Below are 60,948 nucleotides of genomic sequence, written 5' to 3'. Positions count from 1 at the left end.
GGATTTAGAGTCACTCATAGAAGGTAACTGGTTACTTTAATAACAGTCATATCATTATTGCCATAATGGACCTGTCTTTTCAGTCTAGCTATTATTGTAGCTTGGGATCACACCTTGGAAGACTGTTGAATACTTTTCTTCCCCCAATAGCATAAATAGCACCTTCCAGTACTATGAAAGCTAGTGAGTAGAGATGAAGCTTCTAGGTTATACCAGCTTGATTTCTCTGTCATATGATTTAAGTATGAAGTATCTATAATAATAGGATCTTACTACAAAGTTATGAAAGGTAGCCAAGAGTAATTGAAGCAGCCTGATAATGTTTAGGGCACATGTGGGAAGCCAGTGACCAACCACTGTGAAAAAATAATCTTTACATGGTGTTGCGCTTTTGTTAACCTCTGGGAGAAGGATTGTCCCCTTGTTACAGAGTAACTGCATATATATATATATATATATATATATATACATATATATATATATATATATACTTTTATATTACTTCTATAGTAGTGGTACTCATATAGCATTTTCAAAAATCTTTGGCATTATTTCTCTCCATACTTGCTTTCTGTACCATGCTATCCCATCTCTCATCTCATTTAATTCTTCCTCTTCCACTGTTTTCCTTTCTGCCTCCAGAATATTTATATTCTAGTCTCTTTCTCCTGAAATCACTACCTACAATCATGACTCCTTACTAGTTTCTAGGCAACTTCAATTTAAGTGTACATACTAAATATTCAAATACAGGATCCATATATAAAAGTGAACACTCAATATTTTGTCTTACTGGATCTTGGTTACCTAACTTATAATGTTCATTTCCAGCCCTATCATTTACCTGTGAAATTAATACTTTTATTTTTCTTTACAGGTAAAGAATTATTTTTGTTTACCTGTAAAGAACATATATATATATATATATATATATATATATATATATATGTTTTACACTTTCATTATCCATTCATCTTTTGATGAGCATCTAAGCTGTCTCCATTTCTTGATATTGAACAGAGTAGCATCAAACATGGATGAACAAGTGTCTCTGTAGTGGGTTACAGATTCTTTGGGAATATGTCAGGACAGCTATAACTGGATCACATGGTAGATTTATTTCTAGCTTTTAGAGGAACATTTATACTGATTTCCATAGTGACTATACCAGTTTTTACTTACACTAACAGTGAAAATGTATTCTCCTTTCCCCTTATTGATTTCAGCATTTATTTATTTATTTTTTTGCTTATGATCTTAGCCTTTCTGACAGGAGCAAGATGAAATCTCAAAGTAGTGTTAATTTGAATTCCCCTCCTGTTTCAGAATTTGAACATGTGAAGAACATTTGAGAGAAAATTGTGTTTCTTCTTTTGAATATTCTCTGTTTAGTTCCATGCCAAGATTTTAAGTTGAGTTATTTATTTCCTATATTGTTTTTTTTTAGATATTGTTTGTATGTTCTAGATACTAGCCATGGTCATTTATGTAACTAGTAAAGATTTTTCCCAAGGGTCTATCATGAAATAGAGACAGAGGTATGTGCAATGCATGATGCACACATGAATGTATATGTCTATATGAACATGAGATAGCGGGTGTGACTACATTTATTTAAAAAGTTCTTTAAATTTACTATTCCTTCTTGATGGCTGATTGCTTCTAACTAATTGGTTCTAGACCTCTTATTTCTAAATTACCTTCATCTTCAAGCTTCACAACTAGCTGAAAACATTAATAATTAAAAATACAGGGACTGAATAGTCAATATTTTCCATATATTTAGAAAGTAAATGAGGCTGTTTTATTGTATATTTGATGTGAAACTAAAATTTGAGTGTTATAGAAGATTTTGCATTCCCCACAGCTTTTTTGAATGCACCCTTGACCTCTTTGTTCCTCAGGCTATAGACCAGAGGGTTCAGCATGGGGATGACCATGGTGTAGAATACAGATGCCATCTTGTCAGTGCCCATGGTGTGGCTGGAGCTGGGCTGTAAGTACATGAAGATGACTGTGCCATAGAAGATGGAGACTGCAGTGAGGTGGGAAGCACAGGTGGAAAAGGCCTTCTGGCGTCCTTCAGATGAGCGCATCCTCAAAATAGTGACGAATATAAATAGGTAGGAGATCAAGATGACTACAATAGAGAAGAGAGCATTAAAACCCACCACAAAGAAAATCACCATCTCAGTGACAGAGGTGTCTGAGCATGAGAGGGCCAGGAGAGGAGGGGCGTCACAGAAGAAGTGGTCTATCACATTGAACTTGCAAAAGGACAGCCTGAAAATGTTCCCAGTGTGGATGGAGGAATTCAGGAAGCCACAGACATAGGAGCTTATAGTCAGGCAAGCACATGTGTTTGTGGTTATGGTGGTGGTATAATGCAGGGGCTGACACACTGCTGCATAGCGGTCATAAGCCATGACAGCCAGGAGGAAACTTTCTGTGGTTATAAAGCCCACAAAGAAGAAGAATTGGGTGCCACAAGCGTCATGGGATATGACTTTATCTGTTGAAAGGAGACCTGCTATCACTTTGGGTGTGACAGCTGAAGAATAACCAAAGTCCACCAGAGAGAGGTGGCTGAGGAAAAGGTACATGGGAGTGTGGAGATGTGAGTCCAGCAGAATCAACCCTATCATGCCCAGGTTGCCAAGCACAGTGCTGAGATAGATGAGAAGGAAGACAATGAAGAGTGGGACCTGGAGCTCTGGGTCATCTGTTAACCCTGCAAGAATGAACTTAGTCACCTCTGTACTGTTCTCCATTGTGGACTGTGTGGCTTCCCTGCAGCAAAGAGAGAGGAGATCAGGATGAGACCTGGGGGGAGACTGATGATGCACTCTGATTGTCTTCTCCATGCCTTCTCTCGATGTGCATATGTTCCTTTCCAGCATCCTGATCTAAGCAACCTATGTATCCATATTCAAGTTCAATTTAAACCAATCAAATTAAGCAAAATATTATCATACTGTCTTCCAAAAGAGAGGATGTATCTGAATCTAGTAACTCCATAGACAACTGAATTGAGGTCATAAGCAGGGTGGGGTGAGGCAGGTGGTGGTTATATAAGAATGTCACATTAATTGCTATCTGAAAAATCTCAACGGCATATTAAACTTTCAAAAATAAGTGAAATTATTCTTTTCATTGAACTAGAATCATTTAAGATGTTAATTTAGTCAGGATAATATAATGTAATGCTAAGGAGCACACAACTTTTCAGTTTCTGTGTTTTGTTTAGATTTCAGCTTTATTCTGGTGTGACTAATCAAACTGTGGGCTTTGAAAATGTTAGCCTAATATCATTAGCTGTAGATAGAGTCTAAATATCCCAAATTTACTTCTTAGTATTGTGCAGGCTGGGGAGCAGGGGTGTGTCATGAGTTCCCACTTCCTGGTTCATATACGGCTTCAGGTCTACTGTGCACCTTCCAAATGAAGAAAACTACAAGCTTGGTGATAAAATTCATTTCATTTGGATTTTTACTATACCCTTACTCCTTTTATCCTTTATATAGCCTTTACTCATTATTTTCATGTAAGAGTTATCTTTTTTTATGTAGATAGCCATCCCAGTTGAGCAAAATGTAAGAATTCTTTTATGTTTTAGTCACCATGGATATGAATTTACATATCTCCATCTTAGTGGACTCATAAAATGTAGATAATATGTGCATCTAATAAGTACCTTTATTTCTGTAGATTAACCTTTATTTCTGTAGAACCTTCCTATTGTACCACTGTCTTTCTATTCTCAGAATGCAAGAAACCTTGGATAAGAGAAAACAAAATAAATGAAAGTATAAAATTTGCAGGTAAGTGGGTGAAGCTGGGAACAATTATCCCAGGTGAAGTAATGCACACTTAGAAAGATAAATACCACACTTTCTATTAAAGAAATTTTGAATATTTAGAAACGTACAATTTTAAAACCCATTATCAATGGTATTATGAATTACAGAAGAAAAGTTAGTCATGCTTTAGTCATGCCTGTTATTGAATCTCCAATTTATTTGTAAATCAAAAATGTTTAAATATAACGTTTGAATTTGATTTTATTGTAAATGTCTTTTACCTAAATATTTTAGAGTTTTGAAAAGGGGGTTAGAGAATTCATGTTTAACAGCACTACCTGCTCTTTTGGAGAATGTAGATTCAGTTGCCAACATTCACATGTTGGCTAACAATGACACATAACCTCAGTAGTTAGGTGTTTGATACAACTACTCATCTTATTTAATATATTTTATTGTATCTTCTGTGAGCAACACATGTATTTGAATATTACTTGAATTTTATAAAGAGAGTCTGTTATAAATAAAATGATTCAAAGATATATATATATATATATATTATATATATATATATATATATATCATGGAAATGCAACTCAGAGCAAATGATCTGTCCTTCTGAGCCTCTTGTATAAAAACAAGTAGATATTCAAATGCTTAGAGTGCCCTGCTCTAGAATCTTTGGATATCTTTTTAAAAAAATCAAAACAAAGAAGCCATATAAACTACCAGGTGCTGTCCATTCTCTTAATAAGTACAATGTCTGTCTTAGGAACAATAATTTTGCTGACATTTTGGTCCCCAGAAGCACACATAACACATTTCCTAATGTGGGGAGTTTTCTTACTGAATCAAACATCCAGGCCAATAGATATTAAGCTTTTGTGTTACTTTCCATTTTTCTAGAAGAGCACAGTGATTTATTATTTTCTTACAATTGTAAAACAGTGATTTAGCCTTGCTCAGTCTATGCAATGGTTAATAAGTCCTGTTTCTAATACCAGGTAAGTCTCTGTGGATAGAAATACAGTATGAGTTTATATCTTTTAATATAATAGTTATATCATATGATTTTGTAACTATGAACATTTTATAACATGTTATTAAGTTTAATATTTTCTCATTTGTTGATACCAATTCCTCCTTTTAAAAATATTACTATGATTTTACTGGTTGCAATAACATTTTAAAATGATACCCCCATTGGTGTTTTCATCAACTCTGGAATTAGTTAAGATAACCCATATTATCACTTTCCCTACAAGAGCCAAACAAGATTATATTAGTTAAAATACTTATTTTAAAATCAACCAAGTTTACTTTAAGTAAATTAGGCACCGATGATCTATTAATTGCCTTATGTCCTAAGATAAATACATTTTAATAATATCACCACTTTATTTGGGCATACAGTGTCCGATTATCTCTGATACAAAGTTTAACCATATGCAAACAATGCAGTCTAAACTCTCAGTGAACCAAAGGAAAGATAGCTGATCTCACAGGTTGTAATCTCCTGCTTATTTCTGTCCTCAAGTTCATGAAGGCTATGTGTCTGACCCAGGAGTTTACATTCTTACCTGAGAAAAGCAGCATGCAAATCTAGTACCTTCATATGTAATTAGGGTTCAATTCATAATTCAGTCCTTGAAAGTAAGAAAATGTCTTTATTTGGAGACTCTTATCTTAGTATCTAGCAGGAATGCTAAAGATCTCCACATGAAAGAAAATAACACCCTGGCTTTGGAACCCTTCAACAAAAGCTCTATTCCTGGGTCTTCTTTCTTAGATAAATTATATGACCTATTTAAATTTAATAATATACTCATCCCACAAAAGGAATAGCATGCAGGTAACCCCAAGGACACCTGCCCTGAAGGATGCCTGGTGTGACAAAATAGTACTGTTCATCATTTCTCATACTTGGTAAGGTGTGGTTGCTGTTTTATCCAAACAAATAATACCACTGTCATTTTTCCCTAAGGAACACACTCTTGCTAACATGACATTGGGGAGAAATTAATTGTTGGTTTTATTAATAGATCAATAACAAAATAAAAAAGGCTCTTGCTTTGGTCCACTTCCTTTAGTGATAGGCCAATGGAGATTTCACATGTAAAAAGGTGGTAACCAGAAGAGAGTTCGATAGTCAAGGAGATCTCATGGGAAAAATATCCCAAGAGGACTACAACATGCCCTTATCTCACACAACTGGGGAGCAAGTGATTAAATATTCTATGAGAATTCAACTCTGCTTATCAGTGGAGATTATAGGTTTATTTTCATTAATTTTTTAAAATAATTCTTTTGGTAAGAAAAGAACTATAGGAAACCTGTTTGACAGTAAGGGTAAGGGATAGAAATTTATATTTTTGTGTCTACAGAACATGTATGCTTCCCTTATTTGACATATAATTTTTAAGAAGGCATGTCAATATGTTAAATTGTTTTTTACCTCTGCTGAGTTTGAACTATAATGTCAAGACTTGCTAATAAGTCCATGCAAAATAAGAAATGTTCTTTGTGTTTGTGGTGCTTACGTACAGTGGTTTTAATAAGTACTAAACAAACAAGAGACACACAATTGTGTTCACAGAGACATACCTGTAGTTGAATGCTTTTTTCTGTCCTGCTAGTCTCCCTGGACCAGTTTCTCTTCCACTCGAGGGTTCCCACAACCACTTATAAAATAATCACTTATAAGCTAATATTACATATAACTATTTAGTGAGTGACTCAGGCTTATTACTGGCTAGTTCTCTCTTATAAATTAACCCATTTTAATAATCTGCATATCATATATGACTATGGCTTACCGGTAATGTTCTGGCATCTTACCCCTTTGCTGCTACATGGAGTCTCCCTGAATCCGCCATCTTTCTCTCTCTTTCTCTGTTTGTATTTCCCTCTTAGCTATATTCTCCTTGGCCATTGACCAAATCAGCTTTATTTATCACCCAATAAAAGCAACACATATTCACAGCCTACTGAATAAGAAAAGAAATAGTACACAGAGGCGAAAGAAGAATTTTTACCTTATATTAGCTTGTCAGAATACTTTCTGAGGTAAGCAAACATTTCATTAAGTTCTAATCATGAGAGAGGACCAGCATATGCATGCTTGTGTTAAACAAAATGAAGATTACATGGTAAAAGTCCAGAGTTTCAAAGTAATCCAAACTTTTAAGCAAACCATGTAGTTACAGTATCAACAAAAGGTCATTGGATATAATTTCCATGGCATTATCCTCCTCAAAACCACAAACATTTATGAATTTTGTTTAGTTGTGGTTTTCTATGGTGGTCTCTTTCTGTTGCAAAGAGAAGTTTCTTTGATGAGAGGTGAAGACTACACTTACCTGTTGGTATAAGAGACATGTTCAGAATGTTGTTAGAAATCATGCTAGCTAAAGATACAAGGCATGCATTCTCAAGGCCAAGGAAACAGATAAGATCTGACAAACCAAGTGCCTTATGTTTCACAGGAGACTTGACTTGTGAAATGTCTGGGAATAATTTAAGAGATGGGAAGGGTTGGTGGAGTAAGGGCTATGGTTTCTAAGAGGGGAGAAGGGGTATTAGTATGTAAAACTACATTTGTGTGATTGGTTAAGCTAGAAGTTTGTAACTGAAGATCCCCCATGGAAAGTCTCACCCTCCCTGGGGAGCAGAAAGGGTTTGGGATAAGGGGTCAGTGTGGAGCAGGAGAGGAGGGGAGGGAGAGATAACTGAGATTGCCATGTAAAAGAAGCTTGTTTCCAATTTAAATTTTAAAGGTTAAAAAAAGAAATCATGATAGCTGGATCTTATGGTAGACTGATTCCCATTTTCCTGAGGAGTTGCCATACTGATTTCCTAAGTGGCTGTACAAGTTGGCACTCCCACCATCAGTGGAGGAGTGTTCCCCTTTCTCCACATCCTCTCCAGCATAAACTGTCCTAGGTGTTCTTGATTTTACCCATTCTGACAGGAGTAAGATGGTGTCTCAGAGTTGTTTTGATTTGCATTTCCCTGATGGTTAAAGATGTTGAGAACTTTCTTATGTGTCTTTCAGCCATTTTATATTCCTCTATTGAGAATTCTCTATTTAATTCTGTACCGCACTTTTTAATTGATTTATTTGGTGTTTAGAGACTAGCTTCTCGAGTTCTTTGTAAATTTTGGAGATCAGCCTCTGTCAGATGTGGGGTTCGTGAATATATTTTCCCATTCTGTCGGCTGCCGTTTTGTCTTGCTGACTGTGTCCTTTGCCTTACAGAAGCTTCTCAGCTTCAGGAGGTCCCATTTATTTATTGTCAATCTCAGAGTCTGTGCCACTGGTGTTATGTTCAGGAAGTGGTCTCCTGTACCAATTCACTTGAGGATACTTCCCACTTTCTCTTCTAATAGTTTCAGTGTAGCTGGATTTATGTTGAGGTCTTTGGTCCATTTGGACTCAAGTTTTGTGCATTTTGATAGATAGGGATCTATCTATAGTCTTCTACATGCCAGCATCCAGTTATTCCAGCAACATTTGTTGAAAATGCTTTCTTTATTACATTGTATAACTTCCACCACAAGATCTAGCACTTACACTCTTAGGCATATGCCCAAAAGAAGCACATTCACACAAGAAGGACATATGTTCACCTATGTTCATAGCAGCATTAATTGTAATATCCAGAACCTGGAAGCAACCTAGATGCCTCTCAACTGAAGAATGGATAGAGAAAATGTAGTACATTTACACAATGGAGTACTACTCAGCAGAAAATAAAAAACAATGGAATCTTGAAATTTGCAGAAAAATGGATGGAACTATAAGAAACCATTCTCAGCGAGGTAACCCAGTCACAAAAAGACAAACATGGCATGTTCTCACTCATATATTGATTTTAGACATAGAGAAATGGATTACCAGCCTACAATCCACATTGCCAGAGCAGATAGGGAACAAGGAGGGCCCTAAGAGAGACATACATAATCCCCCTGGAGAAGTAGAAAGAGACAAGATCTCCTGAGCATATTTGGAGCATGGGGGAGGGAATAGGGAGCCAGGAGAATGAGAATGGGAGAAGAATAGGGGTGAGGAGGACATGAAGGAGCAGGAAGTTTGAGTCGGGAGAAGAATAGAGGAGAACAAGATAAGAGATACCATAATAGAGAGAGCCATTATGGGTTTAAAGAGAAATCAGACACTAGGGAAATGTCCAGAGATCTACAAGGATGATACCAACTAGCAATCTAAGCAACAGTGGAGAGGCTCCCTTAAATGCCCTCCCCTGATAATGAGATTGATGACTAACTTATATGCCATCCTATAGCCTTCATCCAGCAGCTGATGGAAGTAGAAGCAGATACCCACAGCTAAACACTGAACTGAACTGGAATCCAGTTGCAGAGAGGGAGAAGCAATGAGCAAGGGGTGCAGACTAGGTTGGTGAAACCCACAGAAACAGCTGACCAGAACAAGAGGGAACACTTTGTCCACAGACTGATGCATGGGAAACCAGCACAGGACTGATCCAGACCCCATGAATGTGGGTGTCAGTGAGGAGGCCTCAGAAATCTATTGGGCCTCTTGTAGGAGATCAGTACTTATCCCTAGCATAGGAATGGACTTTGGGAGCCCATTCCACATAGAAGGATACTCTCTCAGACTAGACATAGAGGGGAGGGCCCAGGCCCTATCCCAAAGGATATGATAGACTCTGAATATCCCCCATGGAAGGCCTTACCCTCCCTAGGGAACAGAAATGGTATGGGATATGTAGGGGCTTATGGGAGAACGGGAGGGAGAGGGTACTGGTATTGACATGTAAAACAATCTTGTTTTTAATTTAAATTTAAAAAATGAAAAAAAAGAAATCATGCTAGCTTTGTAAAGTGGTTGTTTTAGATTGTCCCCCAATATACATGATTTCACTAGTACTGAGTAATTAGCTGATTTTCCAATACCCAACATGGTTTCCATTTTGTTAAGTAGGCTTTACATTTAGTTGGAGAACTTCTGTTTACCAAGTTATGTACTACTATATGCTACTACTATACCCTAGAGTTATCATCTATGCTCATCATTATAGAGATATCTATAAAATACTCCGAGGCCTAAGGCTCAGGGAACATTGTGGAAGAGAGTCAGAAAGGTTGCAAAGGCCAGAAGAGCAGTGATTTTGATGTAGGATTGTTTCTTACTAATGTCAGAAGTTGTACCTATAAAATCTCATCAATGCGATTGCCTAAAAATTAGCTGAAACAAGGACAACAACAGACATGCTAAAATGGGCCAGGTCCAAGCTTCAACCCTGAACAAAAAAATTACAGGCAACAAAAGGTAACTGGGGAAAGGAGAAGTAATTTTCCCTAGAGAAGGGCACAGAAATTCCTCATTTCTTGCTCTTAGTATTCTTTAGTATCCATTGGTAGTGAAGTCACCCTAAATACCCTAACATTTCCCCTTTAGCCACTAAGTTAATAAAACAGTTTATTCCTTTCAGCTGTAAATAGTTCAAATAATCAATTTTAAAGGTCACTGCCTCTTGGAGCATTTTATGTCTAATCTAGATTGGAGGTAAAAATAAGTTGCCAGTCAACAGGATTGAGAGTTGAGAAAATGTAAACTGATCTTAGCTTGTTTATAAATTGTTAGAGCTGAAAGAAGTGGACACATGTCCCCATTCATAATTCAGAAGCAATTTCTAATTGATACTCACTTGTAAATGGAAATTTAGTTTTCTCTAGGGAGTCTCACTGTGGAAACATACTACTCTAGAAGTCAGGAAGCCTTACCAATAGTATATGGCCAACAAAAATTGTACTCAATGATATCTTCGTAGGTTCCTTGTCTTATAATGTGTCAGGGCTTTTGTTTCTAAACTTCTTAATTTTTAAAAAACTTTATCTTGCTTTGTATTTTTTAATTTTAATTTAATATTATTTATATATTTTTCTTTTCTCTTTTTTACTCTACAGGTCCTTTGATTAAAAATTATGGCTTCCAGTTTAATGTTTTTATGGGAATTCTGTGTGTGGGTATCTGTTTCTTGAGCCTTGTCTTGGGTTCTTTCTTTCTGTCTGTTTTTTATCCAGTTCCTATGTGTTAGTTTTTGTTTTATCTTATTATATTAGAATATATCTTATTACTTACCCTTAGAAGCCTGTTTTCTAATGAGAGAGAGAAAGGGAATGAATGGGTCTGTATTAGAATGGATGTGGGGAGGAGCTGGGAAGAGTAGAGGGAGGTGAAACTGTAATTAGTATGTATTATATAAGGAAAAGAAATCTATCTTCAATAAATAAATAAAATAAGTGCACTAAATGTCTCTTGGGTAAGAAATTTAGCATACAACATAATAAAAACATATTTGGGACTTATAACCAATAGATAGAAATAGCCAGCTAGTCGTTGGTCTCTAATATATCGTATGTCATCATAATTTGCAGTTTCATTTATTTATGTGTGGTTGTATATTTTCTCTGGTGCATCAGGGTCATTTGTGTGTCATCCTTGGGTGCTTTCTTCAGTCATTCTCTGCTTTACTTCCCATCTTCCTTTCTATTTTATTGCTTTACACATCTAATTTTATGCCAATACCATGTTGATTTTCATACTCTAGTTCTGTAACCTATTTGAAAATCAGGCACCTTTATGTTTCCATTTCTAGTATTGGTTTGTTTATTAGTTTTTACATTTTCAATAAATGTACACAGCATTTTTTGGTCATATCCACCTCTGCCTCCCCCTTCCAAATTATCTTAGGTCTATCTAACACAGGCTATTATCATTGCTCATTGTTGTACAACTTAAATGGATAGTAAGATAATATTGCTGAAGATGCCACATACTTTAGTTTCAGGATACAGCAAATTCAATCTCAAACCGGTCAGAAAACTCCCTATCCCCAATCCCCACATATGGTCATTTTTTGGTTCCATATGAAATTTTTTATGTATTTTTTGGTTCTGTGGAGACCATCATTAGATGTGTACATTGCTTTTAGTAGTTTAACCAGTAGATGTAGACTATATCTGAATACCTTTATTTATTTATGCATTATTCATAATAGCCACAATGTGCAATCAGAATGGATACAGATATTCAGGTAGACTTGTACAAAGGACTTTTTATTTGGCTACTTATGTCATTTTCAGAGCTGGAACTCATGTGAAAGTGAAGTAAGTCAGACTCAGAAAGACAAGTATCCCATTTTCTTTCTTGCTAGGAGAGTAAATAAAAGACATTTTAAAAAGTCAACCTGAAAGTAGTAAGTAAACTGACAACTAGGGAAGAGTTCAGGAGTGGGGAGAGGGGAGAAAGGAGAAATTAAGAGATGGTAGATGGGAATCAATTGTGTTGACACATGGTATGTGTATGAGAGGGAATATCAGTATAAAACTCACAAATATATGTATACACACATATTACATGAATTAATAATATTACAATAATGAAGACGTAAATTAAAATATTAAATACATGTGGAGAAATAATTTTCCCTAAGGATTTTAATCACTGTGTACTAATTTTGTAACTTAATGAGCCTAATTATATTTTATTTAGACATATAATGTAATTTGCTTACATATTCCTTCCTTTGTTAACTTCTTTTTATACCCCATTTCATCTTATAGTATATTATAACCATTATTTGTTTTCATTTCTCTTTAATTCCACATATTGAAGAAAACATAAACTATTTGCTCTTGTAATGTTTGGTTTACTTTATTCAATTAATATGATGACATCTAGCTCCATATATTTTTCTGCAGAAAACATGATTTCATTCTTCAAGACTGAGAAAAGACATTTCCTTTACGTTCATCTGCTGGTTTTATAACCTGACAGCCGTGAATAGTGCTGTGGTAGTCGTGGGTGTGCAAGTGTGTCTTTATAGTAAGTTGACTTTGTTTTTTTTTTTTGAGTATCTGCCCAAAAGTGGTATATGTAGATTATATAATAGTTTTACTTTTAATTATTTGAAGAATCTTTAATACTAATTTTTACAGCAGATAAATTAATCTAGCTTATTTTCATGATGCTATAAGGGCTATTTTTTAATGACATTGACAGCATGTAGATAAAAGAAGAAATCATGAAAAAATAAAATGTTTTCAACTAAAAAAAGGAAAAGTGCACTAGGTAGAAAATAAAGAAATCATCACAAGTAATAGTATTACATCATTGTTATTCCTAAGAAACTGAGCTAGGTCTCCACAGACAGTTTAATTGCTGCTTCTCTAGGTGAATGGGGTGAGAGTGTGGCTGTTCTCCTGGGCATGTAGTCTCTGAAGGACTTTATGCCTATATAACTTCCTTGGATCCCCTGTATTGTTCTCTAGAATCCCAATATGGTTCTATTTGACACTGTTTTCATTAGAGCAGCCAAAGACATTTTGGTGATAGTGTATTGGATTTAATGTATAGATTGTTATTTCTCAGTAGTTTTTTGAAAGATTTATCACTGCTACTCTTTAATTGTGTGCATGTATGCACATGTGCTCATCTGAACATAAATGCCTGGAAAGGTTAGAGGCATTAGATTAACTGGAGCTGGAGTTATAGATGGTTGGGAAGCTCCTGAGGTAGGTGTTTGAATCCAAACTCAGGTCCTCTGCAAGAGCACTACATGCTCTTAACCAATGAGCCATCCGTTCATAAAACCCTGTGGTAAGTGGTTTTTTAACACACATTTGCACAATATTATAAACCTATAGCATTAAAAATTTATATCCCCCAGCTAAGAGTGAGGTCTGTGTTAAGAATGATGTCCTTCTCTTACAGATGCTCCAAACTTCACTTAGTGTTCAGATGTCTATATGTCTTAATAGTAGTCCTGTGTGATAGGTTGAACATTCTCTAATCTATGTAATCATCTGCTGCTATTGAACTTCAGTCTTTATGAGATGCCACTAAGAATAACTTCTTCAGCCAGAGCCTTTCCTTCTTTGAATGGGTTGTGCAGTTGGAACCCGAACGACACTGTGTCACCTTCTTTGAAGAGCATGGTAAGTTTCTCCCCTTGGTTAATTTAGACTGTGGAAATAGAGGGTATTCTGTGCAATGGTCCAACAGTAATCATTTACAAAGGATTCAGGGTTTATCCCCTAATTTTCTAATATGTTGTGTGTTCATGTGACTTAATTAAAATCCAGATAAAATCTCAATTATTTAAATAGTAGGAGATATTATTAAAGTCATTTCCAATTCTGTGGTTAGTAGTTCTGTAAAAATATATATCACATGTTTCTTTCATAAGAATATAGGAGATGAAAAATAAAGGAAAAAAGGTAAAAGGGATATTATTAGGAATAGGAAGAACAAGATAATAATAGATGGGTGAATGTGAACAAAATTCATAAATGGAGAAATGTCGCAATGAAACCTTAAAATTGTTTAATTAGTTATTACAAAAGAGATAAAATGAATTAGTAAGCACAGAGTAAATGCTTCTTGAGACAATGAACAATCAATGAATAAACAGAGTCAGTAAATGTATAATGCTCCATTTAATGAGCATTTTGTGGTTGCAGTGATTTGAATGAGAAATGTCACACGTAGGCTCAGGCATTTGAACACTTGGTTCTCAATTGGTGGTACTATGCAGGGCAGGTCTAGGAGCTGCAGCCTTGCTGGAGGAAGTATGTCACCAAGGGTGGATTTTGAGAGAATATAGTCTCTTCCTATTTCCAGTTTTTTTTCTCTGTGTTGCATGTTTGCCATTGAGGGTTCCATCTCTCAGCTTCCTGCTCCAGCCAATGCCTGGGACCATGCATTCAAATAAATCCTGCCTCTGATAAGTTGATTTTGGTCATGGTATGTTATCACAGTAATGAAAAAGTAACTAATACAGTGGTCCCATATGTATAAAGCTAAATTTCATGATTAACTTTATAGAGACTCTTAATAACAGTGATCCTCAACTTTCCTAATACTGCAATCCTTTGATACAGTTCCTCATCTTGTGGTGAACCCCAAACATAAAATAATTTCATTGCGACTTAATCACTGTTATTTTGCTACAGCTATGGATCATAATCTAAATATGTAATATTCAGGATATCTGATATGTGACCTCCATAGGGGTCATGATCCACAGGTTGAGAACCACTGCTTTATAAGCTCTTGGTTAAAAGGTTTTAACATTTTGGAATAAAGAATCCATACCAAGACATACTATTTTTGTATGGTGATCAAGACACACACACACACACACACACACACACACACACACACACACACACACCACTTCACACTCATGGCAAAAGCAATCAAACAAACCAAAAAGTAACTCATGAAGCCTTGCTTCTTCTTCATGTGAACTTGACTTCTACCGTCTCTTTTTAAAAAAAATCTCCAATAAGTATATATACAAAATATAGAAAAATCAATTGTACATGATATCTATGACATGTTGTTGCAAGTTATTATTAGCAATAGTGATAGTGTACTTATTTAATAAAATTATAGTTTGATCTACTATTCAGTTCTACCATATATTTTTATATCATGATATTCAATGAGCAACACATTTTGCTGTAATGACCTGTGGTAAATTTAATTTCCAATCTCTCACCTATAGCATACTTCTAGGGAGTTTTAATGCTGAAGATTTAAAGACTATGAAACTTTATATTGGTAATATGTTTATAGTACAGTTTACCAATATTTACATTATGTTTCATGAAATTAATCTTCATTAAACTCCAGCAAATATGTTCCCAGTTCTCAATATCTCTTATTTGTTAATAATTTAAAGATTATTAACATTATATTGAATGCAATATGAGAACCAGTGAATGAAATCATATTATTGTGGAACATAATTTCATCAATAAAATGCATATGAATTATTTTGTTCATTTAGGAGTCTTTATGTCTGTAGTATTGGTGATATTTGTGGTGATATATTGTTTATTATCTAATAAAGCCACTGGAGATCAAAATACAAAGCTCACTACAGCCATAGAGCCAGGCAGTGTTGAGACACATCTTCAGTCCCAGAACTCAGGAGACAGAGGCAGATGGATCTCTGTTAGTTCAACGCCACACTGAGCTACACGAATTTGATCCAGTCTAAAAGAGAAACAGCCCTCCCTTCCACCTTCCCTTCTTCCCACCCCAACATGCTCCCAATTTTCTCAGGAGGTCTTGTCTACTTACCCTTCTCAGGGGGAAGGGAGAAGGGGGGGGGGACATGAGGGAACAGGATGGTGGAGATGCAGGAAGGACAGAGAATGAGAGCAAGGAAAGAGATATCTTGATTGAGGGAGTCATATTGGGACTAGCAAGCAATCTGGCACTAGAGAAATTCATAGGAATCCACCAGGATGACCCCAGTTAAGACCTTAAGCATCAGTGGAGAAGGTGCCTGAGTTGGTCTTACCCTGTAATCAGGTTGACGAATACCTGTATCATCATCATAGAATCTTCATCCAGTAATTGATGGAAGCAGTTGCAGAGATGCACAGCTAAGAACTGGCCCGAGTCCCCTGAGTCCTATTGAAGAGAGGGAGGAGTGATAGCATGAGCAAAGGTGTCAAGACCAGTTTAGGGATACCCACAGAAACAGCTGATCTGAGCTAGTGAGATCTCTCCGACTCTGGACTGACAGTAGGGGAAACTGTATAGGACCAAACTAGGCCCTCTGAATGTGGGTGACAGTTGTGTGGCTTGGGCAGTCTGTGGGGCCACTGAGGGTGGGACCAGGATTTATTCCTAGTGCTAGAACTGGCTTTTTGGAGCCCATTATCTTTGGAGGGATACCCTGTTCAGTCTAGATATGAGGGGAAGGCCTTGGTTCTGCTTTAAAGAGATGTGCCAGACTTCCTTGAATCCCCATGGGAAGGCTTACCCTCTCTGAGGAGTGGGTGGGGATGAGATTAGGGGGAAGGGGGGGAAAACATGAGGATGGGAGGGAGTGGGAACTGGGATTGGTTTGTAAAATGAGAAAAGATGGTTTTAAAATAAAAAATAATAAAAAAGAATTAAGAATCTATCATAATAAACCTAAAAAAAAGAGAAGAGAGAAGCAGCTCATACAAAGGTCAGCAATTGGGATCACACACCTTTAATTCAAGCACTAGGGATATGGAGACAGGAGTGATATGGCTGAACAGAGAAAGAACTACAAGGCAGGAGGAGACAGGAACTCAGAGAATTGCAGTCTGAGGCTTGGTGGAGAGCAGTGAGGTCTTCGTTTGCACTCTGAGGATTTGTGAAGACAGGATCACCATTTTTTTGGTCTGAGGTAGAGGTAAGAGATAGTGGCTTTGTTTCTCTAATCTTCATCTTGAACCATAATATCTGTCTCTGGGTTTATATTATTTTTGCTACAGATATTGTTTGATTCCTCAATGGGGATTGTTTTTTAAGGGCTGGGGAATGGGAAGAGGGAGGGAGGGACTGTGTAGCAGGAGTGGAAGAAAGGGAAACTTTGGTAGAGATGCAATGTATAAGAGAATAATAAAAGTTTAGAAAAGTTGTTTTTGTTGAGCAATACCCCTTTCTTCACAAGCAGATTCATACAACAAAAACTTTTGGATTCTATGATTTGTCCTGATTACTGCAGCACACATGTGTACAGAAACAAAAGTCAACAGGCTTCTTCAAGTTTTTGTCAGACATTATGGGTTTTCCAAAACCTACAAAGTAGCAATTGTTTCTTTTTGAGAAGAATTTGTAAATCATGTTCAAATTATTATGTGAAAATCCAAGTCTCTAAACACAAGTTACTGGTTCTAAAAATCCAGTCAGTTTTTACAATGTCAGAATGACTTACATTTATTAAATTATAAAATTGTTCTAATTATTGCCCTTTCTATGTTTACTCATATGCTATATGCATTGTATAACAGAGAAACAAAATTTAAATCAGAATAACCTACACTACTAAGAGGACCGAGGACAGTAGAGCATCTGGCACAGAGGAGAATGGAACTCACGTTATCTTTACAGAAAATGGCAGTCTCCATATCCACCCCTCTGCACTTGAAAAGGGAAATTCTAATGTTTTCAAGATCTAGTCCTTAGGCCTTCTGTCTCCAGGAGTCTGTATTTGTATATCACCTCAGGTTTCTGTGTTGTTAACTTTCTCAGTGACTGAACTGGGATCATTTATTTCCAGCTGTGCCCTAAATGTCAGTGTAGGTTGGTATAGCTCACCGTTAGGGAATGGTGGTGACTAGGGAACAAATTTTGGGGGTGTTTTGGAGATATGATTAACAGCACATACTCATGGATTATATGTGAACTGAGGGGAAAAGAGCCCAAATGGAACAATCTTTGGACTTCATTATTTTAAGAGTTTATTAAGTTTGGATAGATATTCAAAGGATATTTTGAAAATTGGGTAAGTGCCAGTTGGCATAGGCAGACTATGATAAGGGAGCACAATCATAAAAATTGTGAAGGAATTTTCATGATGTGATTATGGTGTTAAATAAAATATCACAACCTTCAAAAGATCGTCATGCAAAAAGGGGTGTCTTATCATTTGTGTCTCAGAGTAAAATTTCATATTGTTTGTATTTGTCAAAGTCATATACATGTTTAAACAAGTCTGAATTTAAGTTAAAAAAACTACCCACATAATGATATTTTAGAAATATGGTTAAAATTTGTTTTGAGTTTTTTGATATTTTGTTTTTTCTCCAAGATACTGTATATATTATTACTACTCTATTAACAGTATTATTTGTTTAGTGATAACATCTTATGTTTTGTTGTTTCCTAACAATGAGCCAGAATTCTCAGTGATTTAAAGGTATCAACTTATTCTCCAAACATCCTGAAGAAGGACTCTTTTCATTGGCATTTTAAACTGAGACACAGAAAAGTGGCTACTCACTCAGTGCTTCCTGAAGTGTGAGTGGATTAATCAGGAAGAAAGTGAACACAGGTCAGTGACAGAGACTATATCCTGTTCAATCACAGCATGCTACCTCTGAGGATGCTTGTATGGTCTCAAAGCACCTTTAAAATCATCCACAAGAATTATGCACCATAGGAAAAGCAGGAAGCAAAATGGTCATTTTTCAAACTAATTAAATAAATTCTTGAGTAGTTCATGTTTGTTGAAAGGGGTAATTAAGAGTAAGCATCTCTCTTATTCTTTGTTGCAAGTATTGGTTGCTTAGTGTAGTGTTTATTTGGATGGTAAGTGTTGAGTTTTATATACTTTTTGGACTGGTCTGTCAAGGATGACTGTTTTCTTTGAAGAGTCAAAGGATGAATGCATTTCTTTAGATTTCAAATGGATTCCAGCTGTATGGATGAATATCTCATATCTCACCATGTTACACCCAAAAAGGAACTCATGGATCACTGTTCTTGGCAAATATACAACAAGATAGGAAGATTATACATATTCATATCCCTTACTTTCTAGTCACATAGCACATAGTGCTTAGTTCACTTGTATCTGACTCTGAAATGACAGTTATGAAAGTCAGAGTAGTTAATTTCTGAAATAAAATGTAAAACCAAATAAGAATATTTGATTGAAAATTTGAAGACAGCTGAGTGGTCATTAAGCATATCTGAGTGCTGCTGGAACTAACAGATGCCATACAGAGGGCTCTAGCAATTACATTGAAAGGAAATGGTAAGGTTATGGCAGTTTCACAGTTATTGGGGATCTTGCTTTAGTAGTGAGATTATGCAGATAATTCCATTTGAATGACAGTTATCTGTCATCAATTCCTACTCATTAACAATGTGTTTACTTTTCTATTTGTTTGGACAGGTGATATACAATTTCAACATGTCATACATGGAGAATAGCACTAAGGTGATTAAATTTACACTTTTGGGACTGACTAACAACCCGGATCTGGAAGTCCCCCTGTTCATAACATTCACCCTCATCTATCTCATCACACTAATTGGGAACTTGGGCATGATTGTGTTGATCTGGCTGGACTCCCGTCTCCACACTCCTATGTATCTTTTCCTCAGTAACCTCTCTCTGGCAGACTGTGTTTACTCCTCAGCTGTGACTCCAAAGGTGATGGCTGGGCTTCTCACAGGGGATAAAGTTATCTCCTATGGGGGATGTGCTGCTCAAATGTTCTTCTTTGTGTCTTTTGTCTGTGTTGACTCTTTCCTACTTGCTGCCATGGCTTTTGACAGGCATGCTGCAGTTTGCAAGCCCTTACATTATGCCACTACCATGACTGCTAGTGTGTGTACTTACATGGTGATCGGATGCTATGCCTGGGGATTTTTTGTGTCTGCTATACATACTGGATTCACATTTTCCCTTTCCTTCTGTCACTCTCATGTGGTCCATCACTTTTTCTGTGATATCCCTTCAATTCTGGATCTTTCTTGCTCTGATATCTATATGAATGAGATCTTGCTCTTTATCTTAGCCTCATTTAATTCCTTTTTTGCTCTGATAGTTATCTTGACCTCCTATGCATTCATATTCATTGCTATCCTGAGGATGCGTTCAGCAGAAGGAAGAAAGAAAGCCTTCTCTACTTGTGCATCCCACCTCACTGCTGTGACCATATTCTATGGAACTGTAATCTTCATGTATCTACAGCCCAGTTCTAGTCATTCCCTGGACAATGACCAAATGGCATCTGTGTTCTACACCATAGTAGTTCCCATGTTGAACCCAGTTGTCTATAGCTTGAGGAATAAAGAAGTTCATAATGCTTTCAAGAAAGCTGTTGAGAGAATAGAGACTTTGTTCAGCTCGTAATTTTAAAAATTTTAAATTATATGTTTTGTTGAAAGTAGTTGTGTCATATTTCTGAAAAAAAGTATTGATAAAAATATAAACTTTTCATGTAAGTATTATTTTTGGTTTTCCCATTTTGCTAAAGAATTACCTCCTTTTGTTGATGACCATTTGTATTTAAGAGCAAGAGCTGTGCTTACCCTTAGTGGTAGTCATTTGGAACTTGTTAACAACACAAAGTTACAATGCTGAATTACTCCAAACTGACAGTATATATGTATGTGTTTTCCTCCTTCCTACCCTCCCTGTCCAGAAGGAATAACAATTTAGCAAATACCTTTACAAATGCTCTTCTACTGACACTTAGCCAAGCTCAACACAAAGTATCTCTTCCTAAATTTCTTTATTATCGGTTTTAGACATGGTCTCCTATAGCCCAGATTAGCTTCCCATTTACCACATAGCTAGTGTTAACCTTGAAATCCTGACCCTCCGTCTTCAGTGCTGACTGTGGGTGTGAGTAATCAAGCCTGGCTGTATGTGGTGCTGGGGATTGAACCCAGAGCTTCCCGCATATTAGAAATGCCTTTCACCTAACCCAGACTCAGAAAGACAAATGTAATTTGCCATCACTCCTAAGTGGATATTAGACATAATGCCAGGCCAACCTCCAGGCCTCAAACACAGAGAATCTAGGTAACAAAGAAGACCCCAAGAGGGACATCCATGTATCTACCTAGGAAGGGGGAAAAGACAAGTTCTACTGAGTAAATTGGGAGCATGAGGGGAGGGTGGAGGATGGAAGAGGAAAGGGGAGATGAAAAAGGGAGTGGAGAAAATGTGTAGCGCAATAAAAATAATAAATAAGTAAAAAAAGAAATGCCCTTCTCCAGCATTACATCCCCATCACTGTCTTTTTAAACACAGAAAAGTCTGCCAATGCAAATGAAAGAAACAGAAACCTCTCAATGTAATTCTGATTATAAATTAGATACCCTGACTAGGTAACAGAACAGTAAAAATAGTAAAGTTAGTCAGTTTCTATGCAAAGGCAGCTTTTCAGTGCACTGATTAGTTGATTTGTTACTTTTCCCCCTTTCCTTTCTGTTGTGATGTATTTTGCTTTTGGAGACAAGAGTCTCACAATCTAGCATTGGTTGAACTGGAGCTCTTGATGTAGAGCAGGCTGGCTTTGTACTCACAGAGATCCATTTGCCTCTCCCTCCTGTGTGCTATGATTAAAGGCTTGTCAGCACTTAATATTAATTCAGGAGACATAAAATATGTATGTTTGATCATTTATCCATTTTTTTCTTTCTCTCAATTTGTTATTTAAATTAGAAACAAGATTATTTTACATGTCAATCCCAGTTCAATCTGCCTCCCCTCCTCCCCTTCCCCCTCTAACTAACACCCTATCTATCCCATACCCTTTCTGCTCTCCAGGGAGGGTGGGGGCTTCCATAGGGGGGTCTTCAGAATCTGTCATGTACTTTGGGATAGGGCCTAGGTCCACCCGCTTGTGTCTAGGCTTAGGGAGTATCCCTCTATGTGGAATGGGCTCCCAATGTCTATTCCTATGCTAGGGATAAGCGCTGATCTACTATAAAAGGCCCCATAGATTTCAGAGGTCTCCTCACTGAAATCCATGTTCATGAGGTCTGGATCAGTCCCATGCTGATTTCCCAGCTATCAGTCTGGGAAACAAGAGTTCTCCCTTGTTTAGGTCAGCTGTTTCTGTGGGTTTCACCAGCCTGGTCTTGACCACTTTGCTCATCACTCCTCCTTCTCTGCAACTGGATTCCTGTTCAGTTCAGTGATTAGTTGTGGGTGTCAGCTTCCACTTCCACCAGCTGCTGCATGAAGGCTATAGGATGGCATATAAATCAGTCATCAATCTCATTATCAGGGGAGGGCATTTAAGGTAGCCTCTCCTCTGTAGCTTAGATTGTTACTTTGTGTCATCTTTATAGATCTACAGACATTCCCCATAGTGCCTGATTTCTCTTTAAACCTATAATGGCTCCCTGTATAATGGTATTTCTTATCTCCTCTGTTCTTCCCCCAACTCAAACTTCCTTCTGCATCATGTCCTCCTCACCCCTCCTCTTCCCTTCTTCTCATTTTCCTAGCTCCCTCCCCTACATCATGCACCCAATTTGCTGAGGAGATCTTGCCTCTTTCTCCTTCTCCAAGAGACCATGTATGTCTCTCTTAGGGTCCTCCTTGTTTAGTAGCTTCTCTGGAAGTGCAGATTTTAGGCTGGTAATCATCTACTCAATGTCTAAAATCCACATATGAGTGAGTACATACCATATTTTTCTTTTTTTGTGACTGGGTTACCTCACTCAGAATGGTTTCTTCTAGTTCCATCCATTTGCCTATGAATTTCAAGATTCCATTTTTTTTTTTTTTGTGTGTGTGTGTGCTGAGTAGTAATCCATTGTGTAAATGTACCACATTTCGTCTATCCATTCTTCATTTGAGGGGCATCTAGGATGTCCTTGTGGTATGAATGTGTTTCTTTTGGGTATATGCCTACTAGTGGAATTGTTGGATCTTGTGGTACTGATTCCCATTTTCTTGGGGAGTCGCCATACTGATTTCCAAAGTGGCCGTACAAGCTAACACTCCCACCAGCAATGGAGGAATGTTCCCCTTTCTCCACATCCTCTCCAGCATAAACTGTCATTGGTGTTTTTGACTTTAGCCATTCTGACAGGAGTAAGATGGTATCTCAGAGTTGTTTTGATTTGCATTTCCCTGATGGCTAAGGGATGTTGAACACTTTCTTATGTGTTTTCCAGCCATTTTAGATTCCTCTATTGAGAATTGTCTATTTAGTTCTGTATCCCACTTTTTAATTGGATTGTTTGGTGTTCTGGAGACTAGCTTCTTGAGTTCTTTGTATATTTTGGAGATCAGTCCTCTGTCAGATGTGGGGTTGGTGAATATCTTTTCCCAGTCTGTGGGCTGCCGTTTAGTCTCAGTGACTGTGTCCTTTGCCTTACAGAAGTTTATCAGTTGATCTCAGTGTCTGTGCTACTGATGTAAGGTTCAGGAAGCGGTCTCCTGTGCCAGTTCATTCAAGGGTATCTCCCACTTTCTTTTCTAGAGGATTCAGCATGGCTGGATTTATGTTGAGATCTTTGATCCATTTGCACTTAAGTTTTGTGCATGGTGACAGATATGGATCTATCTGCAATCTTCTGCATGTCTGAATCCAGCTGTGCCAGCACCATTTATTGAAGATGCTTTCTTTATTCCATCATATAAATTTAACTTCTTTGTCAAAAATCAGGTGTTCATAGGTGTGTGGGTTAATAGCAGGGTTTTCAACTCAATTCCATTGGTCTACCTGTCTATTTTTGTGCCAACACCAAGCTGTTTTCAGAATTATAGCTCTGTAATAGAGCTTGAAGTCAGGGACAGTGATGCCTCCAGAATCCCTTTGTTGTACAGGGCTTTTTTGTTGGCTATCCTAGTTCTTTTGTTTTTCCATATGAAGTTGAGAATTGTTCTTTCAAGGTCTTTGAAGAATTGTTCTGGGATTTTGATGGGGATTGCATTGAATCTGTAGATTGCTTTTGGCAAGATTACCATTTTTACTATGTTAATCCTACCTATCCAAGAACATTGGAGATCCTTCCAATTTCTGGTATTTTCTTTAATATCTTTCTTTAGAGACTCAAAATTTTTTTGGTACAGGTCTTTCACTTTTTTGTTTAGCATTACCCCAAGGTATTTTATGTTGTTTGTGGCAATTTTAAAGGGTGATGTTTCTCTGATATCTTTCTCAGCCCATTTATCTTCTGTATATATTAGGGCTACAGTTTTTTTTTTTAGTTAATCTAGTATCCTGCCACTTTGCTGAAGGTGTTTATCAGCTGTAGGAGATCCTTGGTAGTATTTAGGGTCACTTATGTAGACTATCATATCATCTGCAAATAGTGAAAGTTTGACTTCTTCATTTCCGATTTGTATCCCCTCGATCTCCTTTTGTTGTCTTATTCTTCTAGCTAGAACATCAAGAACAATATTGCAGAGGTATGGAGAGAGTAGACAGCCTTGTCTTGTCCCTGAATTTAGAGGAATTGCATTGAGTTTCTCTCCATTTAATTTGATGTTGGCTGTCGGCTTGCTCTTTATGCTTTTATTATGTGAAGGTATTTTCCTGTTATCCCTGATCTCTCCAAGATCTTTATCATAAAGGAGTGCTGGATTTTGTCAAAGGCTTTTTCAGCATGTAGTGAGATGATCATTTTTTTCTCAGTCTGTTTATATGGTGGATTACACTGATAGATTTTCATATGTTTTACCATCCTTGTATCCCTGGGATGAAGCCTACTTGATAATGTTTGATGATTTCTCTGATGTGTTTTTGGATTCCATTTGCCAGTATTTTATTGAGTATTTTTTCATCAATCTTTATGAGGGAGATTGGTCTGTAGTTCTCTTTCTTAGTTGTGTCCTTGTGTGGCATGGGTACCAAGGTTATTGAAGACTTGTAAAAAGATTTTGGCAATGACCCTTCTGCTTCTATTGTGTGGAATACTTTGAGGAGAATTACCTTTTCCCTGAATTTCTGTTAGAAATATGCACTGAAGCCCTCTGGCCCTGGGCTTGTTTTGTTGGGAGACTTTTGATGACTGCTTCTATTTCATTAGGGGTTATAGGTCCAGTTAAGTTGCTTATCTGTTCTGGATTTAATTTTGGTAAGTGAATTCTATCCAGATAATTGTACATTTCCTTTAGATTTTCAAATTTTGAGGAATTCAGGTTTCTGAAGTATGACCTGATGATTCTGTGGATTTCCTCTGTGTCTGTTGTTATGCCCCCCTTTTCATTCCTGATTTTATTAATTTGCATGTTCCCTCTCTGCCGTTAGGTAAGTCTGGATAAAGGTTTGTCTATCTTGTTGATTTTTCTCAAAGGATGAACTCTTCATTTTATTGAATCTTTGTATTGTTCTCCCACTTTCCACTTTTTTGATTTCACCCCACTATTTGGTTAGTTCCTGGGATCTACTCCTCCAGGGTGTATTGGCTTCTTTGTGTTCTAGAGCTTTCAGTTGTGCTGTTAATTCTCTAGTGTGACTATTCTCCTGTTTCTTTATGTGGGCACTTATTGCTATGAACTTTCCTTTTATCACTGCTTTCAAAGTGTCCTGTAGGTTTGGGGTAGGTTATGTCCACATTCTCATTGAATTCCAGGAAATCCTTAATTTCTTTTTTTATTTCTTCATTGATCTAGGAATTGTGCAATTGGCATTATTTAATTTGCATGAGTTTGTAGGGTTTCTGCAATTAGTTTTGTTGTTGAATTCTAACTTTAAAGCATGGTGGTCTGATAAGATATAGGGGGTTATTTTAACTTTTTTGTACCGGTTCAGGTTTGCTATGTTTCCAAGTATGAGGTGGATTTTAGACAAGGTTCCATGTGGTGCTGAGAAGAAGGTATATTCTTTTTTATTTGGATGGAATGTTCTATAGATGTCTGTTAAGCCCAATTGGGCCATAACTTCTATTAGTTCCTTTGTTTCTTTGTTAAGTTTCTGTCTGGTGACCTCCTTCATCTCTTTTGATTGGTTTTAGTTTAAAGTCCAATTTGTTGTATATTTGGATTGCTATCCTTGCTTGTTTCTTGGGACCATTTGATTGGAAAACCTTTTCCCAACCCTTAATTCTTAGGCACCGTCGATCTTTAAAGTTGACGTGTGTTTCTTGTGAGCAGCAGAAGGATGGATTCTGTCTTCTTATCCATTCTGCTAACCTGTGTCTTTTTATAAGGAAGTTAAGACCATTAATATTGAGGGATATTAATGACCATTGATTGTTCATTCTTGTTTGTTTTGGATTTGGTGGTGGTAGTGAAACTATGTGTGGGTTTCCACCCCCTTTTTCTTTTGGCTATTTGTAAAGTGGGATTATCTATTGCCTACATTTTTCTGGTTGTAGTTAATTTCCTTAGCTTGCAGTTTTCCTTCCAGAACTTTCTGTAGGGCTGGATTGATGGATATGTATTGTTTGAATCTGGTTTTGTCATGGAATATCTTGTTTTCTCCATCTATATTAAATGAAAGCTTTTCTGGGTACAATAGTCTGGGCTGGCATCTGTGGTCACTTAGTGTAGGTAGAATATCTACCCAGGACCTCTTTCTTTCGGAGTTTTCAGATCTTTTCCCTGCAAACTCTTGGAAAATGAATAACACCCAATTGCACCATTCATGCTTTGAGGTAGAAATAAAAAAAACAATTAAAGACTTCCTAGAATCTAATGAGAATGCAGCTACAACATACCCAAACTTATGGGACACCCTGAAAGCAGTGCTAAGAGGGAAGTTCATAGCACTAAGTGCCCACATGAAGAAACTGGAGAAAAGTCACATTAGAGAATTGACAGAACAACTGAAAGCATTAGAGCAAAAAGAAGCAAACTCACCAAGGAGGAGTAGACACCAGGAAATAATCAACTTGAGAGCTAAAATCAATAAAGTAGAAACTAGGAAAACATTACATAGAATCAATGAAACAAAGAGTTGGTTCTTTGAGAAGATCAACAAGATAGACAAACCTCTAGCCAAACTAACCAAAAGGCAGAGAGAGAGAGAGAGAGAGAGAGAGAGAGAGAGAGAGAGAGAGAGAGCATGCTAATTAACAAAATCAGAAATGAAAAGGGGGATATAACAACGGACAATGAGGAAATCCAGAGAATCTTCAGGTCATACTTTGAAAACATGTACTCCACAAAATTCGAAAATCTAATGGAAATGGACAGTTTTCTGAATAAATATCACTTACCAAAATTAAACCAAGATCAGATAAACAGTTTAAATCGACCCATAACCCCTAATCAAATAGAAGCAGTCATCAAAAGCCTCCCAACCAAAAACAGCCCAGGGCCAGATGGCTTCACTGCAGAATTCTACCAGAAATTCAAACAAGAGCTAATTCCAGTACTCCTCAAACTGTTCCACACAATAGAAGCAGATGGGATATTGCCAAACTCTTTCTACAATGCTGCAATCACTTTGATACCCAAACCACACAAAGATAGGACTAAGAAAGAGAACTACAGACCGATATCCCTCATGAACATCGATGCTAAAATACTCAATAAAATATTGGCTAATCGAATCCAAGAACATATCAGAAAAATCATCCACCACAATCAAGTAGGCTTCATCCCAGGGATGCAAGGATGGTTCAACATACGAAAAACCATCAATGTAATCCACCATATAAACAAACTGAAAAAGAAAAACCACATGATCATCTCACTAGATGCTGAAAAAGCCTTTGACAAAATCCAACATCCCTTCATGATAAAGATCTTGGAGAGAACAGGAATAACAGGAACATATCTGAACATGATAAACGCAATATACACCAAACCATTAGCCAACATCAAACTAAACGGAGAGAAACTCGAAGTGTTTCCTCTAAAATCAGGAACAAGACAAGGCTGCCCACTCTCTCCATACCTCTTCATTATTGTTCTTGAAGTTCTGGCTATAGCAATAAGACAAGAAAAGGGGATCAAAGGGATACAAATTGGAAAGGACAAAGTCAAACTTTCACTATTTGCAGATGACATGATAGTTTATATAAGTGACCCGAAAAACTCTACCAGGAAACTCTTACAGCTGATAAACATCTTCAGCAAGGTAGCAGGATACAAAATTAACTCAAAAAAACTGTAGCCCTACTGGGTACAGATGATAAACTCAATGAGAAAGAAATCATGGAAACATCACCTTTCACAATATCCACAAGCAACATAAAATATCTGGGGGTAACACTAACCAAAAAAGTGAAAGACCTGTACAATAAGAACTTTGAGACTTTAAAGAAAGAAATTAAAGAAGATACCAGAAAATGGAAAGATCTCCCGTGCTCTTGGATAGGGAGAATTAACATAGTAAAAATGGCAATCCTACCAAAAGCAATCTACAGATTCAATACAATCCCCATCAAAATCCCAACACAGTTTTTTACAGACATTGAAAGAACAATACTCAACTTTATATGGAAAAAAATAAAAAAACCCAGGATAGCCAAAACAGCTCTTTACAATAAAAGATCTTCTGGAGGCATCACCATCCCTGACTTCAAGCTCTACTATAGAGCCATAATTCTGAAAACAGCTTGGTATTGGCACAAGAATAGACAGATAGACCAATGGAATCGAATTGAAGACCCAGATATTAACCCACGCACCTAAGAACACCTTATTTTTGACAAAGGTGCTAAATCTAAATCTATAGAAAAAAGATAGCATCTTCAACAATTGGTGCTGGCACAATTGGATTCAGACATGCAGAAGATTGCAGATTGATCCATACCTGTCACCATGCACAAAACTTAAGTGCAAATGGATCAAAGATCTCTCCATAAATCCAGCTACACTGAATCTTCTAGAAGAGAAAGTGGGAATAACCCTTGAACAAATTGGCACAGGAGACCGATTCCTGAACATCAGGCCAGAAGCACAGACACTGAGGCCTGCAATCAATAAATGGGACCTTCTGAAACTGAGAAGCTTCTGTAAGGCAAAGGACATAGTCAGTAAGACAAAAACGATTACCCACAGAATGGGAAAAGATCTTCATCTACCCCACATCTGACAGAGGACTGATTTCCAAAATATACAAGGAGCCCAAGAAGCTAGCCACCTAAACACCAAACAATGAAATAAAAAAGTGGGGTGCAGAACTAAACAGAGATTTTTCAACACAGGAATCTGAAATGGCTGAAAGACACTTAAGAAAGTGCTCAAAATCCTTGGCCATCAGAGAAATGCAACTCAAAACAACTCTGAGATACCACCTCACACCTGTCAGAATGGTTAAAATAAAAAATACCAATGACAACCTATGCTGGAGAGGTTGCGGAGAAGAAGGAACACTCCTCCATTGCTGGTGGGAGTGTGAACTTGTAAGGCCACTCTGGAAATCAGTATGACGGTTTCTCAGAAAAATGGGAATCAATCTACCTCAAGATCCAGCCATTCCTCTCTTGGGTATATACCCAAATAGTGCATGTTCATACAACAAGGACATATGTTCAACCATGTTCATAGCAGCATTGTTTGTAATAGACAGAACCTGGAAGCAACTAGATGCCCCTCAACTGAAGAATGGAAAGAGAAAATGTGGTACATTTATACAATGGAGTACTACTCAGCAGAAAAAAGCAATGGAATCTTGAAATTCACAGGCAAATGGATGGAACTAGAAGAAACCATCCTGAGTGAGGTAACCCAATCACAAAAAGACAAACATGGTATGTACTCATTCATATATGATTTTTAGACATAGAGCAAAGGTTTACCAGCCTATAATCCTCTTCACCAAAGAAACTAGAAATCATGAAGGGTTCTAAGGGATAAATAGACCCCAGGAATGGGGAGTGGCATGAACTCCTGAGCTAATTGAGAGCATGAGGGTAGGGGAGAGGGTGCTGCCACAATAAGAGCACAAGAAGAAGAGTAGAGGAGAGTAAATGGAGGAGCAGAGATATTGAGTTGGGGGAAGAATAGAGGAGAGAGAGCAGGATGAGAGATACCATATCAGAGGGAGCCACTATAGGTTCGAGAAGAGATCTGGAACCAGGGAGATCTCCAGAGACCTACAAGGATGACACAATCTGACAGTCTGGGCAGTGGAGGAGAGGATGGCCTAGAAGCCCTTCCCCTAGAATGAGATTGATGACTACTCTCTATGCTATCCTAGAGTCCTCATCCAGTGGCTGATGGAAGCAGAGACAGACATCCACAGAAAAACACTGAGCTGAAATCTGAAACCTAGTTGAAGAGAGGGTGGAATGAAGATCTAAGGGGTCTGTACCAGGTTGGAGAAACCCACAGAAACAGTTGGCCTGAACAAGGGAAAGCATATCGACCCCAGATGCTATCTGGGAGGCTAGTACAAGACTGATTCAGGCCCCTGAACATGGATGCCAATAAGGAGGCCCCTGTAATCCAGGGAGCCTCTAGAAGTGGACTAGCACTTTTCCCTGGTGTAAGAAGGGACTTTGAGAGCCCATCCCACTTGAAGGGATACACTCTGGCTCAGGACACATGGGGAAGGGCCTAGGCCCAGCACAGGAAGATTTGGTGGACTTTGCAGAGCACCTGTTGAGGGCCCTACCCTACCTCGGGAGTGGTAGGTGGATGGGGTGGGGAGTAGGTTGGAGGTGGGGGAGGAGGGATGGGGGTGAGGGAAGGGAGAGGGAGAAGGGACTTACATGTGAAACAAGCCTGTTCCCTAACTTGAATTAATAAAAATATATATAAATATATATAAAACACATATATAAAAAAGAATATACCAGAAAATGGAAAGATCTCCCATGCTCTTGTCTAGGTAGGGTCAACATAGTAAAAATGGCAATCTTGCCAAAAGAAATCTACAGTTTCAATGCAATTCCCATTAAATCCCAACACAATTCTTCACAGACCTTTAAAGAACAGTCTTCAACTTCATATGAAAAAAAAACAAAAGACACTGGATAGCCAAAACAACCCTGTACAATAAAGAAACTTCCAGAAGCATCACCATCTCTGACTTCAAGCTCTATTATAGAGCCATAGTCCTGAAAACAGCTTGGTATTGGCACAAAAAATAGACAGGTTGACCAATAGAATCAAATTGAAAACCCTGATATTAACCCACACACATATGAACACCTGATATTTGACAAAGAAGCTAAAGTTTATACGATGGAAAAAGAAAGTATTTTCAACAAATGGTTTTGGCATAACTGGATTGGGACATGTAGAAGATTGCAGATAGATCCATATCTATTGCCATGCACAAAACTTAAATCCCAATGGATCAAGGACCTCAAAATAAATTCAGCCACACTGAACCTCCTAGAAGAGAAGGTAGGTGGTACCCTCAAACAAATTAGTACAGGAGACTGCTTTCTGAACATAATGCCAGTAGCACAATCATTGAGATCAACAATTAATAAATGGGATCTCCTGAAACTGAGAAGCTTCTGTAAGGCAGAGGACACAGTCAGCAAGACAAAACTCCAGGCAATAGGATGGGAAAAGATATTCACTACCCCCACATCTGACAGGGCTGATCACCAAAATATACAATGAACTCAAGAAGCTAGCCACCAAAACACCAAACAATGCAATTAAAAAGTGTAATGCACAACTAAATAGAGAATTCTCAACAGAGGAATCTAAAATGGCTGAAAGACACTTGATAAAGTGCTCAAGATCCTTAGCCATCAGGGAAAGGCAGCTCAAAACAATTCTGAGATACCATCTTACTCCTGTAAGAATGGCTAAAATCAAAAACACCAATGACAGTTTATGCTGGAGAGGATGTGGAGAAAGAGGAACACTCCTCAATTGATGGTGGGAGTGCAAACTTGTACAACCACATTGGAAATCAATATGGCAGTCACAAAAGATAATCATGGTATGTACTCACTCATATATGATTTTTAGACATAGAGCAAAGGATTACCAGTCTACAATCCACACTGCCAGAGGAACTAGGAAACAAGAAGGAGCCCAAGAGAAGATTGCATACTACCTCGAAGAAAGGGAGGGGGACAAGAGCCCATGAACAAAGTGGGAGCATTGGGCATGGTTGGAGAGGAAGGAGGTCAGGAGGGAAGATGGGGAGAGGGAAGGAGAACAAGAGGCCTGAGAGAGGGGAGAAATAGAGGAGGGCAAGAAAGGACATGTCTTCATAGAGGGAGACAATACAGCAATGGAGAGAGGTCTGGCACAGGGGAAATGTTAGGGGACCCACAGGGATGATCCCAACTAAGAATCCACACAGTGGTGAAGAAAATGCTATTGATTCCCTTCCCCTATAATGAGATTGTTTTCTACCTTGGTTACCATTCCTAGAGCCTTCATCCAGTAGCTGTTCAAAGAAGAAACAGGCACCCACAGCTAAGCACTGAACCATACTCCTGGAATCCAATTGTGGTGATGGAGGAGGGATGAGCAAAGTAGCCAAGACAGTGCTGAAGAAACCTGCAGAAACATTTGACCTGACTTAGTGATAGCATGGAGACCCTAGACCTTAGAAACAGCATTAGACCAAACCAAGCCCTCTGAATGTGGATGCCTGCTAGGAGGCCAAGACAGTCTATGGGACCTCTAACAGTGGAGCCAGTCTTTAACCCTAGAGCACAAATGGACTTTGGGAGTCCATTCCCTATGGAGGGATACTATTTCATCCCAGATACAGCAAGGAGGGCCTAGACCCTCTCCCAAATGATATGACAGACTTTGAAGGTCGCTGGTGGAGGGCCTCACTATCTTTGGGGAGGAGATTGGGGATTGGTTGGGGGTTTGGTGGGGAACATGGGAGGATGGGAGGGTGAGGGAATGGGGGACAGACATGTAAATATGGGTAGTAATTAAAGAATTTAAATGAAAAATGAAAAAAAAGAATTCCCCTATTAGTGTGTAACAATAAGTCTTTCCGCCAGCTGCTTGAGTTGCACAGTAACATTAGGACCCCCAATAACCCACAGAATCTCATATTAGGTACAATGCTGCTGGACAATGACTTTGATTTCTTATCTTCTAGATCAATCAGCTTTAATCATCAACCATAAATATTAATCTATATATTTATAAGACTTAAATGACTGAGGACACTGGCAGCATATGTCCATTCTTCTCAGGATTACATGTCGACGACTGTCTCTATTACATTTCCCAGAATCTTCCTTGACTCCTAGTACCACCTATCTTGCTTCTCTATTGGCCAACATTGCTTTATTTATCATCAAATAAGATAAACATATACATAGAAGGACCTCCCACTTCTGACACCAGGTAATGTGGAATGCAATTAATGCAGATCGCAATGGAGTCAGAGCTAGTTTGAAAAACACATGGCTTAATAGGGTGTAATCATGCAAGAGAGCCAGTCCTGTAGAACCAGTGGGAGAGGGAATAGAGACTCACATGCATGCGACCCTAATGTTTAAAGCCTTGCTACATCACTCTGATCACGCCAAGGTGTGAGTGGACAGCATTACCTGTGTCAGCCCTCAAGTGGGCATGGCCAGCATTTTCCCCTACATTAGTGGACACACTAATTATATCCCCACCAATAGTTTGAAATGATTCTATTTTCAGTTTAATTTTTCTGAAATAGTTAAGATATAGTTCAAAGAAGTATTAAGTAAAATATTTTGATTGAATAAACGTAGACTCATGTGCATGAGTTTTTCTTAGAGATACATGAATGAACATCTTTTCATCCAAGAAAAGTCACAGTAGCCCCATTTTCATCAGAGAGACTTCATCCAGTAACTGATGGAAACAAATGCAGAGACCCACAGCCAAACATTAGATGGAACTCAGTGAACCCTAAAGAAGAGGAGAAAGAAAGACTGTAGGAGCCAGAGGGATCCAGGATACCACAAGAAAACCAACAGGATAAACTAACCCAGGCTCATAGGGACTCATAGAGACTGAACTAAGTAGGGAGCTACATGAAACTGATCTGGGCACTCTGTATATATGTTACAGGTTTGTAGCTTGATACTTTTGTGAGATTCCTAACAGTGGGAACAGTGATAGACTTTGACTACTATGTTGGCTTTTGGGACTCTGTTCCTCATATTGGGTTGTCTTGTCCAGTCTTAATACAAGGGGAGGTGCCTAGTCTTTCTGCAAATTGATATACCATGTTTGGTTGATATCTCATGTTGCCTGCCCTTTTCTGAATAGGAGTAGAGAAGGAGTGGATGATTGGGTATAGGGGTGGTTGGAGGAGGGACTGGGAGGAGTGGAAGGAGGAGAAACTGTAGTCAGTATGCAAAAAAGAATAAAAATCATTAAAAAGAGAGAGAGAGGGTGCCAACAAGAGACAAAAAATACTTCTTTCAAAATCTATGCCCTTATAGGAGCTCCATGAGAGATTACTTATAGTAGACATTCGTGAGATACTAAAGGGAAGTGCATGACTGGAATTTAATCAAGTATGGTTGAAGACAAAAAAGCTGAATACAACTTGCAGGGAGCTACAAGTCTCTCTTCCCCATGCCTTTGCCAGATGCTTATATAAACTAGGGTTGGGGACTCATGCTTTGGTAACTTTCTAAGCTTTGTAAGTTTTGTTAGCTTCCCAAATCTAATGAACTTCCCCACTTTCTCTAAGAGGGACTATTTCATTTGTATGATGCAGCTACAAAATAAAGAACTCTCTCTCACACACACAAACTCTCTCTCTCTCTCTCTCTCTCTCTCTCTCTCTCTCTCACACACACACACACACACACACACACACACACACACACACACACACATGATTCCAGGCAATGTAATGGATGACTGTTCTTCCTCAACAAGCTGATATAGGTAAGTCTCTATAGACTGTTTAATTACTGCTTCTGTAGGTGAATAGAGTGAAAACTTGTGGATGTCCTCCTGGGCACCTATTTCTCTGTGGACTTTATGCATGTATAAGTCCTTTGAATTCAAGACATTCATGTCTAGCATCCAGGATGAATCTATAAGATCAATTTAGAAGGAACATTTTGTGTGCCAAAGGCATTTTGGTGTTTATTGAAATATAGAAATCTGCTATTTTGTGAACTTTTATTTCACACTTACATATTATTATCCAGTTCAAACAAATGTCCAATTAAAGTTTATATCTGAGCTCACAATCGTGTGCTCTTTCCTCTTAAAGTTGCTGACAACTTCACAGACTGAAATCAGAGACTTTCTTGTGTTTTTACTCTCAGCATCCCTATGTGACAGGTTGGAGACTATTTTGTAACCTCCTCATAATAATCACATTTTCTTGTATCTGTCTGTCTCTGGAGAACCTCATTGTTCAACTAGTCATTAGGAAACAACTTCTTCACCAGGAGCTTTCCTTATTTGAGAGGGACTTCCAACTGGATTCCAAGTGACACAGAGCCACTTTCTTTAAAGAACAAGGTGGGTTTTATGTTTTGTTCAGACTGCAGAAATAAAAGATCTTCTTTGTAAAGGTACAGGGTAACTATTTTCCTATGTAAACATCAGAGTTCAGTATTATGGCATCTAGTGTCCTGTTTTCATACCTTTTTAAAAACCAGGAGTCTAGAAATCACAACTGCCTTCTGTATCTAATGGAGGAAATGGGGATATTTCCAAATAGAAGATGACATCATTATCACACTTTGAAATCTGTTTTAAGATAGTGTTTATAAAATAGAGCAAGCTCAGTAAGTGAGTTTGGACACACTAAGCAAACAAATGAAGGACTGAATGAAGTCTATCTATGAATAACCACTTACCTTTTTGTTAGGTTATTTAGCATGTGTTCCTAAAGCAATATTTGTAGAGAACTTTACATGAACTTTTTATAGGCTCATGATCAAGTGTTCTGGGAATATGGAATTTATAGCTATAAGTACAATTTATATTGAGAAACAGAAAATACATCAATCAATCTATCTATCTATCTATCTATCCCAACATGGATATATTCATAGAATATGAAATAAAGCTTCCACTTTGCGATTCATCTTTATGCTCCTTTTTGTCTTAAATAAATTAATATTTGCGAACATTAAGCAGAACAGTAGCATAAAATCTCTGTTAGAAACCATTACTAGCCGGTCGGTGGTAGTGTAGTGCATGCCTTAAAATAGCACTCAGGAGGTATAGGCAGGTGGATCTCTATGAGTCTGAGGCCAGCATGGTCTACAAAGGGAGTTCCAGGACAGTCAGGACTATTACAAAGGAAAATCCTATCTTGAAAAACAAAACAAAAAGACAAAAAGAAAGTCATTACCAATAATAGTAGTGGTATTTAACACAAGTTTTAAAAATTGCTTGTTTAATTCATTATTAATCCATTACCATCTCTAATAGATTACAACTTTCTATTTATAAAATACTGTGAACAACCTGTCATAGCTTAATTCTCAAAGGTTCACATTAGGCAAATTCATGGAGAGTACAGTGCATTTTAATAACACATGTATCACATTAAATTTATTTCAATTATATTTAAATGCTATTTCACTGACTATTGTCAGTTATGTTTCAAAAAAGTATAAGCATAATATAATTTCAAAAAATTAGAGTGTATTTTGAGAGAATTCTTTTTTTTTTTTTTTTGGATTTTCGATACAGTGTTTCTCTGTGTAGCTTTGGAGGCTGTCCTGGAACTCTCTCTGTTGACCAGGCTGGTCTCGAACTCACAGAGATCTGCCTGCCTCTGCCTCCCGAGTGCTGGGATTAAAGGCGTGCACCACCGAAGCCCAGCTTTGAGAGAATTCTTAAAGAAAGACATGGACACTATCTATATGGAACATAATGTAAGATATAAATTGTAAGAATATATTATCATGAACATATCAACAAAAAGTGTGAGAAGTGTTTTCTACTTGGATTCTTCATGTGCAGTCTCAGAGCAGACAACATTAGAGATGTTTAAATTCTTAGTGGGAGCTGCTCTTATATCACTGTTTTTGCAGAGGAATTACAAATATTTCTTAGGTAGTTTATTCACCTAAAATGACTGCCAGTGTGGTGCATGCTGTATGACAGGATACACACATAAACATTAGAAAAAATCTAAAGAGGCTTCTCTGGTTTTAATCTAGTATACAGCAAATACTCAATTGTATGGGAATAAGTTTATTCAAAAATTATGAAGCATCTCATATCTTCACTTTTTTCAGAGGAAAAAAATCTCTAGAGAATTTAGATCTTATTAAATAAAAATTTACTTAAGTTTGAAACCCAAGTTTCAAAATGAGGTATATATCCCAAAGCTCAGGTACTTTTTGCTATCTCACATTGGTTTAAATTTCCATAATTCTTCATCATTCTGTACCTTTGTTTGTTTCTCTATTCTCTCTCCATGTTTACTTTTGTCAATATCTATTTATTGTTTTATGGTGCTGGGAAATGAACACAGGGTTTTATTCATAGCAGACAAACTCCTTACCAGCATGCTCTGCTCCCACACATTGTTCTTATTTATGTTTATCTTTTCAGGTTTAGACAAAGTCATGCAGTTACTCATGCTGGCCTTGAACTCAATCTTTTACCCAGGTAGGAGTCAACTCACAGTCTCCTTGTTTTTGCTTCCCAGATAGAATGGTGTTTTTTTTATGTGTTTAGCTCTATTCTAAGTATAACGAGTCACAGAGAAATAACTTTATAACAGCAAAATTTATTGTTTCGGTTCTCATGTTCATTTTTAGGAGGTTTATATGTGAATCAATAAGACTTAGCACAACAGTGTCTGGCACCAAGAATACTGTTGCCAATGTTATGTTTAGTGTTACAAAGAATGCACCCATTAACAACTAGTAATGGCTAGAAGAATGGTTATGTGACCTTACTTACCCTTCATTGTTGAACTGGTAGTGCTGGATTTGGAAAAGGGATATAATTTGCCTTCAGTGTGTATCCCCTGGAAACTGCAGTATGTTACAATGGATAGCCCCTAATCCAGTAGTCACTAACATGGCCCTGAGTCACAAAACAAAATTAAAAGTCATGAGGACTCAGGAAAAAAAGGTAGACAGATCTCTCTGAGTTCAAGGCCACAAAAGATGCAGGAGGTTGAATCAGTCTAAAATAGTAACGGAACACACACCTTTAATCCCAGCACTAGGGATTATAAAAGGTAGAAGCAGGGCCTACAGTAGCAGTATGAGACAGTCTTTCTCCAGAGGAGAGGTTACTGTCTGAGGCTTGGGGAGAGCTCGTGGAGACAGGATCAGCCCATTCAGCTTGAGGTAGAGGTAAGAAGCTAGTGGCAGTGCTTTGCTTTTCTAATATTCAGCTTGAAGTTTGAGGCCCTCCCCCCAAAATGTCATTAATCTGGGAAAGGAAAACATAGAGAGGAGGAAGGGTTAAGCACTGCCAAAAGAAGATAAGAAACAGTGACAGGAGAGAATAATAGGAATGAATTACATACATCCACATGTGAAATTATAAGAGAGGTAATAAATAATTGAAAAATGTAGTCTGCACAAATATGCTTTCTGTTTGAAAAGAAAAACTTCAATATTTATTCATCAGCCCTACCATCTTTAAGATCAGTTATTTGCAGATCACATGAGCTTTTCTTGTTCCATCTTTCCTATGAACTAACTTGATGTCTCAGTTCTTTTCAGCTATGACCCAAATGGTAGTGGCTCTTCTGGGGCTAGTGACTGAAGAATACATTGAGGGTATAAGCTGGAGACAGCATTAACCATGCTCATGGATTGCATGAGGAGCAAGAGAGCAAGATACCCAAAGCTGAATTATTCTGGTATTAAATTCTTGTTTGCTGAAGGCTTATCATATTTTCAGCAGATAGTTACCACGATTTTATAAACTAAGGGGCTATTTTATAATGAGATTATGTTATCAAATAAGGTAAGTCGTCAAATCTGAATTTAATCAGATTATGCTGTAGCACAAGATGGCATTTGAAAATTCCTGTTTGTTATTCCTTCTGAGACATCATACTTGTTAGCATTTAATACTTATGAAAGTTTTATTTTACCTAAGCAAATTTGAATTAAAGTTAGACAATTATCTATATAAGCTGCTTGAGTGATAGGGTTCAAATAATTTTTTCTGTCTCATTTTATCTCTTCCAATAACATAAGCATACATCACTGTTGTTATTACCAAATATATTATATATATTATATATATATATATATATATATGTTGTTCATTGTGTATTAACTATTCATTAAGCAGAATTCCAAGCTATTTAAACCTATGATTCATTACACTGTTTTCTTCCCTGCTCATCATGTGTTTACCTTTGTGGACTGAACCCAGGGCCTCAGGGCCTCATGCACTCTGGGAAAGTCATACTTCAGCAATCTGTTAAAGTTCTTTTTTTGATTTTGACAGGTAAAAAAAAAACAATATCAAAATGATGTTCATGGCCAATAGCAGCAGTAGACTGAGTTCCTTTATACTTTTGGGACTGACTAACAACCCCAAGCTGGAAGTCCCCCTGTTCATAACATTCACCCTCATCTATCTCATCACACTGATTGGGAACTTGGGCATGATTGTGTTGATCTGGCTGGACTCCCGTCTCCACACTCCTATGTATCTTTTCCTCAGTAACCTCTCTCTGGCAGACTGTGTTTACTCCTCAGCTGTGACTCCAAAGGTGATGGCTGGGCTTCTCACAGGGGATAAGGTTATCTCCTATGGGGGATGTGTTGCTCAAATGTTCTTCTTTGTGTCTTTTGCCAGTGTTGACTGTTTTCTACTTGCTGCCATGGCTTTTGACAGGCATGCTGCAGTTTGTAAGCCCTTACATTATGCTACTACCATGACTGCTAGTGTGTGTACTTACATGGTGATTGGATGCTATGTGTTCAGCTTAGCAGAATCATCTATCTATATTGGATTTATCTTTGATCTCTCCTTCTGCCATTCTAATGTGATTCATCACTTTTTCTGTGATATTCCTCCAATCCTGGATCTTTCCTGCTCTGACATATACATGAATGAAGTTGTGCTCTTTATCATAACGTCCTTCAATGTGTTTTTTGCTCTGATAGTTATATTGACCTCCTATGCATTCATATTCATTGCTATTCTGAGGATGCGTTCAGCAGAAGGACGGAAGAAAGCCTTCTCTACTTGTGCATCCCACCTCACTGCTGTGACCATATTCTATGGAACTATAATCTTTATGTATCTACAGCCCAGTTCTAGTCATTCCCTGGACAATGACCAAATGGCATCTGTGTTCTACACCACAGTAGTTCCCATGTTGAACCCAGTAGTCTATAGCTTAAGGAATAAAGAGGTTCATAATGCCTTAAAGAAAGCCACTGAGAAGATGAAGTCTGTTCAACACCTAGCTTTAGTTACAGATTTATGCAGTTTGCACAATTAATCATTTATCTATTGTGTAGCAGATAATTCTCTCATTTATTGACTCCAGGTAATGGTTTACTCTACATAGCTCTCAGGACAGAGAAGCTCCTTTGCTTTGAGTCTGTGCTCACTCATGAGATTTTGTATGTTTTGTAACTTCAGTTGAGCTTGGTGTTCTAAGATAGTCTCATTTTATTTTATTATTAACAATACTGGCTATTTTCTAGGCAATCTTTGTTTATCTGCCCTTAATCTCTTATCCTTTGGAACATAATACAGCCGTCATATTTAAATTTTTAGGCAGTATTCTCAGAGACTGTTATGTAACTCATAGGCTTATTCAAATCTTATGTAAAACATGCATGCATTTCCTCCATCACTCTATACCAGGACATTGCAGTTAGGTCTCACCAAGTTTCAAATACAAAGAAGGAAATAGTAATTTTGAGAAGGGGGTGTGAGAAGAGTTTGTCATTGTGAAGTGATTAGAGTTTCACTAGATCAGAACTATTGTGGAACAATAATACTAGTCTGCTAAAGAATACAAAATATGTTCAGTGTGCAGAGAATAAGATGCTCTGGAGTTCTCAGTCTTAATTGGGACATACATATCAGACTCTTCTTCCCAGGCCTCAAGAAATTTTGTGAAAGAGAGGACTGGGAGATTGTATGAGGCAGGGCTGATAGACCACATCAAGGGACCAGTGTTTTTCTGGACACAGCATGGCATTTATAATATTCACTCTTAATGATTGTGACAGCAAGCACAAGATCTGCACAAGATCAAGCAAGAAAAATACCAGCATAGAGTGAGGAAGTGGACATGAAATCCCATCACTAGCTGAGGAACTATTGGTATTTAGCAACTTCTGGGGGGAAGGAAAATGTGCTTTCTTTAGTGTTGTGACCATGGGAAGATCAACTACACACCACAACAGGTCCTACTCACAAGATTATTTGGGGGGGCACACATTTGATTTTATACATTAGGAGATAGAAAAATAAAACTCAACATTTGGTGGGAAAGGATGAGAGGATAATTATGAGTTGAGTTGGGGGAGGGGTGTCAAATATATCATATAAAAATAACAAAGAATTGATAAAAACATTATTTAAAAGTAACAAAATGTGAAGCCATATACAGATATCATTTCCCAAATAGCAGTAGTTCAGGTTAAACTGTAAAAATGAACTTTCTAGACTGCTATGTTTTAAATACTATGCTGGTATGAATGTCTATTCCCACTGTCTTTTTCTGCCATCTCATAGAGTATTAAAAGACTCCCTTCTTCATTTCTATAGTTCTTTCATGGAGAAAAAAATAAAAAGAGATGATCAATGTCTTCTTTAGAAATTCAGGGACTGGTCATACACACTGCTACTGAGCAAAGTCTTCTATGCAGAATTTAGTCTCATAGTTGTGACCAATTGCTATTGGAATCGAATGTCTTGCTGAAATTAAAATATTCTAGAAGAGAAAAAATAGTTTGGTAGTAAACAGTCTGACAAGTGATATCTGAATCTGAACTACCAAACTTGTTATTTTTTGTTTTTACTAGACTTTGAGTAACTTCTTTAACACATTCTTCATCATTCTCACCATTTCCTATTTCTAATAATCAACTAAGTTCTTTTACCTTTGTCCTTTAATTTATATAAATCTCAGAAATATGTGTTTCATTAAACAAATATATTGATATAATTTCTGTTTGAATCTCCTACATCATCTAAATATCACAAAATCTTGATTTCTAACTTCTTGTCAAAATTAATCACAAGTGATAAAGACTGTAACTTCATTTTGACCAAATGAACAATTCATCAATAGGAAATTATAATTCTCAATATATACACTCAAACTTGGATATATCCAATACTAGTTATTAGTCTAGAGATTAACATTAATTCAGTAATATCAGTAAAATTCTATACCCTACTTTCACTAACATACAGGCTGTGTAGACAAAAATCAACTGAGAAACAGTGGCCATAAATGAAATTATAAATGAAATGGACACAATATTTTATATTGCCATTATAGGTTATTTAAATATTTTTGAAAAGTAAATATTGCATTGGATGCAAGTATGAAAAAATAGTGATCCAATTGCTTAAATAAGTAGGACAGTAAATATATTCTGTATTGGATGAGAAAGATCATAATAGTATAAGATTAGCAACAGAAGGAGGTAATGAACTTCATTTTGGGCATTTAAACCTGAAGGTTCTCTTGGATATCCCAGAACAAAGTTAGAACTGAAATGATGAAATACATTTGAGAGTTATCAACATAAAAATAGTATTTAATTCCTAGAGAACTCTCTCAGTAGGAGGTTAGGTTTAGGACTAGGGAGCTCCGCAGGTAAACAGTTGCCTAGAAAGTGGAAAGACTGGTGTTCATTAGACGTGCAAATGCCAGGTGGGGATAGCAAACATCCTGTAAACCCAAAGTATATGGGTTTATGGTATATGGAGACAGAAAATCCCTGGAACAGCCTTATTTATTAACTCTGGTTTCAGTGGAAGGTCACTTAGGAAGCTGCCGATGTCAACATTGGGCCTTCTTATGTGTATGTGCATTCACACATGCAAACATGCAAGTACACAGGCATGCACAGATTTCAGTATATTATTGTTTAATTATGGTTTCTTTAGAGTCACAAGGAAAAATGTGATTCAGCCAAGTTCTTCACCATTGTATAACAAGGGTAACCTTTCTTCTAGTTCCTATCAAGATATTTCTTATTTCTTTTTTGAACACCACAAGAACTGCCTTTGATTTTCTGTTTATGTGTAGTTACAAGCATTTTGACCATGAATACTCAGGTAGTTCTTAGAAGACTGAGATTCTACTACCCTTATCTCCTGAATGTGCACCAGAATTACCCTGAAAATTCCATTCATAAGATCAAGGCTGTGGTTGCCATTCAGATCAAATATGATTCAACTTCTACTTATAATTTACTTAAAAAATCATGTTTACACTTTTGTGTATTTGAAATATAATAGTGTTGTACTTCTATACCAACAATTTCTGTCTAGGCTATACATGAGCACCCAAAACTGGGTGATAAATATCAAATAAATAAATACCTTTTCTTTTAGTTTTGCAAGCTAATTTCAAGATCAAGGTACCAGCTGGTTAAGTTGTTTGGGGGAGAAATGCATCCTCTGATAGGGTCACCCTGTCCTCACGTAATAGGTGGAAAGGTAAACTAACAGAATGTGGTATGATTTTGTAAGGGTTTTGAACCTATACTGGAATATGTGTCACAACAGATCACTAAGTGTTCACTATAGAGAATGTAAAGATCTGATATTTCTGAGTCCAGAAATATTTAAAGAGTAAAAATTATATTTAGAAATAAAACCAATAGTGTGGCCCACAGACCATAAAATAAAGACAGTATACAAGAAAGCCAAATGACATGCAGCAAAACAATGAGATAATTATCCCAAAAGCATTTGGAGAGGCTGTTCTATCCATCAAAGATCCAGGACCTCCTGTACAGTTTTGAGATAACGGCATATGGTGCCTGTGAGACCTTGGACTGTGCTGCCTAGAGAACACAAATGTCTCTGCTTTTTGCATCCTGATAGGATGCCTATTACTTATCAATCCCAATTCAAGCTCACACCAGTGATTTTGCAAGTACAGTTATAGAAAGAACAATGGTGGCATCCACAGGAAGCTAATACTGCAAGAGCTGGGTAGACACAGCTATGGTCACTTCAATTTCAAAATACATTTTCTTGGTTTCTTTTCTTGTGAAAAAATGAAATACCATGACAAAAACAGCTTATAGAAGAAAGATTTATTTTGTTTATGGCGCCAGACTGAAGGTCCCTTATGGTGAGGAAGGCATGGCAGCATGTGGCAGGAGCAAGATGGTTGATCATATTTCAACCACATAGTGGAATCAAAGAGAGTGAATAAGAAGTAGGGCAAGGCTACAAAGCCTCCAAGTCCACCTTAGTGACATACCTCATCAAGGCTATATCTCTTAATGGTCCCAGAAATTTCCTGAAACAGCTGCACTCCTGCAAGTGTTTAGATACATGAGCCTGTGAGGAACATTTTTCAGTCAAACTACTATAGATATTTTAAACAGCATTGAAGGTGAGGCATGAAATCACTACAGAGGCAGACTAGGTGCAAAAGGCTGGACTGAATTTACCCTGGCTTAGCAGAGCGAAGAAATCAGGTCTGTCCCCAAGATCCCTGACCTATGTTCTACAAAAGGCAAATGCAGCCTGGTAGAGCCACAGGGACACATCGCCAACTCAGTTTCAATGTCTGTGAAATATTTTGTGACCTCCTAAAATATTTTTGTTATTATAGAATAATTATGATGTATTTATAGTTTACTGTGATATTAAAAACATATAGCCAAGTGTGTAATTACCCAGTCAGGGTAACTAATGTTCTTTTCTTCTATAGCTTTGGTTTTTGGAGTCATATAGTGTAATGGTGAGTTGTAGTCTTCATACTGTGTTACAGAGGAGTACTAGAACTTATTACTTCTTTTAAGCCTTTAGCAGTCAGTTTATTATTTAACGCTTACATATGGAAGACACTGTAGTATTTGTGTTCCTGATTTTATTTCTCTTAACATGATGGTTTCAGGATTTATCAGCTTTGATGCAAATTATATCAAAGCATAATTTTGGGGAGTATAATAATATTCCACGTGTTTATATATTTCATGTTAAAGGTGAATTTATCCAATGATCAGTATCTAGGCTGATTCTGTATCTTAGATGTTTTTAATAGTACAGAAATAACCTCTTGGGGATGTAAGAACTTATCTATGCTGATATTGTTTGATTTTTGTATTTTAAAAACAAATAAATCTGTATAATTAAATAAATACACTATTTTTTTTACTGGTTGCTTTATTTTCTAAAAGAGTATCACAGCATAAGGCATTCATAACTTTACTCTTAAGTTTTTCACTAAGGCCAATGGATTGTTTCAATTACCTTAAGTGACATCTATCCCCTCTTCAAATCATTCCAGTATTCCAGCCTCCAACAGCAGCAGGCATTCCTTGTGAACACACCAGCCAAGCAGGCCAGAAAAGTGGCCCAACTCCAGCAGGCACTCTTTCTTAACTTACAAGCCACTTCTTGCCTGGGAGCAAGTATCCCAGCCTCCAACACCAGCAGGCATTCTCTATGAACACAGTAGGCAATCAAGTCAGGAAGAGAGGGAAGCCAACTGAAGACATTAACCACTCTCCCTCTCTCCAAACCCACCCCATAGCTCTGAAACAGAACACCTATTGAGCCTTCCTTCTCTCCCCTGCCTACATCTCCAGTGGATCCCTAAGATCTTCTCCTCTTAACTTTTCTTTCCACACTGGTTGCTTTATCTCAGGCCACATCTCCAGCAGACAACAGCTGCTAACAAACAGGCCACTACTAGCAGGGAAGTCTGTAGGCTGTCTGTAGATGTTTCTTTCTCCTTCTGTTCTTCCTGAATCTAGAGGAGCTGTAATTTAGATCCAATTTCCCCATTTAATCCTCAGTGCTATAGCAGACATGGGGTGACCTCTTTTTTTAACCATATCGTGTATTCCAAGGAGACATAATAAGCAGATCCTGCTTGAACATTCTCCTCTCCTCCCTCTTGTGAACCCCTTCAGAACTCTATCTATTTCCACTCCTAAATGGTATCTCCCAGTACACAGAAACACATTTTACCTGGAACCCCCAGTGATGACACCTATTAGGTACACAGGAAATTTCCTATCAGGAAACTCACAGCCACCAAATTCTCCTAAAATCCAGAGAGGAAACAGAAACCAAGAAAGAAAAAAAAATGCATCCAACAAAGACAAATCCAGTAATCAGTGTCTAGACATATGATCATCCAGATTCTAGATGGCTAGATGACAGTATAAAAACCCAACCAGTAACAGTGAGGTCAATATTTCTCCACTAGAGCTCAGCTACCTTACTGAAACAGGAACTGAATATTCCAACAGATCTGAAGCACAAGCAAAGACCTTAAAACTATATGAATAATGATGGTTGAGGTGCTTAAAGAGGAAGTCAATAAATTCCTTAAGGTAAAGCTGGAAAACTCAAGCAGTGGGAAAAATGAATAAAACTGTTCAAGAACTGAAAGTAGAATTAGAATAAATAAACCCAAACTGAGGGAATTCTAGAAATGAAAAATTTAGGTATTTGAACAGGAACTACAGAACCAAACTTTACCAACAGAATATAAGAGATGGAAGAGAGATTCTCAGGCTTTGAAGATATGATAGAAGAAATGGATAAATGAGTCAAAGAAACAGTTAGAACTGTTATAAATTCCTGACAGAAAACACCCAGGAAATCTTGGACACTATGAAAAGACAAACATCTAAAAATAACAGGAATAGTGTAAGAAGAAACACAGATCAAAGGCTCAGAAAATATTTTTAACAAAATCATAGAAGAAAAATTTTCTAATGCAAAGAAGGAGATGCCTATAAAGGTACAAGAAACATATAGGGCATCAATTAGATTGGACCAGAAAAAAAAATTCCTCACTGCACATAATAATCAAAGCACTGAATATATACAACAAAGAAGAGTTAACTACCATCCTGAAAACAGAGAGAATAAACAACCTCAGAAGGAACACACACACACACACACACACACACACACACACACACACACACACCACCACCACCACCAATAATAACATAACAGGAATTAACAATCATTAGTTTTTGACATCTCTCAATATCTGTATTATTAACTCCACAATAAAAAGACATAGACTAACAGAATGGATGTGAAAACAGGATCCATCCTTTTGTAGTACATAAAAAACACACCTCAACATCAAGGATAAACATTACCTCAGGGTAAAGGGCTAGAAAAATATTTTAATCAACTGGACATAAGAATAAAAGGCTTGTGTACTCATTTTAACATCTAACAAAATAGAATTCTAGTCAAAGTTAATCAAAAAAGACAGAGGACACTTCATATTCACCAAAGGAAAAAGCAATCAAGAGGACATTTCACTTCTTAATATCTATGCCCCAAACAAAAGGGCATCCAAGTCTATAGAGGAATCAGTACCATAAATTAAGTTATATATTAAGTCACACATTGACAGTGGTGGACTTCAGTACTCCACTATCACCAGGAAACAGTTCATCCAGACAAAAACTAAACAGAGATCTGTTGGATATAACAAACATTATAAACCAAATGTACCTAATGGATATTTACAGAAAATTTTACCCAGACATAAATGGATATAGCTTCTCTTCTTTGCACCTCATGCAATTCTCTTCAAAATTGACCATCTACTCAGAAACAAAGCTAGTCTCAGCAGATACAAGAAATAGCACCCCGAATCCTATCAGACCACAATGGATTAAAACCAGATATCAGCAACAACAGAAAGCTTACAAACGCAAGAAAATGGAACAAGTCTCTACTGAATGCAAAATGAGCCAAGACAGAAATAAAGAAGTTAAGGACCTTCTAAAATTGAATGAATGAATTGAATGAAAATGCATGCTCGAACATCCAAATTTATAGGACACAATGAAAACAGTTCAAATAGGAAAGTTTATAACACTAAGTGCCTCCATTAAAAAAAAAAAAAAACTGGAGAGATCCCATATAGAAAACTTGAAATCTCTAGAACAAAAAGAAGTAAGCAAACCCGAGAACGAAGTTGGAAATAAATAATCAAACACAGGGCTGACATAAATAAAAGTTGAAACAAAGGGAACGAGACAAGGGCTGGAGAGATGGCTCAGAGGTTAAGAGAACAAGACAAAGATCAATGAAACAAAAAGTTGATTCTTGAGAAAATCAACAAGATCAACAAAGCCTTATCCAAATTAACTAAAACTCAGATATATAGTATCCAAATAAAGATTAACAAAATAAAAATGAAAAAGTGATATAATAATAGACCCTGAGGAAATGCAGAGAATTATAAGGACATAACTTAAAATGCTGAACTCGACCAAATTTAAAAATCTAAAAGAATTGGATTATTTTCTTGATAGGTACCACTTACCAAAATTAAATCAAGATCAAATAAGCAATACAAACAGACAGATAGTTAGATCCAGGCACCAAACTCATGAAGTAGATCAAAGACCTCAACATAAAATTAGCTATACGAAAATTGCTAGAAGAGAAAGTGGGGAATAACCTTAATTTCATTGGCACAGGATACAACTTTCTTAACCCAACACTGATAGCACACGTATTACAATCAACAATTAATAAATGGAGCCCCATGGAATGGAAAAGTTCTGTAAGACAAAGGACACTGTTATTCAAAGTAGTAGCCTATCGAATGGGAAAGATTTTTATCAATCCTATCTTAGTTAGAGGTCTAATATCCAAAACATATAAAGAACTTAAGAAACTAAACATCCAAAACCTAAAGGACCTAATTAAATATAGGATACAGATCTAAATAGAGAAATCTCGATAGAGGAAACTCAAATGGATGAGAAAAACTTAAAGAAATGATCAGCATCCTTAGCCACCAGGAAAATACAAATCAAAAATTACTTTGAGATTCCAAGTTGCACCTGTCAGAATGGCTAAAATCAATAACACAAGTGACAACTCATGCTTGTGAGGATATGGAACAATGAGAACACTTATCCTCATTGGTTGCTGGTGGGAGTAAAAACTTATACAGCCACTATGTGAATCAGTACTTCAATTCCTCAGAAAGATGGGAGTTGATCTACCTCTAGATTCAGTTATACTACTCTTGGGCATATACTCTAAGGATCCTTCATTCCACCACAAGGACACTTGCTCAAACATGTTTACTGCTGCTCTACTCATAATTACCAGAAAATTGAAACAATCCGAGATGTTACTCAACGGAGGAATAGATAAAGAAAATGTGGTAAATTTCCACAATGCAGTATTACTTGATTGTTAAAACTATGGCATCATGAAATTTGAAGGCAAATGGATGAAAATAGTAAAACATCATTCTCACTGAGGTAACTCAGACCCAGAAAGAAAATATGTTATGTATTTGCATATATGTGGATATTAGTCATTAAATAAATAATAACCAACCTACAATCTGTTGACCCAGAGAGGTTAGGTATAGAGGAAGGGACTTGGGAGTGCACACGGATCTCCCTGGCAGCGAGAAATAGAATAGATTTATAGGTGGACTGTGTACTGGGGTGTTATGATATCTTAACACTAGGGTTAGGGGGAGGAGTGTGATTTGACAGATGGATGCAGGAAGAGACATACTTGACGGGTAGTGTGGAAACCTAGTGCAGTGGAAACTTCCTAAAATACATGAATTTACTCCCAATGAAGTCTCATTATAATGGGGGAGATTGGGCTCCAACTGGCCATCTCTTGTCACCAAACAATGCTTCCAGTACTTGTTAAATGCAATGAGTTATGTCCAAAGGGGTCTCATGGAAACCCCCAAATAACTTAGGTTATTTCAAGATAATAGGTACTCTCTTCAAACTGACAGCAAGGACCCATTGCTTAGGGAAACACTCACAGAACTCATTGAACAGGGAGAGACCAAACTTCCACCTAAATGGAACCCTCACTCCTATGTTCTAGTGTGCTTTGTATGGGATGGTACTCTGAAGGCTACCAAAAAGAAACATAAACACCAACCCAGCCATGCAATCTTGAATCTACAATCTGTCTTGCCTACAAAATATGCTAGGGCAGCAGTGGCACAGAACTTATTGGAATAACTAAAAATGTCTGCCTTGATTTAATGTCCACTCAACATGAAGGAATGTATATCTGACACTGCTTGGATGACCAGGAATCATAGATTAGATAGTCCAGAGATTTAAAGTAAAACCCAGTACTACTGTTCTTAAAAAAAATCTAAGAAACAATAAAATGACTCCTAACCATATTCTGGTATACTCATAGGTCAGAGCCTTATTCAGCCATCATCACAGAAGCTTCCTTCTGCAGCAGTTGGAAATAAACACAGAGACACACAGCTAGACAATATGCAGAGAGACAAACCCTGGAGCACATAGCTCTAAACGCAGTGTCTCCACCAAATCCCTCTCATCAGAGCTTAAGAAATCTTGAGGAAGATGAGATGGAGAGTCGAAGAGGAAGAGGGCTTAAAGGACAGCAGAACAGTTTCCTCTAAATCAACTGATCAAGGGGCATATGAACTCACAGAGACTGAAGCACCAAGCACACAGCATATATGGGTCTGGCCACTGCACATAGTATATTTTAGCTCTAAGCTTAGCTCTTTTATGGGACTCCTGAGTATGTGAACATGTAGGTATCCCATTCATCTACATTTTATTGGGGGTCATTTATTTTTGTTGATTTGCCTTCCCCAACTTTAATGGGATGGCTTTTGCTTCCTTTCATTATGTTTTATTTTGCTATGTTTGGTTCTTATCTAGAAAATAATTTGTAAAAAAAACATATTTATGCAAATGTCAAAAATCCATATACTCCTCAAAGCCTTTACTGAAGGCTTTATCTTTGTCACCAATACACTTTTTCTAGCTTTTCATATAATGGGATGAGTTGGCAATGGTAGGAGGAAATTGCATTTATCATTTATTACCAGGGAAACACAATCTGATATAACACTTTTAAAAACAGTTTTTGGCAATGTTTTATAGCACTAAAGAAAAGTTTAGCAAGTTTACTGATGATCTTGTTTCTTTGCATTTATTCAAGCCAAATGCAAGTCATTATCTATGTAAAAATATTGGCAACTCTCATAGCATACTCAGTATTATGAAATAGCTTGGCTACTGGAGGAGGGATAAAAGTGTCTTCAGTTGTTTAACTGCTGGTTAACTTACCACGTTCCAATTCCATGGTTATATAGATGCTCTTAGTTAAAGTTGGTGGGTAATGAAACAAACCAAGAATATGTAAGTATAGGATAGTGACTTGGTGGGAGGATGGGGCTTGATGGGATGAGAGTGATAAAAAATGTGATTATATATATATATATATATATATATATATATATTCCAAAGAATAATTTTAATTAACCACATATATTATATATATATATTCATTTATCAGTAAATAATCTGGGTAGTTGCACATTTTAGATACCATTTAATAATAAAAAGAAATGAAGTACTCATTCATGAAACACATACACTAGGGTAAAGAAAATAATCCACACTTTGGATGCTAGATATTGTAAAATGTCATTAATATGTTTTATATTTTTGTGAAAGAAAACATTCAAGGATGAAGCCAGTATATTTTGGGAGCTGATGATAGGTGGAAAACTGATTTATTACAAATAAACCAAAGTGTCTTTTGAACTGATATATTTAGTTGAATTTGGTACTGGTATGTGATAATATACATTTATCTATATATTATACGTTTCCTTAATGGGAAACATAAATGAGAGAAAAGCATAGGTGCATCTGTATGCTTGTGCAGTCATAAAGTTAGGTCCCAAAGGCAGTTTAATTGCTTCTACTTAAAGAAATAGAGTAAGGCCCCATGGTTGCCTCATAGGGAGCCTATTTCCCTGATGTCTTCATGTTTCTACAACTCCCTCTGGGTCCCCTTCATTGGTCTGTAAATCCCAGTATGATGTTCTGTCTGACATAATTTTTAGCAGAGATGTTCGACAGACACATCATTACTTTATTTATGCTTCTAAATGGGAGAGTGAGCATAGGAAAGCCTCCCTCCAACTGAGGATTTTGTTAGACAGTGAACATGGACAGAACACACTCCAACTCATAATTATACTTAATGAGTTTACAGTAACAACTGTTTTGTCAGACTGATTTTATTTGCTCTTCAGAGACATAATTCTGTGTTTATGATATACTTTGCCCATGAATAAAGAATCTGAAGTTGGAGTAAGGTAAGTGACATTTGGAAGATATTTCCAAAAGATGACACCTCCAAAATAATTTGCCCCTTTTTTGTAAACTTTTTTATTCTTTATATTTCATGTGTGTGGGTGCTTTAGCCTGCATGGATGTCACATGCATGCAGTGCCCAAAGAGTCCAGAAGGGGGTATTGAATCTTTTAGAACTGGAATTGCAGATAGTTGTGATCCACCATGTGGGTTCTGGAATTTGAACATGGGTCCTATGGAATAGCCAAAGCTCTTAGCCATTGAGGCATCTTTCCATCTCCACATATACACATTCTTCCATGACAAAGTTTCAGACTTCTAAAACCCAGAGTTTCAGACCTTTTATTCAAATTAAGTAAAAATTTCTATTTACTGATATGATTCTGCAAATTATGTTGGAGGGTTATTTTGCTTAGTTTTCAAATAAAGAGTAAGTGATCAGTTCAAGGGTACTGTAAGAATAAATGCTACATTCAAGACTTGAACCCAGGTATGTGGTCCAAGGTTAATATTTTTTCCTTCTATTTTTTTCTTGTTGTGGAGACAAGGATCATTTAAGTATTCTGTAAGCAGTTATTCATTACCTGATTGAATTGATGATTTCAGACATTTTACTTAGGATTAAATATATTTTCTTATGCAGAGGCGAGTTAAACTTCTATCTGTTGTATATAAAACTTTCAGAAATACTTTTTTTTTTTAATCTGTGTGCGAAAGTGCCAGTAAGCATATGTAGAGGCCAGAGAACCACTTTGGGTGTCATTATCTGCCTTGTGCATCCATCCATTCTTCCATTCATCTATTCTTGAGAGAGTGTCTCTCATTTCCCTGGGGAACTTTCTAAGCAGGCAAAACTGGCCTCCCAGTAAGCGGCAGTGGTCTGTCTCCAACCCTAGCTTTGTAGGTAGAAGTGCATGCTCCTTTCTTACCTTTTTAGCCTAGGTTTTTGAGAGTGAATTCAGGTCCTCATTCTTGCAAGGCTAATACTTTACTGAGCTAACTTTCCAAACCTTAAAAAAATACTTACAAAAATCACTCTATGGAGGTATGATTGGCATATATAAGGTTGTGCGCATAGTTAAGTGAAAAGTTTAAAACATGTAAAATCAAAGAGATAGGTGCATATAAAAAGTTGTCTGAACACTGAACTAGTTGTTGGCATTTTTTTTTCCATTTCTAAAGCAATACACTGATTTTGGGGGTTGGGTGTTAGAACACTTGTTAATGGTGAGGGTAATGATTCTTACAAAATGTCATACAGCTTCCCTAAGATGATGAACACAAATGTGAAGGGAAATACTATTATACAGCTTGGATTTTTATCTTGTCCATTACCAAACCTCCTTATGGGACAACACAGACAAAAGTAACAGACATGTAAATTGGCGTTCAAAAAATTTACAGAGAGCATTAAATAAGTTAGCAAGAACTCAGCTGAATTTCAGTGCTTTACTCATAACTTAGCTGTAAATAACTTCACATCCAAATAGACCAATAACAAGGTGGCTGGACACCTGGCTACCCATTCGCTTAAAACTGGGTTCCATCTTGAGTCTTTAGGAATTTCCACAGTAGTTGGTAATTATAGACTATCACAAAACTTCAAAAAATTAATCTCTATAGTTGTTAATAATACTTGCAAGACACATGGCAGTCATGTGAGAAGATTTTAATATTAGTTGTAGAACAAAATATCCTAAAAATTAATTAATATTGACAATATGATTCTTTATTCTTTAAAAACTCTATTTTATGTGTAAGAGTGTTTTTGCGCCCCCCCCACAGCAATGATAAGAACAATAGTCAAATTACAGAGGACAAGACTTCCAGAATGTATTCACACATATAACCATACATATTATCAATTTAACACAAACATCATAATTACAAATATTATACCTAGCTCTAGTTGAAGTTTTTATTTGTAATTTTAAAATGTGTTGTTTAGTTATGACAACTCATTTTAAAGTTGGCATAAGCGAGTTTAGGGTAAGTTGGAGTGAGAGCAATGTTGCCCAGGTAGTATGGACCAAAACATAATTCTTCCCAGAGTCTTTATCTTAACTGATGCCATGTCTTCCCTTCGAAACAACCTCTGCTGGCTATGCACCTCACTTCTGCCCCACTATCCTCAAACATTTATTGTGAATATCTCTTATTAATTAATTGTGAAACCCAAAGCTGAATTGGGGACTATGAAGACAAAACTTGATTTAGATCTAAATAATAACAGTGAACTTGAAAACCAATACCTGGGCTCAACAGGTGAATTATCAGTGAATATTTGTATTGGTATGAATAAATTACTTAGATCTCTGTTATACACATGTAAAATTAAACTGAGATTATTTATAAATATTGTGTGGAATATTTTAACATAGATAATTATAATCACTAATTATAAACAACTATATAATTTATATATCATATCATTAACGATACATAATTACAATGCAGATAATTAACCATGTTCTTAGATATATGAATTTATAAGTATAAATTTATGTCATAATTATGTACATGATACTTACATATTTCAACATTCCTGTCTGTTTTATTTACATATATTAAGATTCCAATTAGCATTAATGTATTATAAATGTGTTCCAACTATAGAAAATGTTTAATAAAATAACTATCAATTGAATACTATGTATAGATATATGTATATATATATATATACACACTTTTATTTACTTATTATTTATATTCCCATTCTGTTTAACTTGATGGGTAATGTAATAATTGTAAACTTTATGAGGTCTACACACATGTTGAGTTGTATTGATCGGATAAAGCTAATGAATGTTTTAAGTATAGCACCCTAAGCTCATTTCTTCCCATTTTTCATAAAAGATACAGCAGTTTATTGTGAACAACTTTATCTCATATAAGCTCTAGGTCTTATTTCTTCTGACTGCTTTAGTTGCTTGTTATTGAGCCATTCTCTAGGTCCTCTTTCTGCTTTCCCTTAGCTTCTAGTTAATTACTATCCTGTAGTCACAGCAACTTTTCAAAAAAGCTTCCATAGGCAAATAAGCATTCATCTTTCTGTGTCTGGCTTATTTTATTCAGCGGAGACCCAAGTCCATCCATTTTGCTGAAAATTGCAAGGTTTCATTCTTTCTTTAGCAGAATAATATTCTAAAGTGTGTCTAAAGCGCTTTTAAAGGTTATTTCTTTTGATTTGAGATTATAATAATATCATTTCCATCTTCCTTTTCTCCTCCCCAAACCTGCCCATATTCCCCTTCTTGCTCTTTTTCAGATTCATGTTCTCTTTTTCCATTTATTGTTGGAATGAACATATATTTATATTAATCCCCCAATATGTAAGTGTAACATGTATAATATCAGTCTGTGTAATGTTACTTACATATATGTTTTCAGTACAATCTACTCTTAGTTTAAAATCTACTCTTTTACTGAGGAAATCAACTCTAGCCTGATTTCATCTCTAAGGTGTTGTGCAATGAACATGGACATGCAGACAACTTGATAGAGTTACTACCCTTACTTTGTATTCATAACCAGAAGGGGGATTTAACTTTCACTCAAAGTTGTTTCTTTGAGATGAGCAGTGGTGGCACATGCTTTTAATCCTAGCACTCAGGAGGCAGATCGATGCAGGCAGATCTCTGTGAATTCAAGGCAAGTCTTGTCTTCAGAGTGAGTTTCAGGATACTCAAGGCTACACAGAAAAACCCTGTCTGGTCCCCCCAAATAAACAGAAAGAAAAGTTGTTTCTTTCAAAGTGTCATGTATGTATAGAGTCCATTTTGATTCTTATCATTCCTCTTTAATCTCTCTCCTACTCTATTGCCCCTCTGTCTGTTTACAAATCTCCTTCCCCCATTTATGCATTTTGAGGAACCTATACAGTAGTCTGCAAAAGCCTATAGCAATTTACAATCTCACAAACAGCACATAAGTCCTCCATAGTTCTATTTTGTCTATATTCTCTCTCCCACAAATATTTATTAAATAACCATTATAACTTGAATGGCATGATAACTCACTGTATTTTTATTTGAAACTAAAGTATATTTTTACTTATCATTCTCCTTTTCCTTTAATTTTCATTTTTGTAGGATATCTACTGGCTCCCAGATAATTGATGGAGAATTGTACCAAAGTAAGAGATTTCATCCTCCTGGGATTAACCAATGACCTAGGCATGCAGGTTCCCCTCTTTATCATGTTCACCCTCATTTACCTCATTGATGTGGTTGGAAACCTGGGGATGATCCTGTTGGTTTTTATGGACTCTCATCTCCACATACCCATGTACTTTTTCCTCTGTAACCTGTCTGTTGTAGACTTGGGTTACTCCTCAGCTGTCACTCCCACAGTCATTTCTGAGTTCTTCATAGTCCCCAAGGTAGTTTCCTATAATGCCTGTGCTGCACAGATGTTCTTTTTCATAGGCTTTGCCACTGGGGAAAATTACCTTTTAGCATCAATGGCCTATGACCGCTATGTAGCAGTGTGCAACCCTTTGCATTATTCCACCAGGATGACAACAAGTGTTTGTATTCACCTGAACATTGGCTGTTATATCTGTGGTTTCTTGAATGCCATTTTTCATGTTGGGGGCATATTCAGTCTCTCTTTTGGTAAATCCAATGTGGTTCATCACTTTTTCTGTGATGTTCCAGCAGTCATAGCTCTATCTTGCTCTGATATACACCTTAGTGAAGTGATTCTTGTTTTTTTGTCAACCTTCAATGTTTTCTTTGCTCTTCTGATTATCTTAGTTTCCTATCTTTTCATATTTATTACCATCTTGAAGATGAAGTCAGACAGGGGACACCAAAAGGCTTTGTCCACCTGTGCCTCTCACCTCACCACAGTCTCCATATTTTATAGCACTGTCATTTTCATGTACTTACAACCCAGCTCCACTCATTCCATGGATGCAGATAAAATAGCATCTATGTTCTACACTATGATCATACCCACACTGAACCCTTTGGTCTACAGCCTGAGGAACAAGGAAGTCAGCAATGCATTTAAGAATGTAGTTAAGAAGGTAAAAGTTTTATGTAAGAGTGAGATTTCAGATTGAAAATAAATTTTATTGGTCTCCAATATTCCTTGTTCATTAGTTAGATTTAAGCTCCACAATGCTAATACAAACATCTCTTCAGAAGTCTATTTTGTATTAAAAAATACATTTGAAAATGTAATACCTAAGTGAAAAAAGCCAAGGAAAATTCTGAGAAATGGTGTGTGTGTGTGTGTGTGTGTGTGTGTGTGTGTGTGTGTGTGTGTGTGTGTGTGTTGTGAACACGTACAGGCTTACATGGGATATTTGGACTACAATAGAAATAATACAAATAATCAAATTTATTTATAACATCAATTTCACCTCTTTTTGCAATTGCTTCTTCCTTATCTTTCTGTGACTTGATCTTTCTTTTATTTTTAGCACTGAATAATGTTAGCTGGCTATATTACATCTGTTCATGTAATGAAATATATTTGGATTGCTTCCAAATTTTGGAATTCATTAATAAAGAGTTTGTAAACACATTTATGACTGATTTTTTACTTCTTTATCATCTCTGATTGTCCTGTTTGTTTTCATTTTGATGAAATAGTCTACATGAGAAAGAAGAAAGTTCCCCAAGAGGTCTATTCTGCTTAGTATCCAAGAATAACCTCAACAAACTTGTCCTCTTAACAAAAACTGAATCCAGTGGGCAGACTTACCTCCTAAGAGTGTCAGAAAGGCACATCCATTTTGCTGTCTGGGAACACAGCAGTCATTCTAAGCCTCTCCAGGCTACCCAGGAGGAACAAGGGCCTGAAATGTTTTCAGGGGGTACTAGAACACTGGCTGTGGATATTTGGAGTGAGGCTGAGTTCTGTGTGTATGGAGTAATTTTACTGGGGCCTCCAAAATTAAAGGTACAGACTACCAGACTAATTTTGGCAAGTATAATATAAGAGTGCTTTAACTTTAGGCAGTGATCAAGAGCTAATTCCTCAGTTTCTCTTTGTGTCAAAGCTCAAGTGTATAGCATTTTAAAAGGTGAAGCCCACAATACCCATAGGTTCATCAGTGTTAGATGAGGGTCAGAGTCAGAGACCTTGCAAACCTTTTTTTCCCCTGTGGGGAGGCAAACAATAGTAGTTATTTTAGACACAACATGACAATTAATTTTGATTTAAGCATTAATTAGTTTAGTTAATAGATGTGGGCTATGGCTAGGCCTATGTGTGAAAAGGGAGATAGGACTTTTCCAGGGGTAGAATAAAGGGTTAAGAAATGTCTTTGAAACAAAATGGAGTCAGGACAAGATGGGGTCACCTTAGTCACTTCATTGACTCATCCTATATTTGTATTGTAAATAGGTACTCTATGTTCCATCCTTAGATGAGTCTGTTTTTATACTTTTATCTATTTTTCATTGATTTCTCCAAAATAACACATATAGAACCAAACTCTTGGGTTAATCTCCAAATATAAATTCTGATTTTGCATGGTTCCCTGGAGAAGGGGAAAGGGACAAGATCTCTTGAGCAAATTGGGAGCATGGGGGGAGGAAAGAGGGAGCTAGGAGAGTGGGAAAGGGAAAAGAGAAGGGATGAGGAGGACATAAGGGAGCAGGAAATTTGAGTGGAGGAAAGAATAGAGGAAGAATAGAGGAGAGCAAGATAAGAGATACCATAATAGAGGGAGCCATTAGATGTTTAAAGAGAAATCAGGCATTAGGGAAATGTCCAGAGACCTACAAGGATGACACCAACTAACCATCTAAGCAACAGAGGAGAGGCTACCTTAAATGCCCTCTCCTCATAATGAGATTGATGACTAACTCATATGCCATCCTAGAGACTTCATCCAGCAGCTGATGGAAGTAGAAGCAGACACACACAGCTAAACACTGAACTGAACTGGAATCCAGTTGCAGATAGGGAGGAGTGATGAACAAAGGGGTCCAGACCAGGCTGGTGAAACCCACAGAAACAGCTGATCTGAACAAGGGGGAGCTCATGGTACCCATCTGATAGCTGGGAAACCAGTATAGGACTGATCTAGACCCCAGGAACATGGGTGTCAGTGAGGAGGCCTCGGAAATCTACAGGGCCTCTTGTAGTAGATCAGTACTTATCTCTAGCAAATGAATGGACTTTGGGAGCCAATTCCACTTAGAGGGATACTCTCTCAGCCTAGACACATGGGGGAGGGTTTAGGCCCTTCTCCAAAGGATATGATACTCTGAAGATCCCTCATGGAAGGCCTCACTCTCCCTGGGGTGCAGAAAGGGTATGGGATAGGTAGGGTGTTAGTTGGGAAGGGGCAGTGGAGGGAGGAGGGAGAGGGAACTGGGATTGCTATGTAAAACAATCTTGTTTCTAATTTAAATAAAAAATGGAAAAAGATTAAACTCTATGACTTTAGAACTATCAGCATGTTTGTCATTTTCTACCACATTTTCCCTTTGATCTACATAATTTTTAACACTGATCCTTGAACATAGGGAATGTATTTACAGTTGACAAAGCTGAAAATTTTCCTTTAGCCATGAACCCAGTGATATAATTTAGCTCATTCTCCCTCTTGATGCTTGTGAAAAAATGCTAAGAATGTTATTTATCTAATTCATATTCTGACTTCCATTTGTGGAGATAGATAAGAAAGAAATTACTAGCACATGTGGTAATTCAATTTCCAAAATTTGGACAGTTACTGCTATAATTTCCATAGCAGTTTTGTTTTTCTCCAAAAATAGTAAGTAAGCATTCTAATTTATTTAACCCCTCACCAATACTGGTCAACTCTTACTTTCAACAATAGATATTTTGGACTAGTGTGTGTGTGTGGTTTTATTTTCAGTACCTTGGTTATTTACAATGATAAGTTCATTTTTTTAGATATATTACATATTTGTTAGTCTTTGGATAAATTCTTGTTTTGAAATGTTTGTGTTTTATGGTACATGGGTACAGAAGGTCATATTTTCATTATTGTGTCATAATTCCCACCCACACTCTCTACACCTCCCTTGCAAGGCTCATATATTGAAGTGTTGATCCTCTGCTATTGGACCCTTTTGGAAGTTGTGCAAATTTTAATAGATTGGAGACTGATGGAAAGGAGTTAGGTTACAGGGGTGTACACTTGAAAGGGTTATTGGGATCACGTTCCCTTTCCACCACCTTTGCTTCTTTGTTGCCATCAAGCAAATTTTCCTGTTAGGTTTACCCTGCTATGACTCATTATCTTATCAAAGGTCAGGAGATCACAGGGTCAAGTGTCCATGCATCGAAATTCCTGAAATTTAAGTAAAATTATCCCTCCTGTTTTCTATTTGCTCTGATATTTTTCACAGTAATAAAATCTGACTAATATAGGTTTGTTCATTGTGTCTATAGTTTTATTACTAGGAAAATCATTGCAAATCCCAATGATACATTTCCTTCATGTTAATACAAAATAAAATCTTTACACTTTTGAATTGAATTTACAATATACTCAGTACTTTATCAAACATACAATATTATGAACACTCTTACTGTTATACTAAAATATGCACTTAAAAATAATTGAAACACTGAATTTTGTTAGTTTTATGTTAGTTTTAAATTTTAATTTATTCTTTGAAAGTCTCATACATATATTTTGTGTTTCTGGATCATATCCATTTTTCACTCTAACCCTCCAATTCTCCCCAAAGCACCTATGATATATAGAGAGAATTTGATGCCATGTGTAACACACACACACACACACACACACACACACAC

The 60,948-nt window shown here is 36.9% G+C and overlaps 4 protein-coding genes across 4 annotated transcripts; 3 read left to right on the top strand and 1 right to left on the bottom strand.

Moving 5' to 3' along the window:
* Positions 1 to 1,826: 1,826 nt before the first annotated feature.
* Positions 1,827 to 2,771, bottom strand: LOC100755130 (olfactory receptor 5B12). Its single transcript, XM_027406800.1, has one exon. It carries the CDS (start codon positions 2,769 to 2,771, stop codon positions 1,827 to 1,829), a length of 945 nt encoding a protein of 314 aa, XP_027262601.1.
* Positions 2,772 to 19,540: 16,769 nt separating this feature from the next.
* LOC100754840 (olfactory receptor 5B2) lies at positions 19,541 to 20,488 on the top strand. The gene has a single exon (XM_027406799.1). It carries the CDS (start codon positions 19,541 to 19,543, stop codon positions 20,486 to 20,488), a length of 948 nt encoding a protein of 315 aa, XP_027262600.1.
* An 18,868-nt stretch (positions 20,489 to 39,356) lies between these two features.
* LOC100758317 (olfactory receptor 5B2) lies at positions 39,357 to 40,340 on the top strand. The gene has a single exon (XM_027406798.1). It carries the CDS (start codon positions 39,357 to 39,359, stop codon positions 40,338 to 40,340), a length of 984 nt encoding a protein of 327 aa, XP_027262599.1.
* Positions 40,341 to 56,308: 15,968 nt separating this feature from the next.
* LOC100758033 (olfactory receptor 5B2) lies at positions 56,309 to 57,259 on the top strand. Its single transcript, XM_027406829.1, has one exon. It carries the CDS (start codon positions 56,309 to 56,311, stop codon positions 57,257 to 57,259), a length of 951 nt encoding a protein of 316 aa, XP_027262630.1.
* Positions 57,260 to 60,948: the final 3,689 nt, after the last annotated feature.

This window comes from Cricetulus griseus, chromosome 3 (assembly GCF_003668045.3).
Source record: "Cricetulus griseus strain 17A/GY chromosome 3, alternate assembly CriGri-PICRH-1.0, whole genome shotgun sequence".
NCBI classification, from domain to species: Eukaryota; Metazoa; Chordata; class Mammalia; order Rodentia; family Cricetidae; genus Cricetulus; species Cricetulus griseus.
The sequence above is the reverse complement of the archived record's forward strand: the minus strand, read 5'-3'. Positions and strand labels throughout refer to the sequence as shown.

Bases quoted from the DNA above. Each gene is read 5' to 3' on its own strand.
- LOC100755130 (XM_027406800.1), bottom strand. From the start codon at position 2,771: ATGGAGAACAGTACAGAGGTGACTAAGTTCATTCTTGCAGGGTTAACA.
- LOC100754840 (XM_027406799.1), top strand. From the start codon at position 19,541: ATGTCATACATGGAGAATAGCACTAAGGTGATTAAATTTACACTTTTG.
- LOC100758317 (XM_027406798.1), top strand. From the start codon at position 39,357: ATGATGTTCATGGCCAATAGCAGCAGTAGACTGAGTTCCTTTATACTT.
- LOC100758033 (XM_027406829.1), top strand. From the start codon at position 56,309: ATGGAGAATTGTACCAAAGTAAGAGATTTCATCCTCCTGGGATTAACC.